Below are 72,089 nucleotides of genomic sequence, written 5' to 3'. Positions count from 1 at the left end.
TGAGATTCGTGCTCGAGTTTGTTTGGATCCGTCTAGGATCCTAGAGCCTACCCTCCTTTTGTTAATACATTGCCAACTCCGACACAAACGGTGGTTCCAGCACCACACGTTCAATGTAATCCTCCTCGGTTACTCAATAGGATAAAGGCCGAGGGATTGAGGACAATTCTTGAGGACAAGAACTTATCTACAGATGGTGTGGTTAAAAGGTACCCTGTAGTTTTGTACACACTCCTGTTCCATAGATTTGACATCTTCATCAGGACTAGAGGCCCATATATCCCCACCTGGGTTTGTTAGTTCAACGTTGCCTACGGTGACCTAGTACCCCAGGGGAAGAAGATTGTCAATGACTTCAAACCAGTGCATCATGTTATAGTCCAGGGGGGAAATCTGGGATGCACCTGGGATCATATCAATGATGCACTTGAAAGAGATATTGGGTTTGATCATGAGTACAAGAGTTTAGCTAATGCTCAAACATTGGGTGACCTAAAGGGCTTCTTTGCTCCTAAATTTTAGACACCACCTCGAGGTGGATTGAGGCGGGAGCTCCTATTGAAAAGAACGACTTGAACGTTGTTACTTGGTATATGTTCGGGTTCATCAATAGTTTATCATGCATACACAGAATAAGTCCATCCTCCGCCACCCAAAGGAGGCCTATATTGGATCAATCATCGCCAAAAGCAGCTCAACTTGGGACTCATTATTGAATAGGAATTGAATAGGAAATGTCCATGAGGGCCAATCAGCGGTAGACGTCCATTCCCTTCCCATACCAGATTACAGAACTATGTTGGCGTGATGTAGTTTCTTATGACGAGAAGAAGGAAATAGAGTTCAGTCGCACATCTTCCACCAATCTCTGATGTATGGAGGATGAGTACACTTAGGATAAGGTGGATAGGATGAGAGAGGCTTCAATGGATTTTGCCCCAGAGGTTGATGTTAAATCTATACATGCAGAGGCATCTTTGCCTACTCCGACCTCTCAGCCTTCAAGTACACCCGCTTCCACTTCCACCTAGGACCCTAGTTCTTATGTTGATTTCCATCCATCAAGGTTACTCAGGCCATGCTCCTCAATATGGGACATTTATCTCATTCTATCGATATGCAGGCTATCCGTCTAGATTAACAACCCAAAGTACCCCCTAGGTGTTACCGACGTCTTCGTCATCAAAGAAGACTTAGACAAGCCTCTTAGAATTCACCATCACATATCATAGGTCAAAAGTGTAGGAAATTAAAACTTTTATTTATACTTAGTGAGGTTTACATTGACTTGTCACATAGGAAGCTTACTTAGGCTTCTCGCTTAGACAACATAATAATACATAAGAATTTATTCTAAATCTTTGTCTCATATTAAATCCATCTACACGAAGTAAAACATCCAGGCATAGACCTTATAGAAATTCAAAGTTGCCACGTAGGGCTTACATCAACAACTTGAAAAATGGGAGAGAAAAGAATGTCTATAAACAAAACAAGCACGACTAAGGTAGAGTATGTGGTGCCATCCTCGAACTAGAAGACATACCAAAACTTGGAGAGTCTAGTTCAAGCCTTCTTGATTTATCCTCAAGATATGTCAATTGCCTCAACCTACAATGTTTGGGAAAAAGGGAAGAAATATGTGTTAATACAAACCACATGTACTAAGTATGGCCCCTATACATAAAAATCATTAATACATGAGAAAAGGCACCATTTAGTCAATAAGTGCATAACATCCAATAACTTAATATACATGTCACGACCCGAAAGTACCCCCTAGAATTTAGGAGAAACCCTTGGTTCGTGGCAAGGCGTACTTGAACCTTTGGAGTATTGTACAAGCCCTTTAACAATCGTTCATTACATAAGACATGAAAAATAGTGCGGAATTAAAAATTTTCAAGACATTTAATAATAAATTAGACTATAATAAATAATTAGAAAATCTAATTGTCACAATCCAAACTAAAGATACGACATAATATCTTAGGGGCACGGCCCTTTACATTAAAAGAGAAATACATAATAAGTCTTAATAATAAAAGTAGGAAACACTAGACTATGACCTCGAATAATGAAGACTGATATATCGTGGTTTCACGGTATTGTAAATGCTTTTCCTTAAGTTTAGTGTGTGTCCAAAAGCCTTTTTGTATTAATTTTTATGTAAGTTTCTCTTTATTTGCAGAAAATCTGTCTAAAGATGAACGCGGAAGTTTTTGAGCAAGAAATGCAGAAAAGTACCACCTATGGAGCTTGTGACGGTCCGTCGTGCCTGTGACGGTCCGTATGTGGCATAGTAGTGAAGCTGCTGAAGGAAGATGGGGAAGTCTTACCAAGTGTGGGGCTACGAAGTGCGTGACAGACCGTCGTAGCAATGACGGTCCGTCCTGCTGGTTCGTCATGAAGATCAGAGAAGTAGTCCCTGTACCCAAATTCCAAGAGTTCAAGTGTTATGGAACGGATTCCATGACGGCCCGTCGTGACCACGACGACTAATCTTGAGGTCCGTCGACCCAGCCACATTTTGACAGATTTTCAGCAAATAGAGTCCTTCTTTGATTAGGTTTTTGTTTTTTTATAAATATTTCAAAAAACCTCATTTTGGGGTTAGAATATTGGTTATTAGACTCTCTTATAGTTAGTCTCTTGGTTATTAGACACCTTTATGTTAGATTCTTAGTGGAGGAGATTATTTTGATTATTACACTTTGGTTTATTACACTTTCTCTAGAGTTGATTGTTGGTGATTTTGTCGATTAATACAGTAAATTTCTGGATTTTTTTTTCTCATTGAAGTAAGTGCATGAATTATTATAGCACATATTTAAATATTATGATTATGAGTATGGGTAACTAAACTCCATAACTAGGGTTGTGGGAACCATAGGCGAATAATAAGATAAAATCTAACTAAAATAACAATTCTAGAATAGTGTCTTGCATGTATTGATAATTCTTTCCCTTATAAGTCTTCTTAACGGATGGCCAATGTTAGAACTCGCCTTAATTCTACTTGACGGACCAAGGAGGTAGATAATAGAAAAAGAATTATCAACATAGATTTAGTGTATACTATCTAATAGGCTAGTATTGATTGGTACGAGGTAATAACTTAGTTAATTATCGAATACGATGCTTAATATGAGGTAATGGTAAGGGTTAGTATAGCAACACACGTAGCCGGACCAAGGTGCGGAGTGAAATTTTCTAGATGCCGGACCAAGGATTTAGAAATACATAACTTATCACTTTGCATGCAAGATACTAGGAAAGAATTGTTATAGTTAGAATTATCAAGTTAGCAACCTGTAGGGAACACGTAAACCCTAGTTACTTTTATTAACTGATTAAACTCCAACATTTGAATCTTTTAGTTGTCTACTTTAATTTAGCTAATTATTTTCATTCATTTAGAAATAAAAAAAACCCTTTTTATTGTCTTTGCTTTCCAAGAAAATAATTGACTAAATATTGGTAATAATAGATTGAAGTTAAGTCTGAATTATTTTCCTCATGGGAACGATCCCAACCTCATTAGTTGGGTTCTTTACTTGATACGACCGCTTTACTTCTTATTTGAGAAGTAAGTTTGAGCGTATCAAATTTTGGCGCCGCTGCCGGAGAAAGAAGCTTTTAGATTAACTTAAGCTTATTACTATAGTTTAGTCAATATTTACTTGATTTTACTTTATTTCTTGTTTTTTTATTCTTGCAGAACTATCTTCCTTGTATGCCAATTACACAGAGAGTAAGAGAACTTTTGTTTCCCTACAATCACGAATTAGAGTGTACACTACACATCATGAATCGAAACTTGGGTATTAATGATGATGATCCAAACCAAAACATCCCAGCTCTGGTTGATGTTCATGGTCATTTGTTACCCGATGCTCCGGGTGAAAACCAACAGAGGGGACAAAATCCCGCTACACGGCCCCAAGAATAATACAGAGGCTACGACAATATAGCAGACTCCGATGTACCACTTGTCTTGCCCCCTCTACCACCAGGCCACACCTTTGTGGTAACTAGTAGCCTGATGCAAATACTCACTGCCAGATGTTTGTTTTCAGGGCTACCTTTTGAGGATTCACATGCCCATACAGCTAAGGTAAGGGCAGTGTGTAAAAGTTGTGTAGGGAGGCCTGATTTGGATTTGGATGTAATAGGGCTAAGAGTATTTCCTCTCTTATTGACGGGAGAAGTTGTTATTTGGTTCACTAAGCTCCCTTATAACTCAATTTTCACTTGGAACCAACTAAGGGCATTTTCTTAGCACGTTACAACCCGGTCTCCAAGAAACTAAACCACAAAGACAAAGAGGAGAGTCAGTTAGTAGTTCTTGGGATAGATTCACCTCATTTTTTAGAAGCGTCCCCAATCACCCATAGATGATGAGTCACTGAAGGAATACTTCTATCAGGGACAGGATGATAATAATAAAGCGGTGTTGGATACTATAGGGGGTGGTTCTTATGGGGAGTGTCCTTTTGCTGAGATTGCTGAAAAGTTAGAGAAAATCTCCCGAAACAATAAAGCTTGGAGTACTAGGAAGTCAGATATTGGGAGAAATACCTTCGCAGTGCAATCCACTCATAACCCAGCCACATATGAGATTCGTGAAGAGATGTCTCAGATGAAAACTAAGCTTGGGTTAGTATTAAAACATATCACTAGGGGTGCATAAAAGATAAATGCAGCTAACTATTTGTCTAAAACACCACCACCACATGATGAATGCTATTATGCAGAGGATTCCTATGCGGTAAACGAGCAGACGAGGGTTTCCGACCGAGTGCCCAAGGCTCAAATCAGGATAATTGGCACCAAGGTCAAGGGAACCAAGGTCGGATCTATGGTAGCTATAACCGTGAGGGTCATTATGTTTGAGATGGAAACTACAACCGCGACAACAACTTCAACAGGGGTATCCATGGTAACAGAAATGATAGGAATGGGCCTTATGTCCCTCCTCAAAATCATGAAGTTACTCATAGGGATGGAGGAGATAGTATGACGCGAGTTGAGAATATGTTGCACAAAATGATGAGGAGGTTTGATGTTAATGATGAGCACATTAAAGAGTTAAGGAGTGATTTAGCGGTTATTGGTCAATAAGTCGATACATATGCAATATCGATTAAGCCATTCGAGTTGCAAATGGCCCAATTATCTGAGACTTGGAACACACGGCAACCCGGCACTCTTCCTAGCAACACTGTCCAAAATCTGAAAAATGATGCACACTGTATTGCAATCACTACTCGGGGTGGTAAGCAAACCATTGACCCACCTATGTCGTCTAATGAGGAAAAGGTGAGAAAGGATAATGATAAGGTGGTAGAGGGTAGTGGTGAAGCAGAAGATAGCACTGGAAAAGATGCGAAAGTACCTATAAAGGTAATTCCCATGCCTACAGCACCACCACCCCTTTCCTCAAAGATTAGTGAAAAAGACCGAGCATGGTAAATATCGGCGTTTTATAACAATGTTGAAGCATCTTTCTATCAATGTCCCTTTGTAGAAGCTCTAGAACAAATGCCTGGTTATGCCAAGTCTATGAATGATCTGGTTACAGATAAAAGATCGGTCACTTTCGAGGATGATGATAGAGTGCATCATTGTAGTGTTATTGCTACAAGATCGCTCGTACAAAAAGAAAGAAGATCCGGGTGCGTTCACTATTCTTTGTACAGTTGGGTCATTACATTTTTTGAAAGCATTATGTGATCTGGGGGAAAGAATAAATCTCATGCCCCTCTCGATTTACAAGAAGTTGGGTTTGGGTGACCACAAGCCCACTGCGATGCGGCTACTGATGGCCGATCAAAAAGTGAAAAGGCCTATAGGGATACTCCACGATGTGCTAGTAAAAGTGGAGTCGTTCATACTCCCTGCAGATTTTGTTATCCTTGATTGTGAAGTTGATTTTGAAGTGCCTATTATTCTTGGGAGTCCATTCCTTGCTACGGGTAGAGCGCTAGTTGATATGGAAAAGGGGAAGATGAAATTTCGGTTGAACAATGAAAAAGCGACCTTCAACATTTGTAGGTCCATGAGGCAAAGTGGTGAGCTCCAATCGGTATCTTCTATATCCTGCAAAGAAAATATGAAGAAGGATTATGACCTAAATAGTGAAAAATGAGAGTTTATGCTTGGGGATTTGGTGCTTTTAGACAGTTCTAGGTTGCGTTGGCTTCCGGGCAATCTCAAGTCCAAATGGACTGGCCCTTACTTGATTACCCAATTATTCCCTCATGGAGCAGTTGAGTTAGAAACCAAGGAGGGAGTGAGGTTTGAGGTGAATGGAGAACGAATAAAACCCTATTTTGGGCATACTGAATCGGCAAATGAAGTGATCAAGGCATACCATCTTGATGAAAGATGAGTAATCAAGTTTCCTCAGTCGTGTCGCGACGTTAAATCAGGAGCTTGTTGGGAGGCAACCCAATACTTATAGTTTTTCTTTCTAGTAATGGTAGCATTTTCTACTAATGGGTTTTAAATTTGCAGGCACATCACCAGGAAATTCTGCAGAAAATCACTCTGCAATAGTCACTGACGGACCCATCGATGGCCCGTCACGAACGCGATAAAACGTCGCATGAATCCCTCCTTCCAGGTACATCTTTCAGTTATTTTCAAAACTAGGGTACACACGAGGGAACAAATGAAGGACCATCACAACCGATATGGACCGTCGTCGGGGACTCGTCGCCTCATTAATGAGCGTACCCGACCAGACCCGGTTGGAAACTTTTAAAAACATTCAACCTATAAAACCCCCCACCCCTTCATTAGAACAGTTTCTTTCCCTCTTTCTCCCATTCCCTCCCTCTTAAACTTCCCACTTCCTACGTCTCTTTCAATCGATCATTTCCCTGAATTCCCTAATTCCTAAAATCCACTCTCTACTAGTCAGAGTCTGCTGCTGTGGTTCTCTTCTTGATCACCAAGTACCTTCCTCGCTTGTTTTTCTCAAATTCTCAAAATTGCCTTGTTAAAACTCTAGAAATAGGTGCTTTAGCATTGCTAGTTTACTAGGTATTTGGGTTAGACACATGTAGGTTAAAATACTACAAATTCCATTTGGGTCATAGGGGATGAATGTGACATACCCAGTTCTGTCACTGAATGACAGAACGATACCCCGATGACGGACCTTCGTACCCACGAGGACCGTCATAGGGTCCGCCCCAACATCCCTAACACCCCACTATCAAATTTTCTCAAAGTGTCCACCAACAGACACATGTGACGGATCGTCGTTCCCACGACGGTCCGTCCTACACAACCGTTTTGGTTGTCAGAGATGTTATTTCTAAGGGTCTCTCACTTTTTCCAAGTGTTCTCTTACGGACATCTATGACAGACCGTCATACCCTCGATTGTCCATCTTGCATAACTGTCATGATGGTCAGAGACCCCTCTCCTAAAGGTCTCCATACTTTTCCCAAGTTTCCTTTGACGGACACCTACGACGGATCGTCATACCCTCGATGGTCCGTCCTACACCCAAACCGTCATGACGGTCAGAGACCCCTCCCATAAGGGTCTCCATTCTCTTTTCTAAGTACCCCATGACAGACATCGACGATGGACCGTCATTATCATTATGGTCCGTCCTGTTTATCCGTCATACTTGTCAGAGACTTTCCTTCAGGGGTCTCAACGTCAACATAGTTTAAGTAAGACATGACGGACCCCATGACGGTCCGCCGTACTCACGACGAGCCATCACCTGGTCCATCATGTTTCACTGTTAGTATAAAAATGTCATTACATCTTAACTCTTTTATTTATTTTGTGTCGTTTTTCTTGTCTTGTTTGCTCCTTCTAGTACTAATATTGATTTCTTACGGGTATTATCTCTAAAAGTACCAAAACAAGATCGAGTCTACGCACGTGGGCGATCAAACTCTGTCTGCCCATGTGGTCATTGGCTCTAATGATGAGCGTGACCCCGAGTATGTGCCCCCAGGCACTTCCACCCCATCTCGAGCTGCACATGCTCTCAGAGCCACACCCAAAAAGGTAGTGTCCGGCGTAGTCACTGCCTCCCAGTCTGATGAGAAGCGCCCACTGACCCGCACACATTCTGGGTCAACTAATCATGATAAAAGGAGCGTCTGGATCCTTAGGAGTTTTGTGGTCGGAGGAAGCCTCTGGATCTGCTGAGGTCCCTGCACCCGCCACAGCTGCACAATCTGCCTCGACTGATGAGGCTGACAGTTCTGAATCCACACCAGGCTCACTAACTTGTGCTCTTACCACGGTTGTCGATTAACCCAACCGGTGGCGTGTCGACGGGCAGTATCAAGTTTATTTAGACGCAAAGTTTCTGAATGAGAAAGGTGTCATGACACGGACCCTTACATTGGAGAGGCGGATCCTTACAGAAAGTCTCCCGACTATGATAGAGATCCACAATCTCTTCACCAGACACCGACTGGAGTGGACAGTGCATTTGTTGGGACGTTATAGTGAAGAGTTGGTCCGAGAGTTATACGCCTCCTACGTGGCTACTCTCAGATCACAGATTGATTAGCGGGCTTCCCCCACCAAACAGGCCCCACTCGAGCATTTCCGAGTACATGTCATTCAGGTTGATATCTCCCTGCCTGCCATCCGCCAGTATCTATATGGCGAGGATGTTGATGCCAACCGGACCCCTCTCACCGCCAAGTTTGACTACCAGTGGCAAATTGTCAAAGATGGACAATTCTTGCGTGAGCCATCGCTGAGAGAGACCACCAAGAGGTGGATGTCCCTGCACTTGTCTATTGATGGAGAGGGTGTTGACTGGGTAACCGAGCCGAAGGGAGACATCAAGAAGGCTAACCTGACCTTCACGGCTAAGTTCATATGGTTGATTGTCTGCCACTACCTTTCCCCCACAGCGGCTGATAATATAGTCACATGGGATCATGCAGTTCTGATGGCGACAATGATAGCCGAATTTTAGGTGGACTTTGCTTAGCTTCTACAGGAGGTCATGCATGAGAGGGCTTTTAAGGTCACAACTACTTACCCTTTCCCGTGCATGATATTTTCTTTCTAAAGGTCCGCAGGTGTGCCCATCTGGCACATTGATCATCTCAAGACCCCGCTGGGCACTGTTTATATCGGCCTCAACAGGGATGAGGCCAATGAGTTGGATCCACACAGAGGGCCCCATCAAGATTTGCCTCCACTTGGTGACAATCTCGCTGATATGGTAGCACAAGCTCGCATGGCTACGCAGGCTGCTTCCACTGACACTACCCCGGTCGAGTCTTTCCCGGGTAGTAGCACTGTCCGAGCTTCTCTCGCTCAGCCCCTTTCCCCGCTCTGGTCCCACTTGCTAGGGTCCAGAAACTAGAGGCACAGATGGCTACACTTCTGCATCACATCCAGCCTTAGATGCAGAGGTCTATTGCTGAGGCAGGAGAGCTCTTGGAGCGTAGAATGGTCCAGCACACAGAGCAGAACATCACTGAGGTTCATCAGTGCTTGGACGCTTTTGAGTTGCATGTGATAGCCCGGCCAACCCCTCAGGTGGATGTGTCGACCCTTCAGGCTGCGGTCGAGAGTCTTCGCGCAGACATCGATATAATCCTAGAGGCTAGGGTGCCTGAGTCTGAGGCCCCCTCTGTAGAGTCTGCTGAGGACACAGTGATGACGGCCTTATTCGCCACTTTTGAGATTATACAACCTACCCCTCTAGAGCATGCCAAGAGGCGTAGGGGTCGAGAGGAGGATGAGGCTTGAGCACGGAAGAAAGAGCATCGTGAGATGGAGGCTGCAAAAAGAGCCTCACTTGCTGATGAGGAGGCATGTCGGATGAGGGGTGTAGAGTTAGCTGCTGAGGCATCTAACTCCAAAAATGTGGAGATAGCGGGAGGCACTGGTGATAGTGTTGTTGCTGATGAGGACACTACTTAGGGTGTCCAGATTAAAGAGGTAGTGGGTTCCGAGGAACCGGACCCACCAACTTGCTGATTGTCGGCGCTTTACGCCCCATGTTTTCTTCACCTACCACTCTTGTATTTCAAACTTTTTATGCATTGGGGACAATTGCATGTCTTTTTGCTGGGGGTGGGGTAAATGGAAAGTGAATGCTAGGGTGAAGTCTGAGTAGCCAAATTCACTATACTCTTTGGGGGTTTTCTTGCCTGTGTTCTTTTTCCCCAAGAGACTGATTATTTTTACTATTGAACCGGCATGTATATATCTTGTGTACATAGTTCAACTCTGAAGCATGATGGCTAAAATGATATCCTAATGAAATGAAAATAATGTATGACTAGGCATAGTAATTGATAAATGTGTGGCTCTAAGCATGACATTGAGATACACCACTGCATGACCGTAAGTCTAACATTCGAACTAGGTGTCTAATAATCTGGTAGAGTAATGAGATGTCAAGTGAGTGTGAGGAAGATTTGAAAAGTCCACTATTTGTACTGATCTAGAACTTGCCTGGTTAGTCCTGCTAAAAGTAAGTTGTAATAGACAATTAGAAAAGGATCATAGGCCCTTGTTCAATATAGCCTATTTTTAGCCTAAATAAAAAAAACAAATGAAATTTATCCTTCTTTGATCCAAATGATTTGAGCTTAAACTAGACCTTTCTTTTTAACCCTAACTAATCTTTTCTGGGAATAATGTGTTGGCCCTGGTCCCTCCTTGAACATGTGCACCTCAGCTTATGTCAAAAGCATAATTTAAGGGTGGCTAATGCAATAAACAACCTTTTATGGCCCTGACCCAATCTTGGGTATTGTGTACTTTGACGCATGGCAAAGCCATGAGTTGAGGATGGCTAGTATGAGGAATGCTCTAGAAAGTGGGGTTGAAAGAACAAAGAGAGAGAAAGTGTGTTTTGAGATTTCAAACATAGATTGAGAGGTTATTTGTGCATTTTCCAATAATAAAATGTTGAAATTGATGAATATATATTTATATTATCTTAAAAGCATGAACTCCTAACTTGAATGTTAAATTATTGTATTATCTCTAACTTAGATGATGACTTTTTCGATGAGTTGACTTTCTTGATAAATTATTACTTTGTCGAAGGGTTGTGTGATTTTTCTAAAAGGGTGTAACTTTTTCAATAAGTTGTGACTTTTATAAAGAGTTGTGACTTTTTCAATAAGTTGTGATTTTTCCAAAGGGTTGTGACTTCTCGAAAATGTCATGACTTTTCAAATAAGACATAGAAAACATTTGTTAATACTCAACCATATTTTCTTAATCTTCTACTCTTCTTTTTCTATCATTTTAAATTTTTTTGTGTCAGTTATTGTCATTGAGTTGTTTCGAAGTTTAGCGGATATAATGAAGTAAGTCGTTCTATCCTAAGAGGGTATATTCCATAACCTCGAGTACTTGAGAAAATAAGTTTGATGATATAACAATATTATTTTTGCTTAATATATACATTAGTATGTATTGTTCCAATATATGAAGTTAACATGATGTAGTCTAAATTCATTTATTTTTTAAACAATTTCTCTTGTGCTGTAGATTTATGCTTCTGAATATCTTTTCCAAAATTTAGAGAATTGTCACAAATTATTTTTGGTGTTCAAGACAAAATAATGACTTTATTTATCAATGTTGCTTATGTGATTTAGACTCTCATGAAGTTTGTTTCAAAATAGTTATTTATATAAACATTGCCTTTTGTTTTACTTATATATTATTTCTTAATAGTATTTTAGATGAAGAAAAGTTCATATGACTTGTAATAAGGTCATTTGAAGTTTGTACTAGTTTAATTTTTATTATATAGTTAACAGTTAATTTTATGAGATAAATATTTTTGTTAATGCAAATATATATTTATATTTGGGTAGGTATTTGTATTTAAATTAAAGTTTTTGTTACAATTCCACTTAACTATGTGGATGTTTCTCTTATTTCATCTCTAACTTAATGTTTGTATTTATAGTATTTATTATAGTTGTACTAACGTATTTGAATAGAGTATCTAATATGTGTTTTCTTAATTTTTATAAAAGGGTAGTCTTTCACCCTTGTGAAACACACTTAAAGAGAATAAATAAAGCTCTCAATCTTCATACTTGTCATCACCATTTGTCTTACCTTCTTTTTTAAGTATTCTAGTATTTTTTTTTCTCTTGTTTACAATACGTTTTTAGCACGAGCCTCTAACCAACTGAGACATACTTAATTCGAAATTTATTCCTAAAAGTCAATCAACTTTCTTTTAGAGTCAAGTATATATTTGTGTGTTTTCACTATGCACCTTGGTTCCGGCTACGTGTTTTGCTATCCTAACCCTTATCTTTACCTCATATTAAGCATCGTATTCGATATTTGACTAAGTTATTACATCATACCAATCAATACTAGCCTATTAGATAGTATACACTAAATCTATGTTGATAATTCTTTTCCTATTATCTACCTCCTTGGTCCGGCAAGTAGCATTAAGGCGAGTTCTAACGTTGGCCATCCGTTAAAAAGACTTCTAAGCGAAAGAATTATCAATACATGCAAGACACTATTCTAGAATTGTTATTTTAGTTAGGTTTTACCTCATTATTTGCCTATGGTTCCCACAACCCTAGTTATGGAGTTTAGTTACCCATAGTCATAATCACAATATTCAAATATATGATATAAGAATTCATGCACTTACTTCAATAAGAAAGAGTAAAATACGAAAGTTTGCTTGATTAATCAACAAAAATCACCAACAATCAATCACTGAAATTAACTGAAGAACAAAGATTCTAACAATAATCAAGGTCCTAACCAAATAATCCAGAGTCTAACCTCAAAAACGAGGTTTTTTGAACTATTTATAGAAAATAAAAACCTAATTAAAAAAGGATTCTATTTGCTGGAAATCTGTCAAAACGCGGCTGGGTCGACGGATCGTAGTGGTCACGACGGACCGTCATGGACTCCATCGTCCCATACTTGTGCAATTTCTTTTGCTGCTCTCTTCATTACCCTCGACGGTAGGTATGACGGATCGTCACAGGCACAACGGTTCGTCGAGGGTCTCGTTCCAAAACACTTTAACTCTTGGAATATGGGTACTGGATTACTTCTCTGAACTTCATGACGAACCTGCAGGACGGACCGTCATGGACACGACGGTCCGTTACGCTTTCCATAACTCCACACTTGGTCAGACTTCCCCATCTTGTTTAGCAGCTGCACTACGCTGCCACCTACGGACCTTCAGGAGCATGACGGGCCGTCACAAGCTCCGTAGGTGGTCTCTTCTGCATTTCTTTGCTCAAAAACCTCCGCATTCATCTTTTGATAGATTTTCTACAAATAAGGAGAAACTTATACAAAAATTAGCACAAAAAGGCTTTTGGACACACTAATTTGAAGGGAAAAAGTATTAATAATACCGTGAAACCACGGTATATCAACACCCTCAACTTAAATTCGTTGTTTGTCCTCAAGCGACGCACTATGACTCAATACACAATCTTTGTACAATAGTATCCATGTTTTATTCTTTGCAATCATTTGTCTATCAATCCCGATTAATTTTCATCATATTTATGCATGCTATCACTATTAGGCTTAAATTATGTGCAATCAGACCATGACACAGACTCACTATGCACTAACACCTATCCTCTTCAATTTCTCACCGAGGTGCTAGTATTTTTGGTAATGCAACTAGTGTCCTCACTTCAAAACAAAATCCTCATTTTTCACACAATGATTTTAGTTTGAGTATAAGGATAACTTTTCAACACTCACTCTCAGAACAAATTCATACTCATTCATACCTATTTCATAAGCTTGACCTTATTTTCACTGCTTTAAGTTTGGTATACAATCCTTAGGATCACGATAGGACTTTCTTAGCTTGTAACATAGGCTCAGGGTCAGGTAGGGCATATTTAGGTATACTTTAGTGACTTTTTACCATCCTCGACATATCGGCTAAACATACCATTTTCTATTATTTTGATTTTGGCCAGTTTCACATATTCTTTAACCTTGCTATTTTCCCTTTTTTCTTCATTTGTGTAAGTGACTTTCTTCTTTTCTTGCTTGTATTTCTTGTAAAAAAAATTTAACTAATTCTTGAGTCACTTTATATTATTCTTTCTCTCTCTTTGTTCTTTCAACCCCTCTTTCCAGAGCATTCCTCATAATAGCCACCCTCAACTCATGGCTTTGCCATGAGTCAAAGTACACAATACCCAAAGTTGGGTCAGGGCTGCATTAGCCGCCATCAACTTATGCTTTTGGCATAAGCTGAGGTGCACATGTCCAAGAAGGGACCAGGACAAAGACATTATTCCCAGAAAAGATCAGTTAGGGTGAAAAAGAAAGGTCTAATTTAAGCTCAAATCATTTGGATCAAAGAAGGATAAATTCCATTTGGTTTTCTTTTATTTAGGCTAAAAATGGGCTATATTGAATAAGGGCCTATGATCCTTTCCTAATTGTCTATTACAGCTTTTAGCAGGACTAACTAGGCAAGTTCTAGCTCAGTACAAATAGTGGACTATTCAAATCTTCCTCATACTCACTTGACAACTCATCACTCTACTAGATTATCAGACACCTAGTTCGAATTTTAGACTTAGGGTCATGCAGTGGTGTACCTCTATGTCATGCTTAGAGTCACACATTTATCAATTACTATGCCTAGTCATGCATCATTTTCCATTTTATCAGGATATCATTTTAGCTATCGTGCTCCAGAATTAAACTATGTCCACAAGATATAGACATGTCGGTTCAACAGAAAAAGTAATCAGTCTCTTGGGGAAAAAGAACACAGGCATGAAAACCCAAAAAGAGGATAGTTAATTGGGCTACTCAGACTTCACCCTAGCACTCACTTTCCATTTACCCCACCCCCAAAAAAAAGACATGCAATTGTCCCCAATGCATAAAAAAATTGAAATAGTAGAGTGGTAGGTGAATCAAATCTGGGGCGCAAAGCGCCGACAATCAGCACGGACCGTTGTGATTATGACGGTCCGTCGTCGATGTTCGTCGTGGGACACTTTAAAAAATGTGGAGACCCTTAGGAGAGGGGTCTCTGACCGTCATGACGGTTATGCAGGACGGACCGTCGAGAGTATGACGGTCCGTCATAGATGTCCGTTGGTGTAGACCTAGAAAACGTGAGAGACCCTTAGGAATAGGGTCTCTGACAACCAGAACGGTTGTGCAGACGGACCATCGTCGCATGTGTGCATTGGTGACTGTTGCAGAGTGATTTTCTGCAGAATTTCCTTGTGATGTGCCTGCAAATTAAAACCCATTAGTAGAAAATGCTACCATTACTAGAAAGAAAAAAAACAATAAGTATAAGGTTGCCTCCCAAAAGTGCCTGATTTAACGTCGCGGCACAACTGAGGACACTTGACTACTCAGCCATCATCAAGATGGTATGCCTCTATCCCTTCATTCACCGATGTAAATAGAGTTTTATTCGTTCTCTATTAACCTTAAACTGCAATCCCTCCTTGGTTTTTAACTCAACTTCTCCATGAGGGAATACTTGGGTAATCAAGTAAGGGCCAGTCCGTTTGGAATTGAGCTTGCCCGGAAGCCAATGCAACCTTGAACTGTCTAAAAGTACCAAATCCCCAACCATAAACTCTTGTTTTTCACTTTTTTGTTCATTCTCCTTCTTCATCTTTTCTTTGTGGGATATGGCGGATATCGACTGGAGCTCACCACTCTGCCTCATGGACCTACAAATGTTGAAGGTCGCTTCTTCATTGTTCAATCGAAATTTCATCTGCCCCTTTTCCATATCAACTAAGGCTCTACCTGTAGCAAGGAATGGCCTCCCAAGAATATTAGGCACTTCAAAATCGACTTCACAATCAAGAATAACAAAATCTGCCGAAAATATGAATGACTCCACTTTTACTAGCACATCATGGAGTATCCCTATAGACCTTTTCACAGTTCGATCAGCCATCAGTAGCCACATTGCAGTGGGTTTTGGGTCACCCAAACCCAACTTCTTGTAAATCGAGAGGGGCATGAGATTTATGCTTGCCCTAAGATCACATAATGCTTTCGAAAATGTAATGACCCGACTGTACAAGGAATAGTGAACGCACCTGGATCTTTTTTCTTTTGTACGAGAGATCTTGTAGCAATAGCACTACAATGCTGCAATCTATCATCATCCTCGAAAGTGACTGATCTTTTCTTTGTAACCAGATCTTTCATAAACTTGGCAAAACCGGGCATTTGTTCTAGAGCTTCTACCAAAGGGACATTGATAGAAAGATGCTTCAGCATTGTTATAAAATGCCGATATTTACCATCCTCGGTCTTTTTCACTAATCTCTGAGGGAAGGGTGGTGGTGGTATAGGAATGGGAATTACCTTCATAGGGACTTCTGCATCTTTTCCAGTGCTCTCTTCTGCTTCACCGCTACCCTTTACCACCTAAACATCATCCTTTCTCACCTTTTCCTCATTAGACGGCATAGGTGGGTCAATGGTTTGCTTACCACCCCGAGTAGTGATTGCCATACAGTGTGCATCATTTTTCGAATTTTGGACAGTGTTGCTAGGAAAAGCGCCCGGTTACCGTGTGTTCATAGTCGCAGATAATTGGGCCATTTGAACTCGATTGGCTTAATCGATATTGCATATGTATCGACTTTTTGCCCAAATACTTCCTCAAATTACACCTTAACTCTTTAATGTTCTCATCACTAGCATCGAACCTCCTCATCATTTTGTGCAACATATCCTCAACTCGCGCCATACTATCTCCGCCATCCCTAGGAGTAACTTCACGATTTTGAGGAGGGACATGGAGCCCATTCCTATCATTTATGTTACCGTAGTCACCCCTGTTGAAGTTGTTGCCGCGGTTGTAGTTTCCATCTCGGACATAATGACCCTCACGGTTATAATTACCATAGATCCAACCTTGGTTCCCTTAATCTTGGCGCCAATTATCCTGATTTGAGCCTTGGGCGCTCGGTCAAAAACCCCCCGTCAGCTCATTTACTGCATAGGAGTCCTCCGCATAATAGCATTCATCATTAGGTGGTGGTGGTTTAGGCAAGTAGTTAACTGCATTTATCTTTTATGCACCCCCAGTGATATGTTTTAGTACCAACCCAAGGTCAGTTCTCATCTGAGCCATTTCTTCACGAATCTCATCTATGGCTGGGTTGTGAGTGGACTGCACTATAAAGGTATTTCTCCCGGTATCAGACTTCCTAGTACTCCAAGCTTTATTATTCCGGGAGATTTTCTCTAATTTTTCAACAATCTCAGCATAAAGACACTCCCCATAAGATCCACCTGTTATAGTGTCCAACATCGCTTTATTATTATCATCCTGTCCTCGATAGAAGTATTCCTTCAGTGACTCATCATCTATACGGTGATTTGGGACACTTATCAAGAACGAGGTGAATCTATCCCAAGAACTACTAACTGACTCTCCTGGTAGTGCCACAAAGTTGTTCACTCTGTCTCTGTGGTTTAGTTTCTTGGAAACACGATTGTATTATGCTAAGAAAACATCCCTTAGGTGGTTCCAAGTGAAAATTGAGTTGTAAGGGAGCTCAGTGAACCATATAGCAGCCTCTCCCGTCAGTGAGAAAGGAAACACTCTAAGCCCTATTACATCCAAGTCCAAGTCAGGCCTCCCTACACAGCTTTTACACACTGCCCTTACCTTAGCTATATGGGCATGTGGATCCTCAGAAGGTAGACCTGAAAACAAACCTCTGGCAGTGAGCATTTGCATCAGGCTACTAGATACCACGAAGGTGTGGCCTGGTGGTAGAGGAGGCAAGACAAGTGTCCCATCGGAGTCTACTATGTTGTCATAGCCTCTGCAGTATGCTTGGGGCCGTGGAGCGGGATTTTGTCCCCTCTTTTGGTGTTCACCCGGAGCATCGGGTAACAACTGACCATGAACATCAACCAGAGCTGGGATGTTCTGGTTTGGATCATCATCATTATTTCCCAAGTTTCTATTCATGTTGCGTAGTGTACACTCTAATTCGTGATCGTAGGGGAACAGGGGTTCTCTTTCTCTTCGTGTATTTGGCATACAAGGAGGGTGGTTCTGCACGAATCAAAAACAATAAAACAAAGTAAAATCAAAGAAATATCAATAAACTATAGTAATAAGTTTAAGTTAATCTAAAAGCTACTTTCCCCGGCAGCGGCGCCAAAATTTGATACGCTCAAATTTACTTCTCAAATAAGAAGTAAAGCGGTCGTGTCAAGTAAATAACCCAACTAGTGAGGTTGGGATCGTTCCTACGAGGAAAATAGTTTAGACTTAACTTCAATCTATTATTACTATTGTTCAGTCAATTACTTCCTTGGAAAGCAAAAAATGATAAAAAGGGAGGTTTCTATTCCTAAATAAATGAAAATAACTAGCGAAATAAAAGAAGACAACTAACAGCTTCGAATGTTGGAGTTTAATCAATTAATCAAAGTAACTAGGGTTTACGTGTTCCCCACAGGTTCATAACTTGATACATCTAACAATAACAATTCTTTCCTAGTATCTTGCATGTAAAGGTATAAGTTATGTATTTCTAAATCCATGGTCCGGCATCTAGAAAATTTCACTCCGCACCTTGGTTCGGCTACGTGTGTTGCTATCCTAAACCTTATCTTTACCTCATATTAAGAATCGTATTCGATATTTGACTAAGTTATTACCTCGTACCAATCAATACTAGTCTATTAGATAGTATACACTAAATCTATGTTGATAATTCTTTTCCTATTATCTACCTCCTTGGTCCGGCAAGTAGCATTAAGGCAATTTCTAACGTTGGTCATCCGTTAAAAAGACTTCTAAGCGAAAGAATTATCAATACATGCAAGACACTATTCTAGAATTGTTATTTTAGTTAGGTTTTACCTCATAATTTGCCTATGGTTCCCACAACCCTAGTTATGGAGTTTAGTTACCCATAGTCATAATCACAATATTCAAATATATGATATAAGAATTCATGCACTTACTTCAATGAGAAAGAGTAAAATCCAAAAGTTCGCTTGATTAATCAACAAAAATCACCAATAATCAATCACTGAAATTAATTGAAGAACAAAGATTCTAACAATACTCAAGGGCCTAACCAAATAATCCAGAGTCTAACATCCAAAACGAGGTTTTTTGAACTATTTATAGAAAATAAAAACCTAATTAAACAAGGATACTATTTGCTGGAAATCTGTCAAAACGCGGCTGGGTCGACGGACCTCGTGACGGATTGTGGTCACGACAGACCGTCATGGACTCCGTCGTCCCATACTTGTGCAATTTCTTCTGGTGCTCTCTTCATTACCCTCGACGGCAGGTATGACGGATCGTCACAGGCACAACGGTTCGTTGAGGGTCTCCGTTCCAAAACACTTGAACTCTTGAAATATGGGTACTGGACTACTTCTGTGAACTTCATGACGAACCTGCAGGACGGACCGTCATGGACACGATAGTCCGTTATGCTTTCTGTAACCCCACACTTGGTAAGACTTCCCCATCTTCCTTCAGCAGCTGCACTACGCTGCCACCTACGGACCGTCACGAGCATGACGGACCGTCACGAGCTCCGTAGGTGGTCTCTTCTGCATTTCTTCGCTCAAAAACCTCCGCATTCATCTTTGGACAGATTTCCTTCAAATAAGGAGAAGCTTATATAAAAATTAGCACAAAAAGGCTTTTGGACACACTAAACTTAAGGAAAAAGTATTAATAATACCGTGAAACCACGGTATATCAAAAACTTCCAAAAGTTTGATGTTAATAACTATTGAAACTATAAATAAATATTGAAAAATAATAGAACATATATTAAATCTATCGTTTCATACTTTATGAGTTTACATGTCTTTTTTGTAACATTCCATATTCATGCATAGAATATACTTTATACTAATTCTTAATCATTTGAAACATCAAGTTATTTTTTATTATAATGAAATAAATACCATGAGATTAACTCAATTATTTTATGATACTTTTTATCAGGTCGAATTTATCAAATCTTGAATTTGTGGCACTTGACAATTCTAGAAAGAACTACTTGTCATGGGCACTTTATGCTGAAATTCACCTTACCGCTAAGGGTCTTGGTGATAGTTTAATCGAGGGAAATAAGACATCAAGTCAGGATAAACTGAAGCTGTGATTTTCCTTCGTCATCATCTTCATGAAAGGCTGAAGGTTGAATACCTAAAGGTGAAAAATCCACTTGAATTGTGGATAGGTTTAAAAGGGAGGTATGACCACCTTAAGGCAATGGTATTGTCAAGGGCTCGTTATGAGTGGATGCACTTACACTTTCAACATTATAAAATCGTAATTGAGTATAACTCTACTGTATTTAGAATCACTTCCCAATTAAAATTATGTGGGAAAGTTATAAAATATGAGGACATGCTGGAAAAGACGGTAACGACTTTCCATGCCTCCAATATGATATTACAGCAGCATAACCGTGAAAAGGATTTTAAGAAGTACTCTAATTAATCTGATGTCTTCTTGTGGCTAAGAAACATAATGACATTTTATTGAAAAATCATGAAGCTCGTCACGCTGAAGTGCTCTATTACCAGAGGCACATGCGGTTGAAGCACACAGCTAGTCAAAATAAGACAAAATAATCTAGCCATGATAATGTGTCAGGGTGTGGAAAAGGCAAAAGACGATATAATAATCGTCGAGGTGGTAGTCATACCAAAAGGGAGAACAATATGGGTTCTCAAAATAATCCTTCTAAAGGAAAAGGTGATCACTGCATGTCATCGTTGTGGCCTTGAAGGTCACTGAAAAGTTGAATGTCGTTGTATCAAAATTCCTTTAAAAGGAAAGGAAATAAATGTGGCCCTCTTCTTCTAATGACCAAGTAGAGTTACATTTGACTCTCAAAGATGATGTTCAAGATCTTCTAAAAAAAATGATGAGAATGTTGAGGCGAATTTAGCATTGAAATATGATGCTTTTGATGGGTTCGATGATATTACTTATCTAGAAGTTGAGGACTTATTTATGATCACAAATGAAGATTGATACTGGAAAATAAATAATGTTGTTATGTGCTTTTGATGTTTTATTTAAATTCATGTACTTGGATTTTCTTTGTAAAGTTTTGTACTTCTTACTATGTATTTTTATTCTTATGAAGATAAATAAAATTTTCTGTCTTTTGTTGAATCCAAGATGAGTAGTGGAGATATGTGTCTTTTGCACAGTGCCACAACTCATACGATACTAAGAGAAAAGAAATATTTCTCTCATTTGGTAATGAAAAATAAATATGTTAATACAATATCCAGTAACATAAAATTGATTGAGGGTTGTGGAAGAGAGGACTTATTACTACTTGGAGGAATATTATTGGTAATTGATAATGCATTGTATTGTAGTAAGTCTCATAGAAACTTGTTAAGTTTCAAGGTTATTCGCCAAAATGGATATCATGTTGAGACTGCGAATGAAGGAAAGGTTGAATACCTTTATATTACTACAATAAATGCACAAAAGAAAATTGTGCGTGAGAAATTGTCTGCACTTTTTTCTGAGTTGTACCATACAAATATTGGTACAGTTGAATCACATGTCATAGTAAACAAAAGGTTTACTGATTCTAATGATTTTATCATTTGGCATGACCGGTTAGGTGGTCCCGGCTATAATATGATGCGCAAAGTAATTGAGAATTCACATGGGCATACTTTGAAGAACCAAAATGTTTTTCAATTAAAGGGATTCTCTTGTGATGATTATCACAAGTAAAGTTGGTTATCAAACCACCAGTGGCTAAGGTTGGGGTGGCATCCCCTGTATTTCTGGAACGAATACAGGGTAATATATATGGACCTATTCACCCTGCATGTGGACCATTCAAATAGTATAGGGTCTTGATAGATGCATCTACAAGATGGTCTCATGTGTGCTTGTTATAAACTCGCAATATGGCTTTTGCGAGGTTGTTGGCTCAAATAATAAGGTTAAAAGCACAATTTCTAGATTATGCAATAAAAATAATTCGTCTTGATAATGCTAGTGAGTTTACATATCAGGCATTTAATGATTATTGTTTGTCCACTAGAATAACAGTTGAACATCTTGTTGCACATGTTCATACTGAAAATGGTTTAGCAGAGTCATTTATTAAACGTATTCAATTTATAGCTAGACCCTTGTTGATGAGAACAAAGTTTCATGTTTCGTTTTGCGGCACATTATTTTGCATGCAGCAGCACTTGCGTGCATAACGCCAACAAGTTATCATGAAATCTCCCTATTACAATTGGTTTTTGATCAGGATCCAAACATTTCTCATCTTAGAATCTTTGGTTGTACGGTATATGTTTCAATTATTCCGCCACAACGCACAAAGATTGCCTAAAACTGAAGATTTATTTACGGTAAAGTTTGTTGATTGTCATTTTGATGAATCAGTATACCCAACATTAGGGGGAGAACAAAAACATTTGGGAAATGAGATAGATTTAAATTCACTTTCACTATCTCAGTTAGATCCTCAAACAAATCAATGTGAGCAAAAGTTCAAAAGATAAGTTATTTGAAGAATATTGAAAATCAACTACAAGATGCATTTACTAACCTTTCACGGGTTACTAAATCATATATTCCAGCTACTAATGCTAATGCTCAAGTTGGAGTTGATGTCCCTATAGGACAATATATTAAGGTAAATGAGTCTGGATCACGCTTAAAACGTGGTAGACCAATTGGTTCCAAGGATAAAAATCCTCAAAAAAGGAAAGGAATAAATGATAAAGATTATCATAATATTGAGACAATTTCTCATGAAGAGCTCTGAGACATGATAAATGATGACACCACATAGGAGGTCCATGTACCTAAAAATAATGAGAATGAGGAAATCTCTATAAATTATGTCTTGACGAGAAAAAGTTGGAATCGAAATAATTGTGGTGGATAATATTTTTGCCTATAATGTTGCAATTAAAATAATGCAACAAGATGAGAATTTGAAAACAAGATTTGCCAATGAATGTGGACAGAGAAATGATTGGCCAAAATGGAAGGAAGTAATTCAAAAGGAATTGGCTTCACTTGAAAAACGTGATGTTTTTGGACCAACAGTCCGAACACCTAAAGGTTTCAAGCCATTGAGACACAAATGGATCATTGTGCGAAAACACAATGAAAGTTATAAATTCATAAGATATAAAGCACGAACTGTGGCACAATGACTTTCACAAAGGTCTGGCATTGATTATGAGGAGACGTATTCTCCTATGGTAGATGCAATTACCTTCAGGTATCTAATAAATATGACAGTTCATGAAAAACTTGAAATGCATCTAATGGACGTTATCACAGCCTATTTATATGGCTCACTAGACCAAAATATTTGTATGAAAATCCCTTATGCACTCAAAGTGCCTGAAGCATACAAAAATTCAAAATAAAGTTGTTCAATAAAGCTTCCAAAATCTTTAAATGGATTGAAACAATCAGGTGAATGTGGTATAACCGTGTTAGCAAATACTTGCTAATGAAGGATATAAGAATGACCATATTTGTCCTTGTATTTTTATACGAAGGTCAAAATCTGAATTTGTAATAATATTTGTTTATGTTGATGACTTGAACATCATTGGAACTCCAAAAGAGCTTTTAAGAGTCGTTGAGTGTTTGAAGAAAGAATTTGAAATGAAAGATCTTGGTAAGAAAAAATTTTGTCGTAGCCTTCAGATTGAATATTTGACAAATAGAATAGTTATCCATCAAACAATATATACTGAAAAAAGGTTTTAAAGCAATTTCACATGGATAAATCACACTCATTAAGTACCCCGATGATTGTCAGATCCCTTGATATAAATAAAGATTCATTCCAACATCAAGAAAAGGATAAAGAGTTTCTTGGTGATGGGGAATTAATGTACCTTGATAACAATACCTAACCAGATATTTTCTTCGCAATAAGTTTATCAGCGAGATGTAGCTTGTGTTCAAAAAGAAGACATTGGAAAGGTGTTAAACATATATTCAGATATCTTCAATGAACAATTGATATGTGATTGTTGTATTCTAATGCATCCAAGTCAAAATTGATCGGTTATGGAGATGCAGGAGATTTGTCTAACCCGCATAAAAACCGATGTAAGATAGGCTATTTATTCAGCTATGGAGGTACAACTGTATTGTGGCATTCTATGAAGGAAACAATAGTTGCTACTTCTTCAAATCATGTACAGATAATAGTCATTCATGAAGCCAGCCGAGAGTCTATATGATTAAGATCAATGACTCAACACATTATGTAATTATGCGGTCTTTCTGTGCAAACAAATTCTCCAACAATATTGTATGAAGATAATGGTGCTTTCATAGCACAATTAAAGGGAGAATAGATCAAAGGAGATCGAACAAAGCATATTTCACCTAAGTTCTTTTTTACACATGATCTTCAACTAAATGGTGAGATAAATGTTCAACAGATTCGTACGAGTTATAATCTTGCATATTTACTCACTAAGTCATTATCACATCAACCTTTGAGAAGTTAAGATATAAGATTGGAATGCATCGTCTCCGGATATCAAATAAAGTTTTTCATCGGGGGAGTAAAAATATGTGTTGTACTCTTTTTCCCCTTAACCAAGGTTTTGTTCCATGGATTTTCCTGGTAAGGTTTTTAATGAAGCAGCACTTAAGGCATATTACAAGATGTGTGTACTTTTTTTCCTTCCCTAGGCTTTTTACTACTGGATTTTTCCTAGTAAGATTTTAATAAGGCACATTATTTATAAACATCCAAGGGAGAGTGTTACAAATTCACTTAATTGTGTGGATGTTTCTCTTAATTCATCTATAACGTAATGTATGTATTTATTATATTTATTCGATTTATTATAGTTATACTAACTTATTTGGTTAAATGACGTAACAAGTGTTTCTAAATCATATAAAAAGATAGTCTTTCACCCTTGTGAAACACACTTGAGGAGAATAAATAAAGTTCTAAATCTTTATGCTTGTCATCACCATTTGTCTTACCTTTTTGTTTAAGTATTCTAGTACTTTTTCCTCTTGTTTTACAATAGTATTATATATGTAACAAATGTATTAACAAGTTAACAAGATCTTCTAACTTTAAAATATATTATTTCAAAACATCTTGAGCTTTTAAAAAAATAAAAACTCAGAACCAATATGAAAATATGTGAATATATAAAATGTAGTTGTTCTCTTCACATGTTCATATGACATCTAAAGAATTTTACGTGGAATACACATGCAAAGCACATTTGGTTAGATAACAAGAAAAATACAAAGTAAATATTGCCTATAAGGTACCTCCTCCGTTTCAAAAAGAATGTTCCTATTTCTTTTTAGTTTATTTCAAAAAGAATGACCCCTTTCCTTTTTCGACAACACTTTAACTTTAATTTTCCACGTGACATGTTTAAGTCCACAAGATTAAAGGGCATTTTGGTACATTTGACATAACTTTAATTTAGAACCACAAGATTAAAAGTCTACTTTCTTTTCTTAAACTCCGACAAGTCAAACTAGGTCATCCTTTTTTAAACAGAGGGAGTAATATTAATTAGATAAGACTAATGACATGAGTAACCTCATAATACTGAAATAAATATATACGTTAATGAATTTAACTAATAAAAATTTTCATTGACCATCTTTATAGGTTTGCATTATTAAGAAATATAAATGGCAATCCACGTTGAATATTCAAAAAAGAATTTGTAATTATTTTTTTGTTAAACTTATTATTCAAATATTCGCTTAAATAAGGTTATTATTTATTTATTACTCTTTAAATAGTTTAAGAAAGGAGAAGTGTGGTGCACTATGCTTTCATTATGTGTGGAGTCCAGAGAAGGATTGGACTACAAAGGTCTATTGGACATACTCCTACCCTACAATTCTGCAAGAGCCTGTCGGCTCAAATCTGACTTGTTGGTCACAAGGCTAATTGACTCTCTTGGTGGACAAAATCTTCTCTCCTTTTTTATTTTTTTCTCCCACAAAGTAAGTATTTACTCAGATCAATCAACTCAATCAAAAACTATGTTGTCGAGTGATGATTTGCCGCCCTACAGTTTGGAGGCCAAGCCCCACCCAAGTGATAAAGGTTGCAACTTAGGTCAACTACAAAGATGACTTTCTAGTCAGATCCTTCTTGCACTACAAATATGAAGAATTTGATCAGGTCGTAATAAAGATTCATCAAGTGTAAAATTTTGTTATATTCTGGAGTAAAGGATTTATTGGGAAATTTTTAAATTTCATCCTTTAGCAATTGACGTTATGCATATTGGGCATAAGTTGTTAGAGGGAAAAATTCAAGTTAAGCATTGTGGAATGTTATAATACAAAAATATATACATTTATTTCTAAATCTAAAAAAATGAAATATGAAAATAAAAAATAAAAATGAAAATGGGTGAAAAGTGGAAATACCTAGAGGTGGGCATTCGGTATTTTGGTTCGATTTTAAATTTTTTTCGATTTTTTCAATTTTCTATTCTTGTAAAATGTTTACTGAATATCGAACCAAAATATTTCAGTTCGATTCGATTTTTATTATTTTGATTCGATTTTTATTAATTCGATTTGATTTTTTAATTCAGTTTTTTGATGGGCCTACCGTCGAAACTCGAAAGTCTGTTGTCGCCTGTGCAGCTGTGCTGTTCGCCGAAAAACAATCGAAAAATTAATGAAAAACGAACCAAAAAAATGAAATAAGAAAAACTTGAAAAGAAGAATGGTCTAATGGAAGTATGTAACTTGGAATAATGAAGAAGATGAATTATTTTCATATTAGGGTGTCTAGGTTAGCCTTCTAGGTTCGCTAGGTGCGGGCGTTTCTATAAAGTATAAAGTAAAAATACAAATGACTAAAAGTTAAAAAAAGTATAAAGTAGCTTTTACTTTCTAATTTTTTTTCTTCTTTTTACAAATTATTTAACATAAATAATTAATATAATATAAATATATATTATGATATAATATATTTCAATTTTAACCGAAATATCGAAAAACAAAAAATTACATATCGAAATATCGAAAAATACAAAAATATACACCAAATATCGAATCAAAAATCAAAATACCAAAAAAATTTGATTTAATATTTCAATTTTTTGATGTTTTGTCACCCGTAAAAATAACCCTAGGAAATAGAGGGAAATGGGGAAGGTAGATTTATTGGGATGACACAAAACTCAGTTTGGGCTCCCATAAAAGAGGAAAAAAGACAAATGGAGGAATGAGGAAATAGAGAAAACGAGTGGAAGAGAATCTGGTTGACGTGGCACGATTCAAGTGGTGAATCAACCAAAACAAGCAGATACTAAATAATCAATTAATATTTTATGTTGCAGTCATTTTTAATAGGAGTATTTGCAACAAGCTACTGTATAATAAGAGTAATAGAAAAGAATTATCAGTGAAGAAAGAAAAAAAGAAAAAGAATGGAGGAAATAGGGTTTCTAGGGATTGGTATTATGGGAAAAGCAATGGCGGTGAACTTGCTGCGCCATGGTTTCAAGGTTACTGTTTGGAATCGCACCCTCTCCAGGGTATTATTCTTTTCTACTTTGTTAACCAAAATATGCGATCTAATTGTTTCCTTGTTCAACCTGAAATGGATCCCTCATCCCTCTGCTTTTATGTTTTTGTTTACATGCTTCTTTCTATGTATGTCTCTAAATTCTTCTTTCTTTTTTTTTGACCAAAAACTCCCTCAAAACATGCGCCTACCTTACAACTAGCACCAAAGTAGTATTTTGGCCTAGTGTTTATGTTTATTATGGATTTTTCAGTGTGATGAGCTAGTGCAACATGGAGCCTCTGTTGGAGAAACTCCTGCAGCAGTAATCAAGAAATGCAAGTATACAATTGCAATGTTGTCTGATCCAGCTGCAGCTCTTTCAGTTAATTAATATACACACATGTCAATACAATATAATTCTACTTCCTTTATTTATCTAATCACACTTTCTTCCCCAGGTGGTTTTTGACAAACACGGAGCACTTGAGCACGTATGTGCCGGAAAGGGCTATATAGACATGTCAACCGTTGATGCTGATACTTCTTCACAGATTAGCCAGGTTCCCATTACCCAACTCTAATTCTTCAATATTGATTAATAGGTTGGAGTATATCCTTAGCAAGACTTACTTTCTGATCCTAAAATTTTACGACCCTCGCGTTCATGTTTAGATGTGAGGGAAGGGATAAGTCGCACTTTACTAACATTTGCAACAATTACAGGCCATTACATCAAAGGGTGGTTCATTCCTTGAAGCTCCAGTTTCAGGGAGCAAAAAGCCAGCTGAAGATGGACAACTAGTAATCCTAGCAGCTGGTGACAAGGTAAAATTATTTACCTCTTTAATGGAATTGGAACCACACTCTCCCAAGTTCAAACACAGCATGGAACTTGTAAGATTTGCCAAAACCATAAATAGCTACAAGTCACGTTAATCCTCAATTGTTCACTTTGAAGCCAGGATCTCTACTCCGCAAACAGTCAAATCCTTAATTGTTTGAAGATAAAATGCTCCCAACTTATCATATCGAATTGTCAAACCCTTAAAAGTTTTGGTGAAACTTAACATCTCAAACTGTCTAAACCCTACAAGTTTAGATGAAAAATAATTCCCAACTTAGGATCATAAGTGCTCTCTGCATATTTTATTTACTCGATATAAGTGGAACATGTTTTACTCATTAGACAACACGACCCAAATAGTTTTATCCTCAAAGAAACTGTTACTCTGTTTTGTTTTTTGAAAACTAAATATTTCTTAAAAGTTATCTCCTAATGAGTTGTGTTTTAAGCATTGGCTGTGCATTCCAAGCTTTGTCCGTTCAAATTTTTGTGTAGCCTAACTAGTTATATTCAATTATAACAATCATGTGTGCAAACTGAAATATGCATTTATGTGTAAATGAATATAGTGAAATCCCCTGTATTATTGAGTGAACTTCATAGCACTCTGCAACTAAACAACCTTTCGATCTTGTATCAATTTTTAATTCTTTTTAGTTGAATCCTTGTAGGATCTGTACGATCAAGTAGTACCTGCTTTTGATGTCCTGGGAAAGAAATCTTTTTTCTTGGGAAAGATTGGGAATGGAGCAAAAATGAAACTTGTTGTTAATATGATAATGGGCAGGTAATTGGCAGTGGAATTTTTATGTTTCTTGTGTGTTTGAAAACTTTTGAGTCTTACATTATTATGAATGAATGAATGTGCAGTATGATGAATGCGTTTTCAGAAGGAATTGTACTGGCTGACAAAAGTGGATTGGACCCTCATACCCTTCTCGATGTGTTGGTAAGCATAGGCCATAGCCAAGTTGATGTTACCCTTAAAACACATCCAAGTAAATCTTCAGAATTCATATTCATTCTCACAGGATCTTGGAGCCATAGCTAACCCAATGTTCAAAATGAAAGGACCTGCCATGATAAAAAATAGCTACCCACCCGCATTTCCTCTGAAACATCAGCAGAAGGACATGAGGCTGGCTCTTGCACTCGGAGATGAGAATGCAGTGCCAATGCCAGTTGCAGCTGCTGCAAATGAGGTAAGCCGATCTAAACATCATACTACTCTTTCTAGTAGCCTTTTTATGTTCTATTGTCGACACTTGTTTTACTCCAGACATTCAAGAAGGCAAGGAGCTTGGGCTTGGGAGACCTTGACTTTTCAGCTGTGTTTGAGACTCTCAGCAAATGAGTCAGGCTGGAGATCATTCCCTTTTGTCTCTCTAAAATAATTATTAGCATGGAACTTCTAAAAATTGTAATGGAACCTTCCTTCCTATGTACTTGCAAATGTCAAAACAACGTGACAACTTGTAAGCCCTCTTCTGTTGGCTTTAAAATTAGATTTAAGGTCCAAAGGGAAAAGACATCGTTCGTTGAGAAAATTTAAATAACCATTTGAATCAACTTGCATATTCCTTTAACATGCTAACCAACTGAAAGGAAAATTCATTGTCTTTGAAATTGCAACCGAGTCCGATTTCATCTATTACTGTAAAGGCAAGAAGAAGTATTCTTCTGATATTTCCCTTCACACACATCCACTTTTTGGCCAGGCCACATAAGATGATAATATCTTACTACTGAATTGGTTACTTGTTGAAACACTTGCAGACATTTCTATCAAGCATAATGTTGGTTATACTAAAACCTAAAAGAAGAAGCCATAACCACGAAATAGGAAATTTTGCACACCATTACTTATTGGACTTGGATGCTTTAAATATGTGTCCCTTGTAGTATTTGAGTTCTGCTATGCTCTCCTTAATGTCATCCATAGCTCTGTGCTTGTTTTCCTTTTTAGGTGCCTTTTTTCCATCTAATGAAAAACGAGGAAAATACTATTAAAGATGCAAAATTAAAAATGCAACAGCCAACGAAATTGGATATTAGTCTCTACTTATATACTTAACAGCCCCCCACCCCACCCCACCCCACCCCACCCCCACCCGTCAAGGAATTCATTAAAGTAAACCTAATAAAACGTAATAACCTGTACTGGTTTTTACCTCTTGGATACCAACGAAGACACAATGCCTTGACACTGCTAACATCAACAAGTACATGTGAAAATAGACTAGCCAGATTCGCCATATATTTCTGCATGCATAAATTAGAAAGAGAACAATTTAGAAACAAGCTCTAAAATTTGGAAGGCCAATAGAGTATAACTGCATAGAAACACCTAAATCATACTAGACTAACATAATACATAAAGGTAGGATATTAGCAATATACCCTTTTTTGGAGTTCACCAGAACACCCTTATAAAAACACATCCCCTTTTTGAAATAGTAGGGATGTTTTGGTCTTCTCAAGAAATAAGTATTTATTTCTGAGCAAACTTCTCCTCACTTTTCTTTCGTCCAGCTAACTGTATAAATTTTCCTACAATCCCTTTAGTATTTCTTGCCGCCTAATGAAAATTAGGGACTTCTTTGTTTTTTTAACATAAATCCCTCTTCCACACCTCACCGAAAAGCTCCTTTCTTCTCTGCAGTTTCCCATTTCAGCTTCAGTTTTACTTATTCATGGTTCATTTTATCTCTATCCTCCATGTATCTTTCACTTAAATCACCAGATCTCCTTGTTGCTAGATTTTGGGTATTACAAAAACCAAAATGATGCTAAATAAAGATAGCATCGCCATTGATGGGTTTGGGACTAGTTTGTTTAGGTTTTTGTGCTATAGAAAAGAATCAAATTTTTATTTGTTATATGGACATCAAAAGCAACCATATTTAGGAATCTTAAATTCATTAGTAGTATGAGTCTTCAAGCTTGTCAAATTTAAAGGAACAGAGATGAAATAGTTAAATGGAATTACCTGCGTCCCACTTCTTTTTCTACTTATGTTGAGAGTTAATAATTTTAATCAAAATATGTTTTACACTCTTCACAACTGCTTTAGATCTAAAATATAGCAAGAAAAAGTAGTTTTCCTATTAGCATTCTCAAAACATATTGCAAAGAAGAAAGGGGCTTTTGGGTGATGAGGGGAAGAGTGAAATGGATTTGGGAGATTTTGGGTTGAAATGACAAAGCATTCTCTAGTTGAAGTTATTTGACAAGAAATAGTACGGGGAGGACACTTACCTAACTATCTTCATGTAGTATATATATTTGACAACTATTCGTCCAGGTCAGCTTACGTGCACCTCAATTCATTTCATGGGTACTTGGTACCTCCTACCATCACAATTGCTAGGTAACTCTATCCACCAAAGTTTGGACATATGAAAAGAAATTACCTATAGTCTTTGCCTCTAGCCAGGTAATGTGAAATGGCACATATGATTATCAGAAATCCATTAATTTGTCGATGAGATACCTCAGAATGATATGTCTATAGATTTATACTAAAATAAATATACCTTCAAAAATTGAAAATCCACGTAGACTGAATTTCCTGCTAGTAATGGTGTATATGTGCCAATATTTCTCTTCACAAATTCAATAACCTACATAATGCAACCAAAAATATGTTAATGTAAAGACCAGTTTCATGGACCCCGTAGCAATAGTGATGCATCTCAATTATCAATCATGTTGTACCTTAATTATTTGCAGGGAAAACTTAGACTGAAATAGTAACTGCCAAATTAGACCAACATCAGGATACAATAGAAAGAAAAGAGGAAAGGACGGAGAGAACAAAAGGTGTTGTTAGTCACAGCTCTTCAACATGAAGCTATACCTTTTGCCTTTTTGGTGTGGGAAAAGATAAAAACAATATTCACTGTAACAACCAATTCCAATGTGAGGATGTGGCCATTCAAAGTATATGCTTATTTTCAACACCTAGGAGGCATTTTCTAAACACAAGCACATGAGAAAATAGGATTCAAAAAAATTGAGGTTTGGATATCAAAGTGACATACTACAAAAAGTTATTGTGCATAATTGTACTCCTAAGAGAAAATACCTATAAGCCAAACATTATTCTCTTTGATAAGGTAAATAAGTATTATTAACAAGGGGATTGAAAGCTCCCATATACAAGAGGCAAACCAAAAAGTAGAGAATCTACATCAAAACATGATTCTCTATAAAAGACACACAAACATCTATACAAGGAGGAATTTGGAGGCTGCACCAAAAAGCAATCAAAGAAAAAAGGCTGTGTAAAATGTGCAAAAACTCATTTGCAATCCCCTCAAAAGCTCTCCTACTCACATAAGAGCTAATGGGACGACCCTCCATGCCTTTTGCCTTCTATGTATCCAGCCCAACTTTGCGGGACCTCTCTTATAGTACCCAACATGACCTATTATACGCCAAAATAATTCAAGACCACCCTCCAGAAGCTCGACGTCACTTTGCAATGCACCAATAGATGATCAACTTCTTCACCTGAAGACGTGCACATAAAATACCAGCTAACGTGACTGATATTTCTCTCCCTTAGTTCTAAGTTGTCAGATTTCCTGCCCTCGCTGCCAATTATGCAAAATAAAACACCTTCCTGGGTGCCCTAGGAATCCAAATCGAAAGATGCGGAAAAAGCATCTTCTCTCTCACAAGCAATCTCTGTTAGAGAGATTTGACGGTAAAACAAACCATCGCTCCTCAATTCCCACCACCAAGAGAATCACAAACGTTGTGCTTGATTTGCTTGAAGAGTAACTCTAATTGCCTTTGGAACTCTTCCATCTCCCAATCTTGTAGTTTCCCCTAAAAGTAAAGTCCCAAAAAGCTTCTTTTTAATGCTCCTTGCAGGTCTGGTTGACTGTTGACCCCACGTGGTTTGAGATTTTGTACATGTTAGTGAACGACACCCTCAATTGGCTCTCCCCATATCATTTGTGATTCCAAAACTAATTCTCCTTCCGTCCCCCACCCTAAAGGTCATGTGCTCCTCCAAATGCTACAACCAAACGAAACAGTAAAATCTCTAGTCCCCACCCCCCCCCCCACCCCGGATGTGCCATATTTGTCTACCCTCAATAAGGTGTCCTCCTCCACCACAAATAGTCATAACCACTTCTCCAATAAACTCTGTTAAACACCTTGAGATATTTTACCCGTAGACCACCCCACTTCGTTGGGAACAGCCTTCCAATTAACTAAGTGAATCTTTCTAGCACCATCTGTCGCGTCAATAAAAAGTTTCTTGAAGTCTTACCAGTTTTTCAGTAACGCTCACTTGTGCTTGCAACAAAGACAAGTAGTAGGTAAGAATGCTCAATAAAGGGCTTATTATGATACATAGACAAAAATTATATAGATTACACCCCACTTAAAGAGTGATATTCACTCTTCTCACTCTCAAGGATGGTAACACAAGCTTACGAAAACTGTGCACAAGTCTACGCATTTTGGAGGCACCATCTCTTTTAAGAGGACTTAACAAACCCCTCAAAATCTTGATGCACATAATAGTCTGCTCTTTAGGATCTGGTTAAGAATTATGAAAATTATTAATATGGCAATATCTCATTCCTTATATATATTGTAAAGGTTTAAAGTCTTAATTGCATAATTAGAAACAAGAATTACTTTATTGTACCTTTTTAGGATTACTTGTAAACACTATTTAAACCCCAACATGCTTGAGGGAATAATCAAGCAATTTATTCTCAAACATCACACCTTTTTTTCTTTCTTTACAATTACATGGTATTGGTAGAGACTCAAATAGCTTCTGCTACCGAACAAAGAAAACATTTTGTAGAGAAAGAAGAAGATATTGAGGAGTTCTCCAAAGACAAAATTAAAATTATGGATAACGACCCTTGTCACAACTAATAGGAATCTTGTGTTCCAATGGAAGTAGAAGTGATGTGGATTATTCAAGAATCGAGGGCAATGCCGATCAATGTGTGTCGTCCACCTGGCCAATGATTTCCCCTTTTTCTTCCTTCCAGCGTCTAGAACAACTCTCTACAGCAATTGGTGCTCCACTTTCTATTCAAACATCATTCATTGCTATGGTGAAAGTTATGGTTCCACTCTGTCTGGTGAACGGCAAAGCTACTTTCTACATGACCAACGTACTCCTCTGATCTTGAATTTCTACAAAAGCTAAGGGCGTGTGTCCATACACTGAAAACTCTTTCTCCCAACTCAAAAAATTCTTTTACTAGAAACAAGAATTTGAGTCCCTACTCTGAAAATTCTTTTTCCTCTTCTTCTAGTACGTCCTAATTCTTTTCTGCTTTCCAAAAAAATACAAATTCATCTTCCTATTCCAAAAAATAAAATGGTAGTCCAGACCAATAGAACTGGAATCTAACCTTCACTCGATGCAAAAGGGATCGAACACCTCATTCTATTACCCTGACTGGTGCCACTATATCTTCGATGACCGGCAATGCTACTTTTTACATGACCAATGTACTCCTCTGATCTTGAATTTCTATAACAGCTAAGGGTATGAGTTCCGACATTGAAAACTCTTTCTCCCTACTCTAAAAATTCATTTACTAGACACAAGAACTTGAGTTCCTACTCTGAAAGTTCTGTTTTCTCTTCTTCTAGTACGTCATCTATATCTTTTTTGCTTCAAAATAATTTTCATCAAGAAGCCCAACTTCTGAGTGTAGGAGAGGTACAAGGATACAACCAGAACAACCCACCAATAGTGCAAGATCAGCCTCCGCTCGGAAAGAGGACAGCACCCGATGTGTGGGATAATTACAAAGTCCATCATAATGTTATCTACAAATTGTAGAACTTTCTATGAATCGTACATATGATTCGTACAAGATGTTTGAAAGTCAAAAATGTAAGTTGGGGACTATGAATTTAGGCCTCCCTTCCTACGATTGGGTCCTACGGCTCGTAGAACCTTCTATGGTCCATAGGTACCCTTCCGTAGGACTGAAAACAGTGTACTCCCAGTGTAATTCTTTTGTTTTCTTTGATTTTTTTTTGGGAAAATTACGCGGCTAAGCAAATTTATACTATTTAATAACTCATCATAGCTATAGTTTGCTATAATTACAACTCGTGACTAACATTATACATTAATTACGTGGGCTGACTTCGAATTTGTATTGTTAGTCACTTTCGCCAGGATATACAAATACACATGTATAATATACAATTATTTAACCTATATACATCTACAATTCACCTCTCTCCCACTCTCTGCCCTCTCTCGCTCGCCTCTCTCCTCCCTCTCTCAATTTTGCTCGCTTCTCTCCTCCTTCTCCCAATCTCGCTCGCCATATATACAAATGCATATGTATAATACACAATTATATACATATACAATTCACCTCTCTCCCACTCTCTGCCCCCTCTCTCTCGCCTCTCGCCTCCCTCTCTCGATCTCTCTTTCCATATATACAAATACATATGTATAATATACAACTATCTAACCAATATACATATACAGTTCACCTTTCTACCACTCTTTCCCCCCTCTTGCCTCTCTCCTCTCTCCCAATCTCGCTCGTCTCTCTCCTCCATATAACATGCAAATACTAATTGTAATTATCAAACTATAGATCTGAATAGTAATTAGGCAATTTTTAAGTGGCTATATGTGAATTCCCCCTTTTTTTCAATTTTTCTGGCTTTCTTATGGTACTTCTAAGTTAATAATAGCCCCTACACATTTATTATGCCTCCAAGAGGTAATCAAAGGTGTGGAGGCAAAGTTATGGTCGAACCTAAATCTCGATTCACCGACCAACAATCCGATGAGGAGTTGAGTGGGCCAGAATTTAGTGGCCACCTAGAGCCTCGGACCACCCGAAACCAAGCCTGGCAAATAGAGATGGCCCTGGAATCGGTCAATATGGTCGCACCCCACGAGCAACAACTCCCAATATGAAGAGAAATATTATTCATCGAGCGAGGAGGGTAGTTCAACATAGGGGTCTGAATCCAGCTCTCAATCCGAATCGCACTCAAGTTCAAGGGGGTCCTACTCCGACTACAGTTTGCTTAGGTCTCGGGACAGTTGTATTGCTTTGATGTTTTGGGGATATTCCAGATCTCTTAGAAAGTTGCAGACCGAAATGCTAAAGAGCCATGAGTTTTGACCGGTAGTCTACATACAACATCGAAGATCCATCCTATGTTCTGATGCCACAGATGCAACTTAATAGGGAGTCCCCGCGCCAATACAGTGAAAACATGATTCGTGAGTTCTATATCTCTTATGCGGCGATGGTCAAAAATGCAATGTCGAAGAAAAGAAAGAAACTAGCACAACCTCCCCTACTGAGCACCATAGTCCGGGATTTCTTGATTGACATCTCTGAGCAGATCATCGGTTGATTCCTGCATGGCCCAACCTATTAGCACTCTGCATCAATTTTAGAGTTTGATTATCGGATGCAAATAGTTCGGGATTTGAAGGCAATGAATGATGCCACCTATCAAAAGGATATGTTGAGATGGGTCGCAAGATATAGCAGAGCAGGGTGTAAATTCAGACTAGGTACATGGTCTGGGCCCTATCAAGAAGACCACGGCCTCGCTAAACTTCAGGGCCAAATTTTGGTGGTCTATTGATTGCTCTTGACTATCCCCTACTATGAAGAATGACCACTTGACATATGATCGGGCAATGATGGTGGCATGTTTGATGGTCGAATATGAGATAGACTTTGCTCACATACTGACTGTAGAGATACATGAGCGAGCCCTCTGAATCACCACGGCTCTCCCTTTCACTTGGTTGATTTTCGGGTTATGTCGGGAGTACACGGCGTCGATGATAAAGGACCTTAACCCTCTAATTAAGCTTGACTTGGACCTTGAATGTTGAGATTATTACGGATGAGGCTAACTTAACTGCACCGTGACGAGACACTTTGTTCAGCATGCCCAAGATGACGACCGCCGAGCAACCTAAAGATGGAGAGTAACTAGAGCAGGAGACCACAACTAGTCAGCCCGTTGAGGCAACCATACCTCCACGTCCGCACCATGTGCTAGCACACCATGAGCTTCTACTACTGTCGCAGGTCATTATACGATGCAGACTATGATGGCAGAGCAAGAGTCAAGCCAATCAGAGGAGGATCAATGCTTTTGAGTTGAGGATGTTGGCCAGACCCAAGACCACTCAAAGAAATGACCTAGAGAGTTTCTAGATGGAGTTAGACAGACTCTGCACTGATGTTGATGCACTGGCTTTTGCCCCACCACCACCTCCATCATTTGGTCCCTCACTCCCGATTGTTGGAGACAAGGTGTTGCTAGCTCTTTTTGGCGAGGACATTTCTAGTGCGGGTAGGAAGCACATGCGGTCCAATGTTGATATTGGAGATGAGGATGACGAGCATGCGAAAAGCAGGAGCGATGTGCAATAGAGACAACCCGTCTATAGTCCATCCAATCCAAGGAAGGTAGATTGGATAGTGTCTTCCCGCAAGCGGTTGGAGCTTCGAGCTCAAAGGGCACTATTGATGATGTGCCTCCGATTGATCCTGACTCTTGAGGTACCGAGGTCCACACAGATGGAACGACATGCCTCTAGCTAGTTCTTCGACCCTTAAGCGCTTTTACATTTTTAGTGCCTTGGGGACATCGCACAACTTTTTATGTGGGGCTGGGGTGAACTACTTAAAGAGTGTTCAGATCGTGCCTTAGGGTTTGCTTGCCTATGTTTCTTTTCCAAACGACTATTTAATTTTTGTTGTACCGACATGTGTAGGATGTAAATTGTGAAAGTAGACGAGAAGTAAAGGCATAATGGCAATGATGATGAAAAATGATATCCCTACAAATTTTGTGCTTTGTGCTATATCGGTATTAATGATAAGCTGACTATGTCACATTTTCATATGACATGATAGGAACTGATAGGATAACATGCCTTAAGTTGAAGTATGAACCAGATACATTGATAAGTGATAGTGAAACGGTGTGTCATATGTGTGCGAGATATTTGTTCATTTGTACAGTATGTGCCAATCTAGAACTAGCCCCGTTAGTCTCGTTAGGATAATTGAATTGTTACTTAGAAAAGGATCATAGGTCGTTGCTGAGATTAAGTCTACTAAGGCTAAAAACAACTAATCAAATGAAAATGCTCACTTAGATCCAAGTGGTTGAGCCTTGAATACACCATCCTTTTTGTTTACCCAATTCACCTTTCCTCATGCCTGAATGTTAACCTTTGTTTGGCCTTGGTCCCTCCCTGGACATCATGCACCTCAATTCAGGCTAAAAGTCTTAGTTGAGGGCGGCTACTAGAAACGAAAACAAGAAAATAAAGGGTATGAAAAGAAAAATAAGGTGATGTCACAGCTAAAAAGAAAAGCAAATGCATATAAAGCTGAAAAAATACTGGAACGAAAAAGATGAAAGCCAAAGCCACACCCAAGCTTTAATGAAGAATGAGGAGAAAAGAAAAAAGGGTGAGACACGTATCAGTTGTAAAAGACGAAACTAGCCAATGTAATGTCAAGGAGGGCAAAAAGGTCACTTTAAATCTAAATATACCACACATGACCCTGAGCCTACGTTATAAGCTAAGAAATTCCTATAGTGATCCTAAATTAATTGTTCATGAGTCTTAACTATTGAAAATAAGAGCAAGCCTATGGTGTTGTGCAAGTTATTTGGAACAAAGAAACAGTGCCAAAAGTGATGAAAATAGTGAGAACGAGGCTTCAACAAAGAGACCTCATCACTCGTCTACTTGTCAGCCCTTCGATTCACCGCACTCTCCTTTCTCACCCCTCCCTCTAGCTGATTAGTTCACTTCCCTAAATCCCAGTTGATAAGACTTGCTTAGGCCTCATTTCTTTGCACTTAATAGAGGTCTGAATCTTAATCATTCAGATTCAACCCATTAAGTGTATTTGGTTTGTATGTTTATATCTGGATGATTCAGATTCAGCCCATCAGTCCATTTGTTTCTTTTTTTCAAAAAGCCTCTTAATGGACCTGAACAGATCAGATATGCAAGAGAGTCTTAACATCATTCAGACTTATTTAATAAGTTATAAATAATATTGTATCGCCTCTCTCGGTCTTTGCACAACTTTTGCTCTCATAACTACAAACTTTCTTCCTCTCTTTTCTCAATCACACAGCAATTTTTTCTCTTGAACTGATATATTTTCATAATCTTTACAAGTATTTTTTTATATTAATAATTTTCTTTGGGTGTATTGATGTTTGTCAAGAACACTTGTTGCAATAATATTTTTAGTGTATTTTTGTTCATCAAGATTTTCGAGTGAAACAAATATTATTCATAATTAAAAATATAACTATGTATACATATTTGAGGTCTTTTATTAGAATTTTGTCTTAGGCCAATAATATCGATCCCCTTTGATCATCAAACCCATTTGTGAGATAAAACTAGTATGTTATTGTTGTTGAACTAGTTGGTCACAAAATAATGGAGCTCTAATAATCTCTATCCCGATTTTCAGTTTCAGCTGGAAAAAAAGTTTTGGGGAGAAAAAAACTTATTCTTCTGAATTGGAAATTGATGAGAATATGAGTACTGCTCTAGAGTTATTGATTAAAAATAGTGCACCTACATTTGAAGAATATATGGAAAAATTAGATGGACTTTGATGGGAAGAGTTATTATACAGTACATGTGGTAGTACATTTTGTGAAAGTGTCCGCAACAAAAAAGCATGAATGACGTTTGGGGTACACAAATTAAAGAATTGGATTAAGGTTATTGGAAAAAAGATAAGAATTCTTTAGTTTTTCTAATAAGCCAAAATACATGTTAGGCGTTGATAATGTGATACCTTATTTATTATTTTTTGACTAGAATTTATCATACTTATTGAACTTTTTGATATTATATTGTGCCTATAAAATATTTTTATTCGTGATTTTTTTTGTTATGCTTGATGACTGATATTTTTTTAATCAAAAAGTAATAATTTGTTGAAAGATTTTTTTATAACACTTTATTAATATAATGTTTGATTTCATATGCACATTCAAATATTGAAAACAAAAAATAATCATTCAATGTACAGATTTGGAGACCACAACTTAATAATCAGATGTGTATTCAGATCTAGACACCTAGCTCGTCATGCAAATCTTAAGATTCAGACGTGTATTCAGATTCAGAGGTCTTAATCTTAATGAAAACAAATGAGGCCTTAGTGCGGTTTACATTTGCAATATTTTTCACAATTGGATTTTCTGGGAATTCACATAAACACCCTTCCCCTTTTTCTTGATGTGGTGCTTTTTTGTTCTCTTACAGGTTCTTGATTTTCATGAAATGAATAATGCTGGTGATCGCCTTGTTTCAGCTCTTTATTTGGTTTGTTTCTTTTTCTTTCTTATTTTGTGCTGCGTTATTTTTTGAGCTGATGAATTTTTCTGAGCAACTAGTTTTGGTATATGTAAGAAGGAAAAGTTAACTGCTTAGTTTGTCTTTTGGGGAATCTGGGAGAATGTGAATGGAGAAAGACTGGAATTTGGGATCAAAGAAAAGAGGCTCAAAGATAAAACTAGTCATATTTTGCTTTTAGTGTTTGGTGTGAATGAAATTGTTTCTGCGGAAAATGATTTGCTAAAAAATGTTATCTTGGACCAAGGAAGGTAAACGAATGGGAAAAGAGATATGAAGGCATCAACCGTCATCTAATAGCTTGACCTAGGCTAGGATAGTTAATTTGGGGTCAAAGATAAGGGTTAGTGAAGCATACACCCGTAGACGGACCAAGTTGCATGGTAAAATTCACTTATGTGGGCGGCCAGCCACTTAGGAGATATCTAACTTACCGACATTGCATGCTAGACATTAGACAAGGTTACTACTATAGGATTTACTGCATTATGAACTTATGGGGAAAATAAATACCCTAGTTTCATCTTTTATTGAATTTTCAAAACAGTTAAATCTTACTTAGTGTGTTACGTGTTACTACAATCATTCCATAAAGCTTTACTAACTTGACTAAAAGTAAAACCAAGAATCAATTAGGCTATGTCTAGACCTCATTCCTTGAGGGATCGACCCTAAACTCTGTTAGGCTCTTTATTTGATCAGTGGCTGCTTATATTTCTTTAGGGAGGTGTAATTTGGAGTATCAAATTGTCAAACATCTCACAAGAAAAACCCTTTCATTTGCTTCTATTTTGTGAAAGTTACTTTCCATGAGTCTATCCTCATTATCTACCTAATTCTTCTAGTATATTTTTTTTACCAACTAGTTCTCGAACACGTGCGTTGCACGTGTATCTCATGTTATTTAATACCAATCATTTCAAATGATATAATTATTTTAGAATAATTGATGCATTATACAATATTTAAAGGATAAAAATGATGTTTCTGGTAAAACGTTCAACTAAGGTTGCAACTTGCAAAGATCAATAGAATTTGAAGAATTTCTGATTGTATTGATAAAAACTTTTTATTTTAATCATGTGGAATACACTATATTTATTGATTAAAAAAAAGATTACTACTTCAATTATATGATTTGTCAAGATTGTCAAATATCTAACACTAAATTTCCATACAAATGAAAGAAGTTAATTAAACAAAGCAATATATCAATAGAAAAAATGACCAATGAATAAAAGATTACATAAGAACTATAAGATGTGAAAAATATAAAGTGTAATGGACTAATATTTTCTATTTAACTTATAAAGAGAGAAATTGTGTATATGAAAGGTTGTGAATGAATGTATTTAATTGTAGAAGCTAAAAAGTTAAGCAAATAAAGTCATTAAAAAGTGAAAAATAATAAATTGTGACATCTAACCATGTATTCTCTTCAATTAAATATTGATATTGTATGAATCTCTCCATATGCTCTAGCCTCTCTCTTCATATGATCTAATGTTAAGTTTTTTTATCTAAAACGGTAATTGTTTTAAGTGCTCAAAATTCAGCAATTAAGAAGAAAAATTGTTAATGCAACTCAATGATAATGGCAAAAGGAATACTCATAAATGCACTTAGTGGTATATAAAAAGTTTTCTGTTATGGGACTTAAATTACTATTTAATAATAATAATAATAATAATAATAATAATATAATGGTATTATTGTAGTAACTCAACTATATAAGGTTATTTTGGTATTTCAACTTTCAACTTTTTTGTTCCCACTTGTAATAATATATGATATGATGATGTAACCAATCATCAAAAGATTAATTAGGCCTAGAACTAAAATACAGTTCAGAAAAATTGAACTTCCATTAAAGAAAGGCAAATGAAAGGCTATTTTACTAGCTCTGGTATTCACAGCCTTTCAAAAGTATGATGGGATAACTAGAAATGGGTCAATTTTATATGCAACCAGTTCAAAAACAAACAAGTAGAATCAGATGTGTAAATGATGCCCTAAAGATTTTTGTAATTAAAGCTGACATATTAGCATTCTCACTCTTATATATTTAAGATAAAATGCAAGATGTACCAGTTTTTCAGCTTCTTCTTCGGTGACTGTACTCTTAAGGACCTTCTCAGTCAAACCTAAATCAAATTAAGTTTATCTTGAACTAAAAATGTATTTGATATCACTGAAACGGTAATTGTACTAAAAATGGGTGCTTAAAATGTAGAAATGATGTTGATAGAGTAAGTTGCTTACCGCTCGCTGCATGATGCTCTTGGCACCATGTTCCCATATTGTCTAGACACAGCTTAGCTTGATGTATAACCAAATCAGGACCCTGTTTTTGGAAAAATAAGACACTTTCTAACTTAGAACCAGGGGGATATATGAGGTGATTTACAGATGCACAAGCCATGATTTATGAAAGAAGTGTCCAGTGAAAAAAGGTCAACAAAGTTTTCCATATTTCCCAGCAGTGGGATCAGTGTCATCCAAAGAAAAGCTCTGAAGAACTAGGAGTTTTTTCTGTCAATTTGGATTATAACATAAGTACCATGTATATCTTCTTCTTTTTTTATGATGGCTGTGTATGGGCCAACTTGCGCTCTCCGGGTACTTGCTACCTCCCACAAGTACAAGGTAGCAAGAGGACTCAACACTAAGCTTTCAAATGCTAAGTTCATAATTGACAAGAAAAAGAAATAACTTGTCCGACCATTAGGTAGTGTATTCTGGTTCAAGTATACCGGGTAACTCTGCCCAGGCATATGGGAAGAAATCACCTATTGTTTTTTGTCTCCGCTAGGATTTGACCCTAAGACCTCTGGTTATGCACCACTTCATTGATCACTAGGCCACCCAAGGTCCCACACCCTTGGGTGCTTATGTAAATATCAATTTAAGTTACTCGAACAAACAGTAGTGTATTATGCATCATTTGACCATTACATTCTTTTTTCCCGATTATCTAAACTCAAAGTAAATGTAAGAAGTAAAAATTTAAAAAGATAATGGTGTTAAATAACATAAGACAAAAGTTGGAATAGCAATGTAAGAAAAGATAAAAAAGGATCGCTAGCAATACCTCAATTGATTTTGTCAAATTTCCATTTGTAACTACACAAGCAATCTCCAATATTTTATCAACTTCAATATCCAAACCTACAGTACAAGCAAAACAAAGTCATGGCTCGTATGCTTTTCATTGGAAATGTTGCGATGATGTTTTCCTTGGTGCATTTGGGTAGGACATGCAAAAGTTTTCTAGAGCAGTATACACGTCCAGCTTATGATTGGTTACACGGTTCTGTAGCTTTGTTTCATTCCCATGATTTTAAAGAAATCATTATTCGCCTCTTCGCTTCAAGTAAGCTTGTGATATCCACTGATAGAAGGATAAAGACAATTTAGTGGTTGAGATGTTTCTTTTTTGAAATGGTTGAATTATAAGACCCTGTCTAGTCTAGGAAAAAACTATCATTAGTTGGAACCAGTGTTTTCAAAAACGTTTTTGGGGCGAGTTTCGGGCGGGGCGTACCAAAAACGCTTTGGGGCGTAAATTAAAATTGTAGATCGATAAGGCGCAAGTCCTAAAATTTGAGGCGTAAGCCCTTAACATAAAAACGTAAGTCTTGGACGTAAAAATGTACACCGGGGCGTTTTTAATGTATTTTTCTTATTTTTTTGCTTTAAATCATATTTTTTTGTTGATGTAATGATATTTCTCAAATAATAATGATAATCCTTTTTTCTTCATTATTGAATATTAACACTTTATCTCACATAAAAATCATAATTATTGAAAAGTTTACTTTTGCTTATTTTATTAGTAATAAAACTATAAAAAATTGAATATACATGCGACTACAGTCCGTAGATCATGGGACTTACGCCCCGTGTCTTGAGGCTTATGCCTCGCCCCATATAGTATAAAACGCCTCGCCTCACGCCCCCGCCTTTTAAACACTGGTTGGAACGATTTTGACTTTTCTTTCTTTTTTTCCATCTATGCTTCTGTTTTTTCAGAAAAGACGAAAATGAACATCTAACAGTGGGTACAGTTTTTTGTGACACTTTCTCTATAACACCCCATCTCCACCCACCCCACTCCCACCCCCAACAAAAAAGAGGAACATATAACAATTGGGTAAGAGAAACAGACTACCACATAGTGCATATCAAGACTAAGGGATATACTAGCCTCAGCAGTGAGTCAGAATAGGTGGGAAATCAAGTGAGCAGCATAAGTTCCTCTTTTTTTTTCCTTTGAGAAAGTGAAAATTAGAAGATTGATGAAATTAAAACTCAAGTCGGTTTAGCTATTAAATTTTGGAATTGAAGAATAACACCTAAAGAGATGTGAAGCCAATGTACAGATTAAAAGAATCTGATAGGCCCATACAATTATCAATCTAGCAAAACTTCCACTTTTGTCCTTCAAAATAAACACAGAAGTTTGGCACCCTCTATCAAACTAATTATGGACAGACATAGACGATAAGCTACATACGGCATTTATCCTTTAAGCATAACATTATGCATAAAAGTGAAAGAAGCAGAACTATCTGCTTATACATATAGAGATTTTGGCTCATTAGCCATCTTAGTTGTGCTTTTTGAGGATTGAACCCTTAACCTTTCAGAGACCTTAGGCGCTTTTTACCGCTGAACCAAGTGACATCTGCACTCATAGACATCTAAGTTAAGGAAGGATAACCACAGAGGATTTCTTTGATAGTAATTGGATTATCAAGGGAAATTCAACATGCTGAAGGTATATCTGGAAATCAACATGTTAGCACAATATAGTTCTTCCAGCTTCTAAATTTCTTTTGGGAGTCATTTGTACACTAGAATATGAGGATTTAGGACAGACAGAATAGGAAGAAACATAGAGACATTTCCAGACAACAACCACAGTACAGTACTGCTGGACACCAAAGTACAGAGTGGGGGAGAGGAGGCCATAACTGATCTGTACAATGGGATGAAAGATTAATCTCTGACTATCAGCATGAGGAATCAAATAGTTGTTTTCTGACACTAAGAACTTAAAACAGCCTCTGGCAACAAGATCGAAAGAAGCTTAGAGACTCTTGTTTAAATCAATAAATGAGAAGATGGGTTTGTTCAGAGGTGAGGAGGACGCCTTCATAGCATAAGATACACAACTGAGGGAAGGATAAATCAACAGTATCCCAAAACAACTATCTTAAGATGACTCTGGTGGCATCAGCCTATTTAGAAAACTATATCAATATTATAAGAAATTGTAACCCGTGTCTATGTCAGCTTACTGACACCTCAACTAATTGTACGAGTTACCTACTACCTCCCACCAACGTACTGTCAAAAAAAAGTCTTAGATAGATGGAAAGAAATGAACTAGAGGTTTTGCCTCCACTAGAAATTGAACACGAGAAATCATGACTCACAATTCACTTCATTGACCATTAGGTCACCCTGGGTGCAAAAGTCAACGTCAATCAATATAATTGGACAGACAACATACCATTCATGGACACTCTAAACCCTTAACGGGACAGGAAACACATATCATTCCACAGCTGTATGTATATAATGATGGATAACATAGCGAGAAAAAACAATAAGATGATTGTGGTTAAATGCATAAGGTAAAATCTGAAAACATCATGACCTAATGATTACCGGTCATCTCAAGGTCAATCCATACAAGCGGCAATTTGCACTCTCCTGAAGCTGATTCTAGCTTCTGAACCCGCTCATCTACTTCTTTCTGAGCTTCTCCTGTTACTCTATCAGTATCTCCATTAGTAATCTCAGCTTGGCTATCTGCAACATCCAAATTCAGCAATGAAAACGCATTTGAGAGTTGATTCATTTCTCTCCGTCTCCTGCACAATTCACAAATACACCAATCCTTTTCATTCAATACGAATAGAAAACAAAGAAATTAGTTCCTTCGGCTTGCACGCTGCAACATAACACAATCCACCCCAAATTCTCTATTTTTATCCGAATAATTTCCGAAGGGATCATCTATATTTGTGAAGGAAAAAAAAGCTAATTCCAAACTCACCAATCTATTTTTCACTTAAAAATAACTCTTTTTTTCAATATTATATTATTTTTGTTATTTTATTTATATACTTTGTCATAAATTAAATACTTTTTTTAACATAATCTTTCCATATAATTCATATTCTTTTCCAAATCTTCCTATAATATAGAACTATTTCTTACATCAAATTTTTAAATAGCATAAATTACAAGTAAATATTTCTTTACACACATATATATGTACTAATTTGAGATAAAAATAGTATGATTATCGTGTTCCCTTATGAACCAAACCAGATATTATTAGGAGGAATTGGACTTTATTTTATATTATATATTTGAGGAATTGACACATATATAGACGGAATGATCAGGTTGTGTAACATTCCAGAAAATATATTTGTCTAGTGAAAAGTCTATTAGGTTTTAAGAATATGTATTGGGGTACATATGCATCTCAATGTCCAATATTGAGTAATATTGGGCATGTTAGAGAATATTGGCTTAAGGGTGTTAGCAAATTTTTATGTATTAACAAGTAACTTAAGATATACTTTGATGTTCAAATGCTCCAATCCAAGCTTGTGTAGGAATAGTACCTGCAATTTTTGATTTCATAACTTACACACATTAGGTATGAGGCATCCAAGTGTCAAGCCTAAATTCCATAGCACGTGATCATTTAAAAATGATCATGTAGATTAAGTAGTGCCCAAGGACATAGTGAGGATCCTTGGGACAAGAAGTGAACTTTCCAAGTGCAACTACAGAGTGCACGGTTAGAAAAGTGCACGGCAACGCATGTGCTACCGGCTGAGAGACCAAGTGACCAAATCCAACCGATTCGGTTAGGGCGGTTAGGGGGCTGGCATGTGTCGGGTCAAGCCACATGGGGCCGAGCTTCCTAATCAATCCTAGGCTCTAACTAACTTACCTAACTATCTAACTAACCTAAGACTAACTAAAATGAACTAACTAGTGTGCCCGAAATCCTAAGACCTAATCGGGTGACACTAGCCGAGTAACTAACTAAAGAAACATCATAGTACCTAACCTAGGATGGTCCAAAGGGGTTGGTTATGGTCCTAGTGACTTAGGGGTACTTTAGTAATTACCCTAGGTCACTTAATTAATGAAATTAGCAACTTAATTAATTAATTTAAATTCATGGTCAAACCCGAGAGCCTTAGCATATTTTCAGAATTTGGCTAAGTCAAATGCTATCCTATTTTTAGTCAATTTAGGAGAGACATTTTGGTAATTAGCTAATTAATTTATTTAAATAAGTTATTTAGCCTAAGTTGAATTAGTCAATATTCAGTTCCTATGACTTAGACTCACGTTTATCCAGTAGAAACCCACAACTGAAAAACAGTGAACAAACGTGAGAAAAACAAAAATATATTCTCGGTTCTCCTTAGGCGATTTCAATGCAATTCTTCAAGGTTTTCGTGCAAAGTACAAGGTGATCTTTGTAGATTCAATTCTACAGCAAGGTATGGGTTTTCTCTCTTGAATTCCTTTTCCAAGGAGGCTTTTCAAACGTTTTGAATTTAAGAAAATCGAAACTAGGATTATTTCCAATGAAATTATCGAATGTTCATCTCTCTAATTCTCCCTATTTCCAATTCTAGTAGTATGTATAATGCAAATCTTGAGCATGTTGTTTGTTTGTGGTGCTAACTAATCATTATGTGTAGGTTTCTGTGATTTGATAACGTCAAATGAGACCTATAGGTTAGATCCGTATGATTAAGAGTATCATCTACATGAGATTACTATAATATATACGTGAAATTAATTGACTTGGCTAGTGATAATATCATGACAAGTGTTTAGTGAAAGTTTGCTTTATGCCAATAAATTGGCCAGCAATATTATTTCCAAAATATGTATTAGAATTGGCCAATGACTAATTCATACCAATCTTATATGGCCAATGTAAATTATGATGTTTCTTGTATGAAAAAATACATGATAAAGATTGACTTGACAAGATGTAACTCAATGAACTCATAATCTGGGGTATGCCAATGATTGGGACAAGTCCCAATATACCCTATCTAAATTAACTCGTGAACATAGTAGCACATTGAATAAGTCATTATAACTTTCATAAAGAATGGTACAAGACTACCAAATAACATTGAACAAGATAATGAAAGAAATAAAAGCTTATGAGTTATGAAAAATTTACCTAGAATGGGGTGTTAAACGAAGTGAGACAAGTCTCACTTGCACCTAAATAATTATGTTAAAGATACTCACATAAGAGGGTGTTAAAAATCGTGAGACAAGTCTCATTCACACCATAACGATTGTAAGATTTAAGTTCTCATCAAGTATAAAAAGGGATGGCAAGTCATCCATTGAGCTAAGCATACCTCATACTAAAAGAAAGCTTCCATAGTGTATGAGTCAGCACTAAAAGTGTAAAGTATAATAAATTGAGCTAAGCACCGATAGAATAGTAATGAGCGTGTGCAAGCACATGTAAGCCTCTTGAGATGACACTACCACCAAGGTGGATAAGGGTCTCCAAATTCTCCTAGTCTTTAAACTATGTCGCCAGCATAGGTTACTAGCTAGTGGATCCACCTAAGAAAGTTAGGAAGTATTCGATTTCACTTTGACCGGTGAACCACCTCTTTTCAGTGTGGGAAAGACATTGAATTTCATGATAGCTCACATGATCTATGTAGGTTAAATGCTAAAGATTTCTCTAAAAAAGTAAGAAAGAAAGAACTAGAAAGATGAGGGGTGTTTGGATAGGATGACCAAAGGGTGAAGTTAGACTAAGTAATGATGTAAGTTAATCTTAGTCATTGCACCATAAGTTCCCAATGAAAGTCTGAATATCCTAAGTCAACCTAGCATGTTCAAAGTGAACATGAGATTAAAGAAGAAGAAATGTAAGTTCAAAAGTGAACTAAGTAAGCAAAAGCATTAGTATATCAAATCATTAGTGTTTGATAAGAATGAAGTTTTAACAGTTATTGGCTTATGCCAATAAAGGGAGCAAAACATAATGACTCATCAATTGGAGTATGAATATATGCCCCAGCATCTTTATATTATGCAAATAATCAAATAATGGTCATAGCCAATAAAGATTGGATTATAAAGACTCCATGCCCAATTTAACAAGAATGAAAAGAATAACTTGTGACTAGGGTAGTCAAATAATTTCCTTAGACTTTTGGATTACTTACTTGATTCATTGTAGCAATGGGACTACAATGAATCATTGCACTCGTAAGTAAAACATAGGATCAAAGGAGATCATTGAAATACACAACAAAAAGAAGAAAACACTGAAAAATAATTTAAGTTTGGGAGAGGAATCTCTCTGCCTAAGGGGAGCAAAAATATTAAATTTTGCTTGAGTTGTTCTAAAATTATGTTCATGATTTCAAGGTCTTATGTTCATATAGAAAATGAGTTGTGTGCTTTAAATGCATGAAAATATGTCATATTCATAACATGATTCATAAATAACGAATTAGGGAAGTGAAGTGACTTCACTTTTTTTTTAAAATGGCATGTTGCTATAGGAAGAGCTTTCCTTGATCATGCATAGTCCTTATGTGTTTATGTGCATACACCCATACTTAGAACAAGTGTGTACTAACCCATATACAATTACTATTTTTATAGTTGCAGGTCCTTGAAGAAGACTGAAGATTAGTTGAAGCTGTTTGGACTAGTACCTCCAAACTTTGGTAGGTCCTCTTGAGTTCGAGGATGCTACGCTTTATTTTCTAGCTTTAGTAGATTACACATAGCTAGTGGATGTTGTCCCTAGCGTTTCCTTTCAAACATTTGTCCAAGATATTGAATTAAGGCCGGTTGGGCAACTATTAATGATATTATGAATTCTTCATTTCAATTGTTCAATCTGTTAATAGATGGTTGTTTATTTTGAGCTGTTAGTATATCGCTCTTATTCAAGAATTATATGAAGTCTAAGTACACTTCAGTAAAGTTAAAAAGTTTTAAATTTTCCGCTAAATTTAACTGTATGATTGTGATGAAAGCTAAGAAGAGGCTTGTCTGCGACCTCTGAGGGGTTAACGACGCTGGTCTCATCTAGGGTCTAGGACCCAGGTGTGACAGGTAGACCCTTATATTTGGCTCGGTTTGTAAACTGAACCCTTTTACTCTATGAAATTTCAATATACACTTGAACTCGTTAAATATAAGAATTTTAAGCCTCTCAGTCACTACGTGTTCCTCACTTGGTCTAACGTGGATTACACATCAGATCCATGAAGAAAAATTAAGGCCACATCATATCCACATCATTCACCACATCCTTATTATATTCATTTTGTCAGGAAAAAAAAATCTTAATCCTTTATTTCCTTTTTAAAATATGAATTATATAAAGTAAAAAAAATTAATGTGGCAAGAACTGAATTTTGCAAAAGTTTATTGTCATTTTCTTCGATTATAGTCACCAAGGAGTCTAACCTCTATTTTTTGCTACACAAAATAAGCATATCAAATGAAGCACATGAGAAAATATATAAAATCACAGAATATGGGGTCGTCTACCGTCGGAGAAATGAAGCTCACTGAAAAGTGAGAAGTTCGTCGGGGTTCCAATTTCCGGCTAATAATAAGGGTTAATCACAACAACTCAAACATACACATGAATATATGCATAAAATCATAAGATATAGAAAATTTTCACCGATTTTAATGTGTGTTTGCCGAAAAATATAGATCTGAACAGATGGAGTCTCTATCTGAGGAGATGAAGATAATAATAACCCTACGACGTTGCTTCGACGGTAAAAAAATGTCGGAGCAGCGAAAAAAGGTGTTACACGGCCAGACCTTAGATTTCAAGGAGATACCATCATTTTTTAGGTGTAAATGTAGTTTTTTACCATTGATAAAATATTTTCTTATTCGATTTTTTTTAAAGATCTTTGTATGATTTTAATATATATACTCACTTATTAAGAGACGAAAAGAGTAGGGTACGATGACGATGAAACAAAGGAGGCGCGCGCGTGCACACACACGCACGCACGCACCTATCCACCCACACGCACGCATGCGCGCACACACACACTTGTTAGATCAAATTAGGAAGTTTTAGCCAAGTAAATATTGTTTAGCAAATATAATCCTAAAAAGAATCGACACATAATAGCCCATACGTCTATTTTGCATAAAAATGGGAAAGAAAAATCTTATTCACACTCATCTCTCTCTTCAAATTACTTTTGTTTAAAATATTAAAAATATATGTTACCATCTCTCTCCTCTGACTTTCGACCATAAATTATTTTTATTTAAAATATTAAAAATATGTGTTACCATTTCTCTCTTTTAACTTCTTACTATTTCTCCCTAAAAGTGATAAATGTTATAAATACATTGAATTAAGTGAATTGTTTATTAAGCTTATCATAAACTTATCCTTATCATGGATATGTATTCCTAAGGTGATATGAACCTTTTTGAGATAGAAATGTATTTACTAATGTGACATTAAAAGTGGTGACCTTTTGGTTGATTTCTCTTCCTATAAATAGAGATATCATTCACCATTGTAATATACACTTGAATAGAAGAAAAGTCTTCTCTCTTTCATCTTACTTCTCTTGTCTTCTTCTTTCTATATAATATTTTGAGTTTGATTTTATAACACGTTATCAGCACGAGACTCTAGCTAATTGAGATTGAGTTTTAGTTTTTCTTTAACTTATGTTTTGGTTGATCTCATTATAAGAATCAAGGTATTATATGCATAAAATCAAGTATGAATTTTCTAAAATATTTTTATGATTTAGAATACAATAATATTCAATCATTAACAATTATCATGAACCAAAGGCATATACAACTATTGGTTGAATATGACATGCTATATAAAACTTCTTAAATGGAAGAATGTATATAAAGTTTTAATAGCATGAGTTTTAATATTATATTGATTGTTTTGAAAGACTCAAAGGGTAAGTCATGTTGTACTTCTTCCTATTATACCATTGGTTAAGGTTAAGACGATGGATTCAAGCTCATCGCACCAAAAAGGGTAAGACATCAGGTTAAAGTCCGAATGCACCATAAGGAAAAATATTTGAGGGTAAGACGGTAGATTCAAGTTCTATCGCACCAAGAGGTAAGACATCAATTTGAGTTTTGATGCACCATGATGATAAGGATTGGGTTCAAGTCCCATAAAATTATGCGTAACACACCTTATATGGTTAAGACAATAAGTTTCAGTCTCAATGCACCACAGTGATGATGAAATGATAACTAAGGATAAAATATTATATTTTGATGAAAAAGTCTTGAAATTCATCATATAGAATTTGCTTTATTCCTTGAAAAGTATGTGGTATCAATGTATGATAACTTTGAAATCCACAACTCATCTCTACGAGAGGTTTCAAAGAAACAAATATATTTTTATTTGGCAGAAATGATCAATGATCGTGTACGTTTATATGTCATAAAAATTATAGTATGTTTATTTGTGAACTACCAAAAGGGAAAAAGAAGGAAAAATTATTACCTATAAAGGTTGTGTCATGACCAAATAATATTTTTTTGTGGCAATACAAATTTGGCAATGGTTGTGTACCTATGGTACAACAAAAGAAAAACAAGAAACATGTCTTGCTCGTAATAATTTTAACAATGACAATAATAATCTAATTTCTCCTTGAGGAGATGTTCACCATATGATGGTTTCATGGAATATGTGATAGTACACAAAATTAATTGCAAGTTCTAATGAGTTGTATTATTAAGAGAGGAATAATATTGGGGTTGTAGTAAGTCTCAAAAGAAACTTTTAAGTTTCTGATTAATTGAAAAGAAATATTGAGACTATAAATTATGAAAAGATTTATCATCTTCATATTACGACAATTGAAGCGGGTTATAAATATTTATGTAAGAGGTTGCCCATTTTTTCCTCTTGTTTGTTGTACACAAATGTGGGCATGCTGATGAAATTACATGCAAAAGTAAATTATAAGTGTACTAAAATAAAGATCAGTTGACATGACTAGTTGACCATTCTGGTTTAAATGTGATGCACATGTAATTGAGAATTCATGTTGATTATATAATGAATAAATAAAAGATTCTTCAAGAATTCTCTTGTATTGCTTGTTCTCTTGATAAAATGATCATTGTACCAGCTAAGGTTGGGATTGCAATTCCCTAAGTTTTTGGAACATATAAAAAGGTGAATATGGGTCCATTCACCTATCATGTGGATTATTTGCAACTATATGATAGATGCATCTATGCGATGATCACATGTGCTTTGTTGTCAACTTACAAATTGGTATTTGTAAGATTGTTTGCTCAAATTGTTAAATTAAGAGCACAGTTCCAAAAATATGAAATTATATTGATAATGCTGGTCGATTTAGCAGAAATTGTATGCCTCGAATTATAGCTAAATTATAGTTATGAGAACAAAACTCCCAAATAAGATTTGATATAAGATATTTTTATTTAACATGTAGCAACACATGTATGCATCAAGCCAACAAGGTTTCCCCATTAAAATTTGTTCAGGGTCAGGAACCAAATAATTTTCATTATTTGAATGTTCGGTTATAATTTTAATTGTTACACCACGCACAAAGATGAATTCACAAATAAGGTTGGGATGAATGTTATATTTTCTAACATAAGGGGGAGAGATCATTTTGGCAGCTGAAAATTATGTGTGAGGTTTATTATGAATTATCTAGATTCTCTTTAAAAGAAAACGTGAACTTGAAGTTCAAGTGATAATTCATTTGCATAATGTTGCAAATCTATTGCCAGATGAATTTACTGACCCTGTGATATAATTTAGCTCCAAATGCTCCAATGTGAAGTCCTTCAAGGATAGAGTCTATGATACGTCGGAAACGTAATAGACCTATTGATTCAAAATACAAAATTTCTTGAAGAAGCAGAGAAACAAATGACCAGTATGGTCATGATAATCAGGCAAATGCTATAAAAGAGCACATTGACATAACACTTCATAAAACCTCGGAAAAGGTTCAGGTACCTGGAAAATAATAAAAAATAAAAAATCTCGATAAGTTATGTTTTGTTGGAATCGATACCAAATAATCGTAGATGGTATCTTTGATATGAGGTAGCGCTCAATGATATAAAATGTGACGGGGATCTTGAATTCAAATTTGTCATATAGTGTGGACAAATAAATGATTGGCCAAGTAAAATGCATTAATTCAAGTATATTTTGTTTCACTTAGAAAAGTGGCATTTTGGACTGATAGTCCATAAATCAAGGTATAATATCAGTGGGGTACAAATAAATTATTATGCAATACTATAACCGTAAGATATTAACTACGGCTTGTGTCTTGGGGCATAAAGGTTTATCGCAAAAATCCTGACATTATTGGTGATGTTTTTTTTCTATGGTGGATGCAATGAGGTTTGTTTTGATATGTCAACATATGAAAAACTTGAATATATGTAATGAATAACTGTAATGTCTAGCTAGACAATGAAGGTTATATGAAAATCCTTGAAGCAATCAAGGCGTCTGAAGCATAAAAAAGTTTGAAGGAAACTTTTTCAATAAAGTTTCAAGAATCCTTATATGGATTGAAATAATCAAGAAAGAAAAGGGTACAAAAAGAATGACCCTAATTGTCCTTGAATTTTTATGAAAATGTCAGGATATGAATTATTATTATAGTTGTGTATGTTGATGACTTGAACATTATTAGCACTCTTAAAGAGTTTTTAAAAGTTGTTGAGTGTTTAAAATGGTGAAAAGGTCTTGGTAAAACAGAATGTTGTTTTGACCTACAGATTGATAATTTGACGAATGAAATATTTGTCCATCAATCAACATGCACATAAAAGTTTTGATGCAATTTTATATGGATAAATCACATTCATTGAGTACCCCAATGATTATGAGACCGCTTGAAATAAATGATCATTCATTTTGATCTCAAGAGAAGGATGAAGACCTACTTGGTGATGAAACTTCATATCTTTGTGCAATTAGGGTAGTAATGCATCCTGCTAATAATATTTGATCAAATATTTATTTTGCAGTAAATTACTGGCAAGATTCAGTTTCTCCCTGTAAAAGGACACTGAAATGGTGTTGAGCACATGATTGAATATCCTCAAAGGACCATACTTATGGGTTTATTCTATTCTGAGAAATACAAGGCAAAATTGATTAGTTATGCAGATGCAGATCTGATCAGCATAAAGCTCTATCTCAAGCACGCTATGTGTTTGCTTGTGGAGGCACATAACATCCTGGTGATCAATGAAGCAAATGTTGTTATGCAGAAATAAAGCCCTCCATGAAGCAAGTCGAGAGTGCGTCTGGTTGAGATAAATGACACACCATATTCAGAAAATGTGTGATTTTTCTTTGAAAAAGAATATAGACAATCACAATGTATGAAGATGGGAGACATAACAAGAAATTAAGTGATGTTTTAGAGCCCGTTTAGATGGGCTTAAAAAATAACTTTTAAAAAGTATTTTTGAAAGTGTTGAAACTTATTTTTAAAATAAGTAGTTATGTGTTTGGATAAAAGTGCTTCAGTTGAAAAAAAAGTTGTTGATGTGTTTGGCAAATAAGTGCTGATAAACACTTTTTTTTATCAAAATGTCTGAAATACCCTTAAAACTGTTAACATGATAAAAAGTTGATTAATTTAAGATTTTTATACTTCAAAAAATTAAAACAAAATTAATTTATATTTTACATCTATAAGTAATAATATTTCCTATCATTCACATATTGCTTTACATCGCAATTTTTTATGATTATAATTATAATAAAAAAAAAATATAAAAATAATAATAATGATAATAAAAATAATAATAATGATAATAATAATAATAATAAATAATAATAATAATAACAATAATTAAATATAATAATAATAATAATTATTATTATTATTATAATAATAAAAATAAAATAATAATAATAATATATAATAATAATAATAAATAATAATAATAATAAAAAGAATTAAGGGCAAAAAGGTAATATACTTGGTCAACATAAAATGACTTTTAAGTAAAAAAAAAAAAAGCACCCCTCACGTAGCTTTTAGGTTTTGGCTCAAAATAAGTCACTTTGATAATTGTCAAACACTCTAATAAGTCAAAAACTGACTTTTAAGTCAGTTTGACCACCTTTTAAGCCCATCCAAACAGGCTCTTAAAGGGGGAGTATAATATGTGTTGCACTGTTTTTTCCTTGATCGAGGTTTTTTTCCCACCGGCTATCGTGGCAAGGTTTTTAATGAGGCAACAAATGGTGTGTATCAAAAGATATGTGTACTCTTTTTTCTTCACTGGAATTTTTTTCCCCACATGTTTTTTTCTAGTAAGGTTTTAACGAGACACATTATCTATGGACATCCAAGGGGGAGTGTTATAAATACATTGAATTATGTGGACTAAATATTAAACATGGTGACCTTTTGGTTGATTTCTCTACCTATAAATAGAGATATCATTCACCATTGTAATATACACTTGAATAGAAAAAAAATCTTCTTTCTTCCATCTTACTTCTCTTGTCTTCTTCTCTCTATATAATAATATGAGTTTGATTTTATAACAATAAAAGGTCTATTTAGAAATAAATCTCCTGAAATTAGTAAAAGTATTTTAAATTGAGTAAATTTTAGAATAACAAACATAATAATCATATTAACGTTTTTATAGCTATAGATTTATTATTTGTACTTCATCCTGGAGCATCTGATTTGTATAAATCACATGCATTTCTTTCACAAGTATCTGATTTGTATAAAATTGTAGTGATTTATATAACTCATGGTAATTTATACAATCGAGCATCTGTATCTATGAAATTGTGTTTGTATATGCATATGCATATTTTCTTTGTGTTGGGTTAGAGTGACGAGCGAGATTAGGAGAGAGAGGGCAGAAAGTGAAGGAAGATGAATTATATATGTATATCAGTTAGATAATTTATTTTTTTGTGTGTGTGTATATATATATATATATATATATATATATATATATATATATATTCATTTATTTTATTTTATTATTATTATTATTTCCATTTCCATTATATAAAAGAGCCAAGTTGAGGATGACCAAGGGCAAATTTGTTATTTCATAAATATTCTAGAATGTTTGTTTTTATGTTATGGCATCAAAAAAGTGATAATGGATTTATAATGACAATACAACAAAATATTTTTCTTTAATGTCATTTGTATCTTAATAATTTGACGGACCCACATTTTCAATTACATTTTCTATAGATTTTTTTTTGTAGTGTGAAATTTTCATTAAATCAAAATATATATTAAACAATGGCACGTTAGTAATTTTAATATTATTTAAGGGCGAAATAATAATTATATAATTAATTATCAAAAATGAAAATCTAGAAGAATCTATACATGTTTTTACTTTTAAAATTGGTACATAAGGATATTTTTATAATTGTGTTAAAATGAAGAGTTTTTACAAACAATAATAAATGCTAATTAAACTTGTTTTGAAATATTTTTGAAAGAAAATTTTGAACTAATAAAAAATAAAATGTGTTGAATAGTTAATATTTTGTGCCTAAAAATACTTTAAAAGATTATTTCGTAAACATATTTTTAATATTATGTTACATAATATGACCACTAAATTCGTATCTTGATTATTAAAATAATCTTTAAAATGACGTATAAATATTTTTTTAATTAGTTTGAAGAAATATAACATTATGTGACTAAAAGAATGAACAATGTTTGACTATTAAAAAATTAATGATTTGATGATGTATTCATCAAAAGATTTTTTTAAAAAATTATTTTTATATAGAATATTTTCTTAACATCAAATATGATAAACTATTTAGCAAGAAAAATTTGACAAGAAAAAATATGGATATTCAAATTCTAAGTAATATAAAATACAAAATAAAGAAAAATGAGTAGTGAAAAAATAAAGAAAAAAAAAACATAAATGAAAATATCAATAGAAAGGGCTTGAGAATTATAGAGGAAGAAAAAAATTAAAAAATAAATAATAACTTGAAAAAGAAAAATAAGTATATTGGTTATTTTGTGGGGGTAAGATTCAAAATTTTCGTTTATGCCATGTTATTTAGAGTGAAATATCAAAAAATTGTTAATGTAATTTAGAACATACCATTATGTCAATTTTTATTGTATATAGAAATAAAATTGCTTTCATGATTGCTTTTATTTTTGTGGAGTTAGAAATCAACATTTTAATAAATACTTTCAATCCTTAGAATATAAGATTATGATAATTGTTATTGTATATATAGAAATAAATTTGATTTCATGATTATTTTTAGTGTTGTGGAAGTCGAAAATCAAGTTTTTAATAAATACTTTTAGCATTAAAACCAAAATAAATTGAAGTATTTCTATTATCGAAGACACGATAATGAAATAATGTATCACAAAATTCATTGGCAAAGCAAACTACAAACACATTATACTTAAGTTGAATCAGTAGAAACTTGAAAGACTTTGAATCGATCTTTACAAATTGGTTGATCAAAATTAGTATTTTATCAGATGCAAAGCTTATATAGTACAAATATAACAAAAAGAAGATGATAACATTGTAGAAAATAGATACCACTTGCAAAAATATATGAAGATCAATAAACTTTTTCAAAGGTATCAATATTTTATATGTTCCTCGAGAAATATTTTAACTCATAATCTAACACAATTCTCTATATCCTTACTTTCTAGAATTTTTTGAAAGTCAACTTTCTCAGTTTGAACTGTAAACGACACATTTATGTCGTATGAATATTTGAAAAAAAATTATTAAGTAATATATTGGAGTTGTTTACTGTAAAAAAAAATAGTGTAAAGTATAAAAATCTCATATATTTAGAGGCTAATTACATTCTATCATAGAAGTTTCCTCAATTACAAAAAAAATCAATTTTTTTGTTGCTTTCGAATACATTCCTTGATTGTCTGATATATTATTAATGATATATATTACTTCATGGAATGACATATTCAAGAGGGGATAAGAATACATTCGATAAGGATTATGATAGCTTAAGTTGTGAATTTATGTAATTTTTTCAGCAAAATATGTAAAATTATACTGGGTCTGTATCGCGGGCCTTACATTATCTAGTATAATATAAAAGAGCCAAGTTGAGGACGACTAAAGGTAAATTTGTCAATTCATAAAGATTTGAAAATGTTTGTTTCTACATTATGACATCAAGAAAGTGGTAATAGATTGGTAATGACAAAACAACCAAATATATTTTATTGAATGTCATGTGTATCATAATGATGTGACATTTAATATGGACCACATTTTCAATCATATATTTTCTTAAATTTTTTTAATATAGACTAATAATAAGTCTATTTAATGAGATATTGCACTTCGTATATATTTATTTTCTATATAGTATAAAATTTTTATTAAACCAAAAATATCTATTAAGCAAATGTAGAATAAATTTTTATTTTAACAGCATACTAATGATTTTTATAGGTCTAAAGGTAATTCTAAATTAATGATTTGCTAAGACCTAGAAAATTGATTTATATAATGTTTTTCTAAAAAAAATTATATTAATATTAGAACTAATATGGTTAATTGATGTGATAATTTATTTAAGTAATATTTCTCTATATTATAAAGTAAAGAACTTCTTACTATGAAGACATATAAAAATATTCATACCAATTTTTCAGAAAACATCAAATTTGTACATTTTCATAATAAAATAAGTTACATATTAAAGCAAGTAAATAAATTTATTGTGCGAAATTTGTTTACACAAATATGTATACATAAACATATTTAAATAGGGAAAATACACAAGTACTCCCTCAACCTATGCCTGAAATCTCAGAGACACACTTATACTACTAAGATCCTGTTATCCCCCTAAACTTATTTTATTAATAATTTTCTACCCCTTTTCGGCCTACGTGACACTATCTTGTGGGCCCAATACTGGTTGACTTTTTTTCTAGCTAGTGCCACGTAGGCCGAAAAGGGACCAATAATTTTAGCCCAACCCTATTAAATCCCGGGTTAGGCCAGGTCGGCCCAACATGCCTAGTCCATATTGACGGCTCTAGTGCCACGTAGGCCGAAAAAGGATATAAAATTACTTATAAAATAAGTTCAGGGGGATAATAGGACCTTAGTATAGTATAAGTGTGTCTTTGACATTTCGGGCATAGGTTGGGGGGTACTTGTGCATTTTCCCATTTAAATATATATTTTGTACTCCATTTTTCATAAATAATTTTCAACTATAAATAAATTATCTCTTATAATTTTCATGTTGTTTCATTATGACAATTAACATATGACATATATCTAACGAGTGACAATTAACTCATAATGACCTTCATATAATAGTGAGTTTGTACTTTTTAGTCTTGATTTCTACTTCTTACAATCTTGAATTATGATAAATTGGTATCATTGTTGAGAATAAGGAGCATATTAAATATTAAAGTTTTACAACTTAATAATAAATGTTTTCTCAATTGATATCAATACTTGAATTTCAATTAAGTTACTTTATTACCTTATTTTTATTACAATTTTAGTTATTATCAACATAATATTGATAAAAAATAATTGTGAAATTTTTTTACTATTTTCATTTTAAATTTTGTTAAAAGACAAAATAGTTACAGAAACTTAAATTTCATAAGTATAAAATTGATCTGAAGTTTGTACTTACACCATTTTAATTTATGTATATTTATTTAATTTAACTTGAAGTATTTCTTTTATTAAAAAAACACTTTTAGAACTTGTGGTCTAAAAACAATCCATAGATGTTCATATGATTATAAATCATCTTACTAAGAATAAAATGAATATTTTGAAGTCAAATGTTATTAAGTATATTAACACATCATTTTTTTGAAATTGACTACAGAGAAAAATACGCCACATAAATTAAAGTAAAAGTTACATAAATTTTCATAGTTTAAAAGTTGATAAAAATTATAGTCATACTCTTTTTTAAATTACAAAAAAATCATAGAACTAAAAAATTTGGATACATCAACAGAAATGCGGATACATTGCTCGTGGTACTATTCAGGAAACTTGCAGACACATATCTCATGGATGAATCCGATAGGGGAGGAGTGTATTCGAAAGGAAATATGGGTGTATCCGAGAGGAGAGAGATGTATCCAAGAGAGGATAAAGATATATTCAAAAGGGGATAAAGAAGTATTCAGGAGAGTATAGAGATGTATCTGAGAGGATATAGTGATGTATCTGACAAGAGATAGGGATGTATCTCAGAGGAAATTTTTGTAATTTTTATTAAAGGTACAAAATTTTTGAAACTATAATAAAATATGATGTGAATTTAATTAATTTTTTATATTAAAATTGAAAAGATAATTAATTATATTGAGCCCGTGAACGGACCCTCAATTATATAAATATATATATATATATATATATATATATATATATATATATATATCAATGGTTGAGTTTGTATATCAGCATTAGATATGAATTCGTAAACAATTAAATCAAGTTAAAACATATATATTTGTATATAAAATCTCTCAAATCTCTCTCTCACTTTATACAAACACAAATTATACATTATATTTTGTATAATTTGTATTTGTATAAAGCGAGATAGCGAGAAAGGCAAAAAAGAATTGTGCATGGAAAGATTCGTATTTGCATAATTATAAGTGTATAGGACAGACATATAATATTTTGTATTTATATATACAGTTCACTCTCGCTTTATACAAACATAGATACAATTTATACATTTGTGTTTGTATAAAGCACTACAAGAAAAAAACTCTATAGCGAAGGGAAAACTAGTCCCAAAAAGTAAGATTTTGGTCCCTAGAGGTCAATAAAGACTAGAAAATCCGGTCGCCACGTCGTCCCTATCGTTTCCGTCGCTAATGGACATTAAAGACGAGTTGGACTAGCTGGTCCTTAAATTAATTTTACGACCAGCATTAAACTCATCTTTAAAATTGTTTTAGGGGCTGTATTTCTGAAAAGTTGGGGTGGTGAGCTATATCAATGGGAGTTAAATGCAAGATTGAATACCTATCTACCACCCCAACTTTTCAATTTGCAATATCAATTTTCTAACTTCCTAATACTTCTACAGTTGATAATTAACCATTTAGATGGTGATTTCAATAAACTACTACTTAGACCCATAATCATAACCATAAATTTATCATAGAAAAGAATCAAAGTGACACAAAGAATTTATACTACAAGTCTGTGGAAAGATACTAGACCATGCCTTGAAGATGAACTTCTGACATCGTTACAAGAAAATCCATGACTCGCAACTCAAATATATGTTCCATTTCAAATAATCAGTTAGTAAAACACTATAATATAACTGGTTCTATAGACAAAGGAAGAAGTGTATAGGGGTGAAATTGAAGAAATTACATGGATTTTCTCCGTTTTGAGAAATAGTTGATGCAATGGTATGCATCTCCCAACTTGGCGAGCTTCCACAATTATCAAAGATCTGGACTCCTATGGAACATAAGATTACATATCTAATCCATGAGTGTAACATTAAGATCGTGAATCATGGTTTCAGAGAAGCGAATTTCGGGTTCGACTTCTCCACTAGAAATTAGGGTTAGACTCTAATAGTTTGAGAGCGAAACATTTCTTTTAGATTAATTAAAATTAGAGGGGTTTTCAATTTTGATTTATTTTTTCAAAGACAAAAAAGGGAAAAGTCCAATGAGGCCCTTTGGTCCACTCAATTTAGAGATTTAGGACCAAAACTATATTAATTTAAGGACTATTTCTTTTCCCTTCACTAATTAATTAGAATTATCCACCAGAAAAAAACCTTGTCCTTATTAGTATACTTTCAAGGACCAGTTTATTAACTCATCCCTATATTTTGGTCCCTAGAGAGTCATTTTTTGTAGTGAAGTGAGAGAGTGAAGCGAAAGAGTGGCGAGTGAGATTTCAGATAGTGTCGAGCGAGATTCAGGGGAGAGAATCGAATGACAAGAAGTTTATTGTGAATTAAAATTATATTGTCACGAACCGAGCCTAAACCTGGACGTGGTCAATGACCATTGTTGGCTTTGAGCGAACCCTTGATATGACTTACTTAAATTAGCGAAAGACTTAAACATAAGATAAAGCTCAAGAAACAACTTTTAAAAAATAATAAATAGTCAAAATGGCAACCAAGTATTAGTCGATTACAAGTGAAAGGAAAAGACTAAGAAAACTACTACCATTTGTCTATGAAACCCCTAAAATTACGATGGATATAGGGACAGGTTGTCCAATCATCCCACAATTGAAAACTAAAACAATTAAATGAATGTTAAAGATGTCATCCGGAATTAAGGGAGGCTCATCAACTGACTCTCAGCTGCTCAGTAGATCAATGATACACCAAATGCTGATCCTAGTTACCTATGTCTACATAATGATACGATGCGCCAACTGACATCTGTACATTAAATCTACGAGTATGCCAGTTGAAATGCTAACAACACTTAAGCTTGAAAAGGAGTAAGAAAGAACACTTATCTTGGCTCAACTCATGAATAACTAACTCATTTCACTATAACGCACTTTAAAAGTAAGTGCAATATAAAGAAAATTTATTTGAAAACATGTTGTAAACTCTGATGTATATAAAGATGCAATTAACTTTGAGATGTATGTAAAAATACAATAAATTGATGTGTATAAAAATACAATAAATATTGTGGGAGTTTATCTAACCGACAACCATCACTTATGAGCTACAATAATGATACAATGATCTACCTCACACTGTCAGTGCATCCAATATCCGTCCAAATGTATAAAACTTGAACTACCTAATGGATCCACTAATCTACTGTGAATAGGGTTCATCTAAAAAGTTGACCCCTTTTCTACCCATGGTGACTACATGGTGTATGGGGGCTGTGAGTTGTCTAAACTCTCCCCCATATTGATACTCAATACTACTCCCAAAAATAACTGGCTCTTATGTTTTACAAACATACTGATTTTGTGGTATGAGATTATTGCTCAAAATATTTAGCTCAATGACTATCTTGAATAGCTTAGTTTCCCTGCTTGCTTCTTTTAGAAAGTTATAGTTCTTTTCTGAAAATTCGCCCTAAGGCTCCTTGGAAATCAAAGTTTCCTTACTTGTTTAAATGTGAAAAAATATTTAAAGTACTTTGAAAATCGTAGTCCCCATATACCTTTTGAAGAAAAAAACTTCAATTTAACTCTTTACTTAACTTGAAACTTGAGTGTTAAAACAAAATTAAAATGTTTAATAAGACTCCTGAAAACCTTAAGCACTTTACATTAACTTACTTCTTAATTTTGACTTGACTCTTAACTTCCTTGACTTTGATCTTAACTTTTCTTGAATTGAATTTTGGATTCAAGGTTATGATTTTAGTTCTTTAATGATTTCTAGGTGTTTAGAAATCACCTTAAGTAATTAGCATTGAAGGTGTTAATGTACCTCGGAAGAACTTAAAAAAGGACTAAACTATGGAAACTAGATGAAAAATGCAAATTTAGGCTCACTGGTGGCGCGGCCTCAGTTGACTGAGGCTTGGTTCTGGCGCACTGGTGGCACGCTGCGCCAACCCCAGTGACTGAAGCCAGATTCTGGCATACTGCAGGCGCGACGTGCCTGGCTTGCCCAAGTGTGTGTGAAGAATTTTTCTCTTTGTTTTTCAATCTCCAGATTGCCTAAACCTTCATGGTTTCATCCCCAAACTCTTAGGATCATCAATACTATCAATACCCAACAGATCTAACCCTAAAACAAAATCATAAACTACTAATCAACATCAATGGGTATTCAATCAACTCAACAAAAAAAATTCAACAAGATTTCTCAATAACTCATTCAAATCATGTCAACAACTCCAAAACTACAAAATTGAAGCAAGATTGGTGTGCGGATGAATTAATCCAACACGAAAGATCTCACATACCTTAATAGGGATCACCCTCGACGAATTCCACTAGAATTCCTTGCTATTCTTGGCGAAATCTTGATCTTTCTCCCTTCTTCTTTTCTTCTCTTTTCTCCCAAGCCCTAAGCGCAAAAACTTTTCTAATCTGAACTAAAACTTGTTTTAGCCCAATTAAACCCTTAAAACGAATTAGAAAATAAATGGGTAAAAAGACTAGTTTGTCCTTCCTTAAATCCACATTAAACTTTTCTTAATTCAACAACCCAACTTTTGAAAGGCGTATCTCCCTTATATAATAGAGAAATTGCGCAAATTCAGCGCCATTGGAAATATATTTCCAAGGGCTTTCCAATCATAACAAGAACTACCTCTAACTCATCTTGAGCTAGAAGTTATGACCGTTTGAAAATGGCCAAGACTCATTTATTAAACTTAGGAATTTTTTTCCAGATTTTCCCTATTCTTTTCAAAAGTGATAAATTTTAATTTCTTAACTTATTCTTGGGTATTACGAGTTACGAGATGTTACATAATATGCAATTAATAGTTTGCTATAATGCACAATTTTTCCTTTTAGGATGTGTTTGGGATGAAGGAAAATATTTTTCGGAAAAAGTTTTTCAATTTTCTCATGTTTGGTTAGGTTAAATATTTTGGAAAGTATTTTCCAAATCAACTCATTTTCCTCAAATTTAAGAAAAATATTTTCCAAAACTATCATCCAACTTCAAATTACAATTTTTTTTAATTGAAAAAATTATTTTATTTTATCCCTACCATCAAACCACCCCCTTCCCCAAACCACCCTAAAAAAAATTAAGCTTGCTTTTTAAAGAATGTTTATAACTTCATTTTTTTTAATCCCACCCTCACCCTACCCCCAACCCCCTACCACCACCACCACCACCCCACTACCAACCTCCCCACCGCCAATTTTTTTTAAAGTTTTTTTAAAAAATATTTTCAATTTTAAAATTTCATTTTTTCACTCCTATCCTCGACATCCCCCTCCCCTCAAAAAAGTTATAAGTTTATTTTTATAAAATATTTTAAACTTCAAAAGTTTATTTTTTTTCAGCCCTACCCACCCCCACCCACCCACCCACCCCCTACAAGCCCCACCCGTAAAAAAAATCAAGTTTGTTCTAAAAAATTACTTTCAATTTCAAATTTTCATTTTTTCACCCCTAGCCTCGACCCACCCCCTACCCCCACCCCCACCCCAAAAAAAAAGTTTATTTTTTAAAAATTATTTCAAATTTATTTTTATTTTTCACCCCTAACCTCGAACCCCCCTCCACCCCCATCCCACCCCCCAAAAAAATATTTTCAATTTTAAAAATTATTTTCTACTCTAGTAAATAAAAGATATTTCTCAAAAATATTTTCCATTCATAAACAAAATACTAAAAATATTTTCTAACCAAACATAAAAAAAAAGTCAAAATCTACTTATTTTTCAGAAAAACATCCTTCGTATCAAACACACCCTTAATTATGACTGTTCTTTTAAAGGATGTTCTCTACTATCAATAAATTATCTCTCTCAATTGTATGCAAGAAGTTATAGTGAGAATCTCAATTCATATTTACATTATATAACATAAAAAATAATATACATTGTATAAATAATTACAGATTTGTTCCTGTATTCAATTAAATATATTTGGTCAAATATATGTTTGCACTATAACGTATACACAATTTAATTGCATATTTTGTTTGTGGCTCACACAATCTTAACTTAGTATTAGGCCTCCAAGATATAGTCTGTGGTGAAAGTTGAAATCTACTCAAATAACTTTGTATTCAATTGAACATGTGATAAGGTTTATATTTAATTACGTATACATTCACACTATAATGTATATTATTATTCACATTTTGTTTGTATACATTATTAGTAGGATACATAAATATAATTTGTAGATATTGATATGTATAGATATAATATTAACTTTCATAAAATATTTCAATAAATAAAATTATGTTTCTATACATACTTTCAACTGCATATACATAATACCAATTGCATATATATTTAGTTTGAATACGAATAAAATAGACGATAATAGAATTCTACCTCAATGTATACGAATACATCTTTCACATTAAATAAGAATCAAATGCTCCTTCGCTTTGAATATCGAGGTGAGTTTGCATGTGTTGAAATCAATATTGTAAGTACAAAATTTCCAAAATCGAAATTGTTATGTATTAGTACCTACAATTGACGATTTTCAAACTTATCTTCATTTTTCTGTGCACCCATTTCCAACGGGGATTTCACACTCTGGTTGCAATCTTCATCACTCTAGTACATATCTTCATCTCTTTCCACATTTCTCTTTTTGAGAATAAACAACTCTTACATACTGAAATATAATAGAAAATGAGTCAATTTCCTAAATGGTCACCCAACTTAAGGAAATATCATTTATATTTCGTTTAGGACCAAAATAATATTCAACTATTACTATTTTTCTTCAAATATACTTGACACTTCAAAAGGTTCACGGTTGACATGTCATTAAAGTTATTTTTTTAATGATAGACTAATTTAATTAATCAAATCTATTTAACTAAAATAACGATCATATTATTTTTTTTAAAAAAAATAAATTAATTTATTTAGAATAAATTATTACACTAGAATTTTTTTTATCATAATTAAACTTTTTACTTTCTATGTTATGAAGAACAAGTTTTTAAAACGTATTATAATATCATCTATTTTAAATACTTATAAACACATATATTTAGAAAAAATATTGATATATAAATCACTCATGAGTGCTAACTTACGTCGATTAATCATAAATTGTTTAATGAATCAATAATATTAAAGGTCAATTAAGTATTACAATAATATAAATTGTGTATTTTAAAATTCATGCTTACAATTTTATTTTTTAATTTTTTTTAATAAATAGAAAGTGAATAATATTAAATTTTTATTCAAAAAGAAAAAAAATAGCTTTAGTTTATATCTCATATTAAAAAGTTCATTAAACATGCATAAAAATCAAATAAGACAATCCAGTTACTAAATTCAAAATTTGTATCCTAAAATTTGAAACACATAAATTCAAACATGGCTCTGCAGGTGTTAATTTGAAGCACTTAATGTTACTTCTACTTCAATGTTCGTCACTAATTAAGAGTAATATTTGGAACGAAAGAACTTCATAGATGTTAAGGTCGCTAGATTCCCTAACATAAAGTTTAGTTGAAAGCTTTTTTTTTAAGGAGTTTTTTTATGAGATTATTCTTGAGTCAACTTCAAACGATCATAACTTTCGGCACAGAATGATTAGGTGACCTATGAGGCATCAAATGGAAGATCTTTGAGTCTTCTTTCCAACACCACCGAGTTTGTTAAATTCCAAGTTTGGATGAAGCAGTTTTGCCTATTTAAGTGCAGCCTCTCTAATTTAGCCATGTTTCATCCGTCTTAAGGAGGGATATTTTGATCTTTTCCTTACCCTACTGGCCTAATATGATTTAATTATCCAAGTTAAGGGGTCTAATCAGACTAAGTCAATTCTAAACATTCCAAAAGAATTTAGAAGATTAAGGCAAAGTTGAGAAGAGAAAAAAGAAGAAAGTTTCATGCGTTCATCGAATTTTGAGGAATTTCACAAGAACTTAGTTTCTTTTTAGGTATGTAAGTTTTAATAGTGATGAATTTTTTAACCCTCACGCCAATCATGTGATTTTCACCCAAATAATTTCGTCCTTGAGGTTGGTTGATTTGATTCTTGTGGAGGTCTTGAGGTTTTTGCTTCTTTCTTTAACAATAGAGTCTTGTTAAGTTCTTTAGGTGAGGGTTTTGTGAATCAGTATTGTTCTTAATGGTTTTGTGTGATTTTTCATTGGAATGGTTTTTGGTTTATGAATCTAGGAAAATTTAGAGGAAATCATTCGATTGTAGAGGAGATAAGGCTGGAAATTGAGTTGTAAAGTTGTACTCATGAGTTCTTTATTGTCATTGAGACTCCTTGAGTTGAGCTGTTCATGTCTATGATTTTGTCTGAATTCTATGAACTGCGCATTCTTACGTGAAGTAGTATTGTTGACAATCGAATTTCAAATTCTTGAGCCCCCGAATTATGAGTATTGAGTTTTATGAGGTCATTGAGATCCTTTGAGTTGTTTCGTTCATGTTTATATTTCTAACATGAACCCCATCATGAATTACAAGTTTTGAGAAGTCTGTGAAAACCAATTATGAGCTTTAAAATTAAGTTTTGAGAAAATAAAGGATGAGTTTTTAAAAGAGCTTTCAAATATGAATTGAGTTTAGTATAAGGGAACTAATTATCCCCAAACATTGAGAAAACAGAAATTTTGAATTCTAAACAACGTTTATGAGCTCAAAGATATTTTTGAGCAATTACCTCTTTTAAGATCGTAGTTTGAGCAATTATCTCAAATAGAGGAAAAGTTATACTTTTTAAATATATGAACATGAGATATATATTATTGGGAGTCGTATTGAGCACCGATATGGAAATGAGTTGAGACAAGTCAAAATTCTCATAAATCATGTATGCCAACATGCATAAAGGTTCATACTTTTTATATGATTCCTATTGCTTTTAAGCATATCTTAGTGAATCCACTTAATTGAGGATGTCCTATGCACCGGTAAGTAAAGGACAATTCTGGCAGCATGGACGAGACAATGTATCATCACGTAGCTTATAATGATAGTTTTCGGTTGAAGAAACTCTCAAATAAGAGTAAAAAATTTATTATTGTATTCTTATACATTTTGAGTTCTTGTCTATCGTGTACAAAGCTTTATATATTGCACCTTATTAGCATTTCTTAGCTTCATATTGAGTTGAGTATTTTTAAGTTGAGTTGAGTTGAGACGAGGTGATTATTTCTTTCTTTTTATTAGTTCAAGCCTTACATGCTCATACATTCAATAAGATGACGACATTCAACCTACATCATTTTATGATGCATTTGCAGGAGCTAATAGTCATCAACAGGCGCATCATAGATACCACTTGCTATTCGGGTTAGCTTTGGTGAACTTTCTTACTTCTGAAGGGTTCCACATTTTCTTTTCAGTTTGTTAGAATATTGTGGGTCTTGTCCCGATATACTTCTGTAATAGTAGAGAATTCATAGTTAGACAAAGTTGAGTAGTTTTTAGTATTTACCTTCTTATGAGTTGTTTTACAAACTATAGTTTATCTATTGAGTATTGTTCAGACTTTTTGAAGTAGAGTATTTGAGTTAAACGATTTTAATCTAGTTTTCAACTTATGTATGCTTGAGTTAGTTTTCTACTTATAGTCAACCAGGAAGAGAATTCTCTTAGGGATCAACAATGCTTCTCGAGTGTACGTTACGTCCATGGTGTAGATTCGGATCGTGACAAACTTGCCCGAGAGTTTATATGGATTCACCAAGATCTTGTTTGACATTGTTGTTGGGAGATCAAAAGTGTTTTTTTTTTTGCGAAAAAAATACCTTTAGAAAAGTTTAGTGTTTGACGAATTCTCAAAATTGCTTTAAAATGAAAAAACAATTTTTTTTGCTGCAGGGAAGAAGCTAAAAAATTTCTCCTTAAAGAAAACAGAAGTAGATACTTTCTTGAAGACTAAAATATCCCTCTCATATATACATATTTATCAATAGATCTCTTATTAATTAATTAACATATCTCATAAATTTATTTAAGTTTCATATAAGAATTTTATTTTTTATTTTTGTATAATAATTTTTGCTTTTATTTTATGTTTATATATTATTATTATTATTATTATTATTATTATTATTATTATTATTATATATTTTATATATCATTTTGCTTTTATTTTACAGAATCAAAGATATATATAATAATAATAATATTTTTGTAGGATTAAAAATCTGAAGGACATTATTTATTTATGCGGTGAATTTTTTGTATATAGTGCTTGAATTTGTATGATATTAATTGAACATTTGAATATTTATATTTAAATAAAATAAATTATAATAGATCTTTAAAATAATTTCTCTCTATAAAATAATTTAATACTAAAATTACATTGATATGTATTCTTTCTCGTAATTTAACTCTTAAAAGTATTTTTTTTAAAAAAAATTGTCAAATACAATTTGCTTATTAAAGCATTTCCAAATAAATTAGCCGTTATTTCCAAAAGCATTTTTCTGAAAAGTCACTTTAAAAAAATGCTTCTAAAAATTTGTTATTTTTAGCATAGGTTCTAAGT

The 72,089-nt window shown here is 34.7% G+C and overlaps 2 protein-coding genes across 5 annotated transcripts; one reads left to right on the top strand and one right to left on the bottom strand.

Moving 5' to 3' along the window:
• Positions 1-27,215: 27,215 nt before the first annotated feature.
• On the top strand, positions 27,216-50,741 carry SSR1 (succinic semialdehyde reductase isofom1). Of its 3 annotated transcripts, XR_011211376.1 has the most exons (10): positions 27,216-27,579; positions 27,823-27,933; positions 28,010-28,111; positions 28,275-28,376; positions 29,067-29,182; positions 29,266-29,344; positions 29,427-29,597; positions 29,675-29,815; positions 40,715-40,774; positions 50,510-50,741. XR_011211376.1 is itself a non-coding variant. In XM_010327403.4 (9 exons), the coding sequence occupies exons 1-9, from the start codon at positions 27,472-27,474 to the stop codon at positions 50,531-50,533; spliced, it is 873 nt and encodes a 290-aa protein (XP_010325705.1). In that variant the 5' UTR covers positions 27,216-27,471; the 3' UTR covers positions 50,534-50,741. The 3 variants fall into 3 exon arrangements, 2 of the variants coding, with proteins under 2 accessions (XP_010325705.1, NP_001233832.2); XM_010327403.4 differs by lacking the exon at positions 29,675-29,815; NM_001246903.2 differs by lacking the exons at positions 40,715-40,774; positions 50,510-50,741 and having other exon boundaries at positions 27,380-27,579; positions 29,675-29,962.
• LOC101249951 (oligoribonuclease) lies at positions 29,934-47,370 on the bottom strand. Of its 2 annotated transcripts, XM_010327427.4 has the most exons (8): positions 46,481-47,167; positions 43,896-43,972; positions 43,067-43,148; positions 42,893-42,948; positions 32,113-32,151; positions 31,932-32,018; positions 30,567-30,657; positions 29,934-30,376 (listed from the first exon to the last, which is right to left on the bottom strand). In XM_010327427.4, exons 1-8 carry the CDS (start codon positions 46,671-46,673, stop codon positions 30,255-30,257), a joined length of 747 nt encoding a protein of 248 aa, XP_010325729.1. In that variant the 5' UTR covers positions 46,674-47,167; the 3' UTR covers positions 29,934-30,254. The 2 variants fall into 2 exon arrangements, with proteins under 2 accessions (XP_010325729.1, XP_004246252.1); XM_004246204.5 differs by lacking the exon at positions 32,113-32,151 and having other exon boundaries at positions 46,481-47,370.
• Positions 50,742-72,089: the final 21,348 nt, after the last annotated feature.

This window comes from Solanum lycopersicum, chromosome 9, assembly GCF_036512215.1.
Source record: "Solanum lycopersicum chromosome 9, SLM_r2.1".
Taxonomy (NCBI): Eukaryota; Viridiplantae; Streptophyta; class Magnoliopsida; order Solanales; family Solanaceae; genus Solanum; species Solanum lycopersicum.
Note: the sequence above shows the minus strand (reverse complement) of the source record. Positions and strands in the feature narration are given on the sequence as shown.

What these genes read in the sequence shown, in the direction of transcription:
- SSR1 (XM_010327403.4), top strand. Translation starts at nt 27,472, where the DNA reads ATGGAGGAAATAGGGTTTCTAGGGATTGGTATTATGGGAAAAGCAATG. An exon ending in TCCTAGCAGCTGGTGACAAG is followed by an intron (nt 28,377 to 29,066) that starts GTAAAATTATTT and finishes GAATCCTTGTAG; the next exon opens with GATCTGTACGATCAAGTAGT. An exon ending in TTGTTTCAGCTCTTTATTTG is followed by an intron (nt 40,775 to 50,509) that starts GTTTGTTTCTTT and finishes CTATTTTTATAG; the next exon opens with TTGCAGGTCCTTGAAGAAGA.
- LOC101249951 (XM_010327427.4), bottom strand. Translation starts at nt 46,673, where the DNA reads ATGAATCAACTCTCAAATGCGTTTTCATTGCTGAATTTGGATGTTGCA. An exon ending in GATTGACCTTGAGATGACCG is followed by an intron (nt 43,973 to 46,480) that starts GTAATCATTAGG and finishes CTTGTACTGTAG; the next exon opens with GTTTGGATATTGAAGTTGAT. An exon ending in TGGATTTTCAATTTTTGAAG is followed by an intron (nt 30,658 to 31,931) that starts GTATATTTATTT and finishes TTATGCATGCAG; the next exon opens with AAATATATGGCGAATCTGGC.